The following is a 71284-nucleotide window of genomic DNA, read 5'->3' as shown; positions in this document are numbered from 1 at the left end:
CAGAGCAGTAGTCAGGTCATTTTAGATGGTTTTAATTCAGACAGAGATTTTGCAAATGCTTTAAACATGTTTTATGCTCGTTTTAGTTCTTCTGATTTTAGCGAGGATATTTTGGAAGTGAAACAGAAACTGAGAGATACTCAGCACTTTATCATTGAACTCAGCGATGTTAAAAAGGCCTTTCATACAGTTAATGTGAACAAGAGCCAGGGTCCTGATAATATTAGTGGCCGCCTAATTAAATCTTGTGCTGATGAACTCAGTCCTATATTTCAGGTTATTTTTAATCAATCCTTGCAAACACAACATGTGCCCTCTCTTTGGAAAGAAGCAGTCTGGGTTCCTGTCCCTAAATCTAGTCGTCCAAAAATTCTAAACGACTTCAGGCCTGTTGCCCTCACTTCAGTTGTAATGAAAGTCTTTGAAAAAATGTGATTATGAAAGAGACTGAACATCAGCTGGATCCAATGCAGTTTGCATATAGGCCCAACAGAGGAGTGGAGGACGCACTTTTGACTTTACTAAATCTAATTCTTAAACATGTAGAGAGTAAAGGGACTTTTGCAAGACTTCTTTTCATTGATTTTTCTTCGGCTTTTAATACAATACAGCCCCATATTAATTAAAAGACTTTTAGAACAGTTTGAAATCAGGAAAAACCTGGTGGGCTGGATTTTAGATTTTTTTAACTGACAGGTCACAAAGAGTGAGAATAAATGGGGTTCTGTCTGACCCAGTGTTCTCCTCCACAGGTTCTCCTCAAGGGTGCGTCCTATCGCCCTTATTATTCACTCTCTATACAAATATGTGTCAGGGCAGACATGAAAACAGGGTCATTATTAAATATGCAGATGACTCTGTTATTGTCAGCTTACTGAAAGAGGGTGAAATTAACCACGGTCCAGTCATTGATGACTTTGTTCAGTGGTGTGAGGAGTCTTATCTCCAGCTGAACATATCTAAAACAAAAGATATGGTTGTTGATTTTAGGAAACAACAAAATGGGCACGGAGTCACTTTAATTAAAGGTCAGAAAATAGAGCAAGTACAATCATATAAATATCTTGGGACCATAATAAATGAAAAACTGAACTTTGATCAAAATTGCAAATCAGTTTGTAAAAAGGGTCACCAGCACCTTTATTGCCTTAGGAAACTTGTTCATTTCCACATTGACCAAAAAATTTTAACTTTGTTTTATCGTTCTTTTATTGAGTCTGTTTTATCCTTTTGTTTGGTGTGGCCAGACCTCTGTCACAGAGAAAAATTCTCTAAATCAGATAGTGAGATGGTCCAGTCGTCTGATAGGTGAGCCACAGTCTTGTTTAGCCTCCCTGTACTCTAAGCAGGTACAGAGGATGGCTTTATCAATCCTTAAAAATGGTTCCCATCCTCTAAGGGGTGAATTTCAGCTTCTTCCCTCAGGACGGAGGTTTCTATTTCCGAGATGCAGGACAAAGCGTTATAAAAATAGCTTTGTCCCCGTTGCTGTCACTGAATTAAATAAGAACTGTTTTTGATTCGAAATACTAAAATTACTATATATGTGCCACAGTGAGCTTTATATATTTACTAGGTATGTGTGTGGGGGTTTTTTTTTGTTTGTTTGTTTTAGGGATGCCAAATGCTGTCATTTTTCTGTAAAGCAAATTTACCTTGTCTTTGGGTATAAATAAAGTTACCTTGACCTTGACCTTGTGGGAAGTAACAGCTGGTCAATTTCAAAAACCAAAAGAGAAGGGAAAGCAAATTCTACCGAGAACATTTCTGTAAGTACGAGGTACGTCCAATCTCAAAAAAAAAAGAAAAGAAAAGAAATTTCCTGCAGCAGCAGAGAGGACATTCAAGGATTAATGGAAAGATAAAGATGGATAGATGAAAAGGCCGAGTATTTAGGAGACTAAGGTTGGTAGATATTGGATTGTCATGTAGCACCACTCAAGAAGAAGAGGGAAGTGAAAGGGACCAGAGATGCACCGAATAATGGAGATGAAGCTGCATCAGCCAGTACTCTAAAAAAGCATACAAAGGAAGAGGAACAGACTGAGGAAGGCTGCTGGGATGACAGAAGCGCGTGGAGTTGGACTCGGGGTCGGCAGAAAACAGAAAATAAAGTTTGGCATGATTCACAGAGGCATTTAAAAGCAAAATAGGAAAAGAGAGAAATAGTGAAAGCATGGATGGATGGATGGATGGATGGATGGATGGATGGATGGATGGATGGATGGATGGATGGATGGATGGATGGATGGATGGATGGATGGATGGATGGATGGATGGATGGATGGATGGATGGATGGATGGATGGATAGATAGATAGATAGATAGATAGATAGATAGATAGATAGATAGATAGATAGATAGATAGATAGATAGATAGATAGATAGATAGATAGATAGATAGATAGATAGATAGATAGTAATCACTGTTCCTGGTGATATGCTCTCAGCCTAATAAACCTTAATTGATGCTTAATTGCTCATTGACACATAATTACACGGATGTGTCTTGGCACAGAGTGAGAAATTAAACAGGAGAATCCCTGACAAACGTGTGCAGACAAGCAGTTGATCTGGTGCATTAATTATAGTAGAAAGTGGAGAAGCATGTTTCTCGTTAGAATATTACACACAACAGCAGTAATCGTGTTAGTATGGCCCGAGCATCATTTATATCCAAACAAGCGTAGAGGTGTTTTGGTTTATTTTCTTTGTTATGGGAAATCTCCAGCATCATATCATTTTAAATGGGGTATTATTATTTGCGATACATGTAGATAGTATATGTGTAAGTGCAGTAAGTAGTATCCCACTTTTTTAGTAATTAATAAGGCAAGAAATACATTTTAAAAACTGTTACTTATTTGTATCTTTATTAACACTATGACATCACAGTCCCCTTTTTAGAGAGAGGAGTTACAGGGGACTATTTCTAGACCAGGACTGACGGTTGGGTCTAATATAGGTGGACAAGCTCAAGGTCACAACAGTCACACTATCAGAATTTTGTCCCAGGGTATTCTGGGTTGTGAAGTACTTACAATAGACAACCTTCAGCTTATTTGACTTTGTGGGAGCAGTGTGGAGCGACCACGAAAGATATCATCCTAATTCTTTCACAGTGGTCATCTTTTGTCACACCGGGCTTGCACAAAGAACACAAATGTGTTTGACAGTTCAGGAGTTGACAGAAGTGCAATCCGTCTTTTTGCAAACTTACATGTTTTTCTGACAAAAAGTAGAGTCTGTGAAACACTATCTCAGCGTGGCCCCATGAAACTTTAGTTTTTCTGTGTATCAGCAAAAACTTTGGAGGGGAACTTTTCAAGCTTGGAAGCGGAGTGAAAATGGTGCCCATTAAACCGTTCACATCAAGCCGGATTCAGCAGCAAACATTGTTTCCCATTTCCATTTGTTCTCAGAAATGATGTCTGTCTCTCTTTTTGTCTCCCCTTCAACAACACATAGGCTGTTTGAGGCAGGTTCTGGGAAAAACCTCTCTCCGACGAGCGACTGTTTTATGACTAAACTCGTGTTTAGCCGCATGTGCCCTTCATTCCATGTGCTTTCGCTCCTGCTGGGAGAGCTCACACAGACGCACAATTGCACGGAAGCGTAAACACATCAACGCGTGTGCGTGTGCTTGTTGACCAATGCACGCGCTCATTTTCTGTCAGTCTCTTTCTCGCGCACACACTCCCTGTAGGCCAGGCGGGTGGTCTGGCTAGGACAGGGATGGACACATGCTGGGATCAGAGCAGCAGCATGTGATTCACATTTCTCTCTCTCTCGCCCTCTCTTTCTGTCTCTGTCTTCCTTCCAATTTCTTGCTTCCTTCTTTCTCTTATTGCTGGAGCCTCTCTCCCAGCTCTCCCAGCTCTCCCAGCTCTCTGTGCCCCCCGGTGCCTTTGAAAACCTGAGTGTTTCAAATGTATTCTGCACACAAACTCATCAGTGAACCTATAGGGCCAATTAGATACTTGTGATTGAAATGTGGTGATTTTTGCCCTCTCTCACTTTCTCCCCTTCCCCCAAAAAAATCATGTGTTTTCTGTCTTAATCCTACACTCCCTCCTTTCTCCTGCCTGTTTTTCATGTAGCTAGCTGGGTACCAAACTCCTCATTACTCTAATAACTAATTACTCTAATTTGGAGAGAACGGCATTCTCCTAATGGGCTCAGAGGCCCAAAGAATATCAAGTGCTGTTTAATTCTTTGATTCTATTCAGGCTTTACATTTGTGCCTTCCCTCCAGCATCTCTTCTGCCCATCTTTCCATCAATTTGGATCCCATTTAGGGTCCCTCCACAAACAGCTAAAGATGGCTCCATGGTGGGGGGAGACAGACGTGAGTTCTAAAAGCATATCAAAGCATCGCATCGAGTCCCTCCATTCAATGCTGCCCGTTGTTCCGGGCATGCAACAAGTGTTTACATGTTGTTGCTGCTACTCGTGCTTCACTGAACGCGTACTTATTTAACCCTATCGTTTGCTGAAATACACAAATCTCCATGGTGACCAGAGCAGCAGAGCACATAGAGGGCTCTTGAGGATGCATTAGGACCTTCTTGCGACGAAGGGGATCTTCACTGTAAGCTAAACGGAGTATTGAGCCTGCTTCAAGGGCCCAAACACGGGTCATTGTCTCTACCTGGAAATCCTAACTATGAGCTGCACTCAGCGCAGTCTGAATGGGCAGGTAATGATGCATGTGGAAACTTAGATGGAAAAATTGGAAACAAAAATAATTCCACGACCTAGAACGCTAGTTTGAAAAATTGGAGAATTTTAAATTGGTAACAAGATATAAAGGAAGACATCAAATTCCATATAATATATAAATGTCAGTAAAATATAAAAAATATACCACTCACCAATCAACCAGTTAAAGCCAAATACTGTGTAAGTGCTGCCCTGACTGGCTGAGGTCCTGGCAGGCAATTTCTGAGATTTGCAGGATATCTATAAGAACTTCACAGATGCTCGATCTATGGAGTTTCAATGAAAAGTGACATTTATAGGTCTCTCTGCAATTCTAATGCATGTCTTTCAAGTGTATGTTCAGGTAGGTGTCCGAATATTTTTCACCAGAATATTTCATTGTAACAAAATGATCAATGTTATTCTTCCGTATCTGTTATTGGACTGAATTCTGCGTCTGATTGGTGGAAGTCGAATGCATGAAAACTATGGTGGTTACTTAAGATAAAGAACAAAAGAAAATCAGAACAAGAGGAATTTCAGCTGCGATAACAACAAAGAAAATCAGGACAATCAGTAGCTTGTTGAAAAGAAAAAGAAAGAATAAATGCGTAATTGCTGCTTTTATTTTTCTATAGGTGGAAATGCATTAAATCAAGCACTTTCTATCGTTTCAGAGGAGTAATCATTTGCAGCCCTGATCATTAACAGCAGTGAAATAACCTGTTTTTTCCCAGATAGTTTCTCTGAAACTATTGTCTATGTATATTTCAGGAAAAACATCTTGTGTTTTTCAGCAACCTTTGAAAAAGTATTGAAAAAGACAGAACAGGAAAAACAAACTAAATAAGAAACAACCAAAAAAAGACTTTAAAAACAAGATTAGCTTTAGACAAGATGTAGCACGGCAACAAAAACAAAAAGCAAAGCTCAGAGAATAAGATAAGCTCAATTAAATGAAACAGCCTGACTGATATCAGTAAATTACAGCCTGCTGAGGTGTGTGTCTGTGTGTGTGTGTATAGGTGTGTGTGTGTATTAGGATATAAAATCTTCACACTGTGATATTTATAGATACATTTTAACTAGTTATTAAAGGTATTCATTAGAAAATAGCACAAATAACAACATTACGGTGTAAACTGTTGCATTCCTAGATGTTGTTGACTGTGGAGGGCCACAAGTATGGAGGACCACAAGAGCCACGCGCATCGAAATAAAGAATTCTGTGCTTAAATAATCTGACTGTAAATATAAACCTACAGAATAAATGCATAAGCTAAACTACCAGACCCCTGTTTAACTACCAGACCCCTGTCATCAACGAGTGCCCAGTGGAGAGAGTGGACAGCTTCAAATACCTCGGAGTTCACATCACGCAGGACCTGTCATGGTCCTGTCACATCAACACCGTGGTGAAAAAGGCCCGACAGCGTCTCTACCACCTCAGACGCTTGAGAGACTTCCAACTGCCCTCCAAGGTGCTCAGGAACTTTTACTCGTGCACCATAGAGAGCATCCTGACGGGAAACATCTTAACCTGGTTCGGGAACAGCACCATGCAGGACAGACGAGCTCTACAGAGGGTTGTGCGGTCAGCTGAGCGCACCATCCGCTCCGAGCTCCCTGACCTGCACTCAATCTACAGCAGGCGGTGCCGGACCAAGGCCAGGAAGATCGTGAAGGACCTCAGCCATCCCAACAACAGACTGTTCTCTCTGCTGAGGTCAGGAAAGCGATTCCGCTCCCTGAAGACCAACACAGAGAGACTGAGGAGGAGCTTCTTCCCGCAGGCGATACGGTCTCTCAATCACACCACCACACAGTACTGACCCACACATACAGTTCTTACACACACTGGACATTCTGGACATTGTTTTCACTTCATTACTTAAATCACGCTGCTGTTATTGTGTATATGCTGCTGTTATTGTGTATATATTTATTTATATTTCTTCATACATTCTTATATAGTTCTATATTGTGTATTTTGTTGTACAGTTATTTTATTTTCAACTTTAATTTATATATTTTATCTTATTCCTTCCCAGTTAAATTTACCCTTCATTCTAATTTGTGTTGTACAGTTATTTCATTTTTAACCTTAATTTATATTTTATTCCTTCTTAGTTAAATTTACCCTTTTTAATTTTTCATATTTATTTCCTATCTTATTCATAGCCTTTTCCTGTTTTCTTTAGGTCACGAGCAGTTGTCCAAGCATTTCACTACATATCGTACTGTGTATGACTGTGTACGTGACAAATAAAATTTGAATTTGAATTTTATTTTAAAGCAAAATTAACTGAATTAACTGAAATTAACTGGGGAAAAAATGCTTGTGAAAGTAGAAAGATAAGTTAATCACATGGTCAGAACATGGACTTCTTATACAGGGAGTGCAGAATTATTAGGCAAGTTGTATTTTTGAGGAATAATTTTATTATTGAACAACAACCATGTTCTCAATGAACCCAAAAAACTCATTAATATCAAAGCTGAATGTTTTTGGAAGTAGTTTTTAGTTTGTTTTTAGTTTTAGCTATTTTAGGGGGATATCTGTGTGTGCAGGTGACTATTACTGCCAGCCACGCTGTGGAGTACTTGGACGCGTGTGATGGAGCATTGTCCTGCATGAAAATCATGTTTTTCTTGAAGGATGCAGACTTCTTCCTGTACCACTGCTTGAAGAAGGTGTCTTCCAGAAACTGGCAGTAGGACTGGGAGTTGAGCTTGACTCCATCCTCAACCCGAAAAGGCCCCACAAGCTCATCTTTGATGATACCAGCCCAAACCAGTACTCCACCTCCACCTTGCTGGCGTCTGAGTCGGACTGCTCTCTGCCCTTTGCCAATCCAGCCACGGGCCCATCCATCTGGCCCATCAAGACTCACTCTTATTTCATCAGTCCATAAAACCTTAGAAAAACCAGTCTTGAGATATTTCTTGGCCCAGTCTTGACGTTTCAGCTTGTGTGTTTTGTTCAGTGGTGGTCGTCTTTCAGCCTTTCTTACCTTGGCCATGTCTCTGAGTATTGCACACCTTGTGCTTTTGGGCACTCCAGTGATGTTGCAGCTCTGAAATATGGCCAAACTGGTGGCAAGTGGCATCTTGGCAGCTGTACGCTTGACTTTTCTCGGTTCATGGGCAGTTATTTTGCGCCTTGGTTTTTCCACACGCTTCTTGCGACCCTGTTGACTATTTTGAATGAAACGCTTGATTGTTCAATGATCACGCTTCAGAAGCTTTGCAATTTTGAGACTGCTGCATCCCTCTGCAAGATATCTCACTATTTTTGACTTTTCTGAGCCTGTCAAGTCCTTCTTTTGACCCATTTTACCAAAGGAAAGGACGTTGCCTAATAATTATGCACACCTGATATAGGGTGTTGATGTCATTAGACCACACCCCTTCTCATTACAGAGATGCACATCACCTAATATGCTTAATTGGTAGTAGGCTTTTGAGCCTATACAGCTTGGAGTAAGACAACATGCATGAAGAGGATGATGTGGACAAAATACTCATTTGCCTAATAATTCTGCACTCCCTGTAATATAAATGTGGACACCCTGCCTAAAAATGTCCTGAGTTGACACTGAAAGCCAGAAGTATCTCAGTGTGTCTCCAGATCTAAAGCTGGATTTTGTCCTGGGAGTCTACATTTAATAAAAAATCATGACAAATCAGTCCTGCTTCAAAAACCAAGTGCTAGACAGCTTACTCCAATTTAAATATGCATCTATCTAACAGCGTTAAATTCTCCACAAGCTGATGAAACTGCTAATTAAATGAAGAGAAACCGACAACAGTGTCATCATCTGCTAGATGCATTTACATGAATTCACTCAGATGCTTTCTCCATAAACACATGCAATTCAAACCCATTCTCCTCTTTGCCTTCCTGTTGCTTTGTCACGAGCCCTCACTCCCTATTCATCTACACCAAACACCTCTCCCTCAATCTCTTCTCAGCTTTTTCTACTTATTATAGTTCCTTCAAACTTCTTCCCCCCCCCCCCATTCTCCTCGACACTGCCTCTAGGCTCATCAAATCAGATTTCAGAGTGAGAGGCATCTGAGTTTTCTTAACAGATGATTGAATTGAATAGATGGAAGCAGGATGGAAGGCTGTAGGAATATAAAAGACTACAAATAAATATGGGGACTACATAGTTACATCTTTTTTGAATAGCCAGCTGTAAGTTATAGAATTTTGAAGCCGTTTCACTTTTGTTCCAACTTGGGCAAACTAAGAATGAACACGTCCTCAAAATCTGGAGAAAATCCCTTATCAACCACCCCCCAAAAATAAATATTTACCTGCGGCCTGTGTTAAAATGCTGAAAAACACAAGCAGAAAATAATACCTAATGACTACTACTAATGGTAAAATAAATGATCCATTAGATGGTAGATTTAAATTTTAGGCAGCACTGCAGTCAATAGAAAAACTAACATGATGATGGGGCAAGACATTTGCAAGAGTGTGATAATGCATGATAATGGGTGAGCAATACATAGCGGCCAGCTGGGTCATTTCCGATCAGCTCCATTAATAAGACTTGAAAATGTCCCCGTCCAAATCCAAGACTTGTCTCTAATGTGTGTGAATGTGCATAAATTAATTACTATTTTTCACTGTTGGAATAATTTTTCCCTGAGCAGCAACATAAACCTGCTGGTCCCTACTTGCAGTAGTTTAGTGCAGATGTGTGTGTGAGTGAGAGTAACTTCCACATGCAGTCTAGCTGAACACAAACATTATATATACAACAACATGCAAGTTTGTTAAAACTTAAGCAGAAACTAGAAGGAATAAACTGAAAGGAATATGCATTAGTTAAAAGGTTAGTGAGCTACGCAGATTATTTTTTCTTGTGTAAAGTCGTGATGTAGCTATGGCAACTGTTGACTACTAATAGAAATTATTACAATTAAAGACAGACCTTGAACAACAAGGTGACTGACACAGCCATCAGCGACATCCTCCATGATCTCCAAGCGTAGGTAGTCCCTGCTTCTTTCAATCTGTCATTCATCGCTCTTTCGTGGTAACAACTCACCATGAAAGTTGTGACTCACCATAGAAACACATACTAAAAAAATCCCAACAGGGGACGCTGATCAGTGGTACCTTACAGGTGCTGAAGCATGAGCCTGCAGTCATGCGACAGCAAAGTAGAAGAAGGTTTTTAAATCATTTAAATAAAAGGAAACATTTCGAATTAAAACACTGAAAATAACAACGACTGTATGTTTCAGTATTTTACTGTGAGAAAAGGTGGCATTGCACGGAAAACTGCTTGAGGCTGTAACACTGAGCATAGAGTCGGGGAAATAATTATTTATTACAAAGAAATGCACAGAATTTTATTTTAATGGACAGAGACAAAATATCAATCAAAAAGCTAGAAAACAGACATGAGGTAAAAGTTATGAAATGATTTGCATGCCACAGAGTGAAATAAGTACTTAATCCTAAAGGAAAACAAGACTGAGTGTTAGGTGGGCAAACCCGTAGTTGGTCACCAGGTTTGCACACATCTCAGGAGGGTTTTGGCCCACTCCTCTTTACAGAAACTCCACTTGCTACTTGGCAACTCAAAGCCTTTGCTCCTTCCACAGATTTTGTACAGGACTGTGATCTGTGATGTGTTAGTTATTTGTTACCTTGTGGATATGTTCTGGGTTATTATCATTCAGTGTTCTCGCTGAGAGAAGAAGGTTTTGTCCAAGATTTTACAGTGCATGACCTAAACGTGATGGAGTTGACCTGTACTCTTAACAGAAAACAACCTTTAAATGCAATGTGTTTCCCCATCTGTGCTTGACTGCCAGGATGGTGTTCTTTGGGTCATACTCAGCATTTCTCTTCCTCCAAACACGGCAGGTCCAGTTGATGCCAAAGACCTCGATTTTCCACTTTCGTGTGTGAATGTTGGTTAGTTTGCACTTGAGTTTAGAAGTGCTTGTATGAGTGGGTGTGAATGAGGCATGTGGTATACAGCGCTTTGGGTACTCTGGGAGAGTAGAAAAGCACTATATAAGAATCAGTCCATTTACCAATGTAAAACTTTAATGCTGTGTTTTTGTTGATATTCTGTCTCTCTCCAATAAAATGAAACTGCCATAAAAATCAGATACTGCTTGTTTCATTATCAGTGAGCAAACTTACAAATTCAGCAGGGGAGGATCAAATAATTATTTTCTCCCACTGCAGTAAACAAAGGCGTGAGACTAAATTATTGCACAAATTGAGTTCTTTACTTGACGATGGGCATTAGATAAAATTTTAAGGAATCAGCAAAGTTGAACACTGTAGATGTTTTAGATTTTATTTGAAGGTGCATGTCAGCATGTCAGAGCAACATTCTCATTCCTGTAGAGTTGTGGTGCTGTTCCACTGAGATCACAGCAATAACTAAGAAATAATAAGAACAAAAAAAAAACCAGTATAATCAACTTTAGAGGTTTTGGCTTTGCAATTTTTGCAACACTTAATAGGTCAACAATTGCAGCTTAATCAGAGTTTTTAATTCACTTTTCCAGACTTTCCTAGGAAACATTAAATCAATATGAGGCCAATAAACAACATTACAGAAAGAAGCAGGGGGAAAAAACGCACTGAAAATATGATATTTTTGTTTGATAACATCAGAATGTATGAATATGAATCAGTCACTCCTTGAATAGATAATAATGGCAAGGTGCAATTTTTTTTCAGAATATTCGATCGTTTATAACAATTTTGTTGCAGTTACAGTACAAAGTCTCTATTTTATTATTGAAACTTTTGTATTATAGTTGCAATACAAAAGGCTACTTTTTGGAAAGAAAAAGGAATGCAGTGTTGCCTAAAGCAAGCTTTAAATTGTGCTGCAGTGTGGTCCAAAAACATAATAAGCTGTTGCTAAATTATTCCCTGTCACTGAAAATTGCCCAGAATACACACAGCACCAGTTTTAATAGTCTTAGAGGGGAATGTAATGGCAAGAAAGAAAAAGGAGCAGAAAGAAGAAAAAGAAGAAAGGGAAAGAACAAGCTGGATAAAGAGATGATGGAGGATGAAGAGAATATAAAAGCACAAAATAACACGTCAATAATATAAAGTAAAGGCTGGGTGGTGGGTTGCAGTTGCAGCTAACCACAACAACATCTCCTCACTCTCACTCCTGTGGTTTGTTGTTTTGAAATGAAAATTAATGTAAATTTAAGTAAAAACCCAGCAGCTTTAATATGCCTTGGCAGTGATTCAGAATATTATTAGTTTTAGGCCAGGGTTTGGATAAGGAAGGGTTAGTCATTTATGTCTAAGGCTAATAGATAGCAAAACCAGGCTCACATAAAAGATTTTAGCAGTTATGTTATCAGCAGCAGAAAACATATTCATTTCCCTGTAAAGGTTTTAAAAAACAGACATGTCTTTGAGTTTTCTTCTTTCCCGTTTGGCTGCATTAACATCAAATGAATGTCATGTTCAAGTTCTTGTGAATCACAACACTGAAAACTACAGTTTCAATCCCAAGTGGGAGCTTTGTTTGCTTTAGCTGTTTTTGCTTTGGTTTGGGTTAAAGCACATGGTTAGTTTTAAAAAACAAAACTTTAAAAATATGTATTGACAAGATTGATGCTCCACTGTATAAAACAGCACTAAATGGTATTCAGTGCTTGACAGTGGACTGCTGAGAGGTTTTAACTAAATTTGTGACAGCTTGAGACTGAGGCATGTCAGTGAGCATCTACACAGGCACATATAAAAGCTGCCTTTTTACCTATGGATACTCTTTGGAGGTATGTGGTTTTGAAGACTTTGTAATTTGAACTAAAATGTTTGTGTGCTTGTATTACACAGTCAGATTGCATGGGTACGCCACTCTGTTTGGGAGAAGATGTAAGTCATCATTGTATAAATTTAAGGCATAACATCTTGATTTACGGGTACAGTTAGTGTCTAGAAAATTAATGTAAATCAGAGTAATGTGTGTCTGTGTGTGTGTGGGTCTGTGTGTGTTTTGGATTCACACTCACAAAAGGTCTTTCATGTTGAGCTCTAATTCTCTTCCAGCCTTGTCTGAAAACATCCACAAAATATACAAAAATATCCTCTAAGATGAGAGCTACATTAACCACTTCCTGTTTTTTGTCTGTATTTTCTTTCTGTCTGTCTCTATGCAATCTCCATACCATGTAATTCTCCTGTGATGGACTTCATTTCCTCTTATTTCCTTCTCGTCCCCGTGGTTTCCTGATGGTGACCTTTCATTTCGTACTCTGCCTCATGAATTAAAGCCATTAAGTCAGCCAATAAACACACGCACGCACACACATAAAGGCATGCACAAACAGGTGTTCGTACCTATAAATTAACATCCCGATAACATGCATGACTCCACTGTTTTCACCTGAAAATGCAACCAAATCACATCAAGATCAAGTGCAGTAATCTCCTTCATGAATAAACCATAACACTAACTCAGTGGCAGTGCACAAGCCCTCAACAGCTGGCTGACAACTGACTGACTCACTGGCGTGAGAGTCACTGATTTCAAAGATCTGTGTTGATCTGAGCAGGACATATGCTTGATACATTGGCTGTCATTTGTCATCATCTGTAGTCTTTTCCAGGATGTGTATTTTCTTAATATTATCTGGGGGTACAGAAAAAGGCTTGATGATGTTCAAGAGGTGTAAGGGAGCCGCAAAAGCACTCTACTCAGCTTGTTAAATTACCTTCCTAATGGCCAGCTTGTCAGACCGACTCGTTTCTGAGGACAAGTGGGGGGAGAGAACAATTCTCTTTCTTGTCACAGCAAAATCATTCATTCAGCTCTTTATATGGTTCCCTTGCTTCTTCTTTTTTTTTTTTAAGTCCTGCTTCTCAAGTACATCCAGCTCTATTTAAATGTTAGTAATGGCTTGGTAGTAGAGGACAGGATGTAGAGAAAGGCCAGCCGTATTGTAGGCCTGTCAATCGTTTGTCTGCACTCTTTCAGACTTGCCTCTTAAGTACGCTCCCCCATTAAGTCTGGTTAACCATCATTTACCTAAGTCATCAGAATGAGGTCAAAGACTGGGTTCATTGTTTCTGCTTAATTGCGACATCTCCAGAATTAGTACAGTCTTTTCACACCGTTTTATAACTTCGCTGTGAGATATAATGCAGAAATTGTGTGAAATTAATTAATATGCGCTCATCAAATTAACATAAATATTTATGTTGCATTAATTATTATCTAGTTTAATTGCATAGCTTATTTTAAAACCACTACACACATGCTGGACTTTTTATATTATTATCAGTAACGTCTATTATCTTTTCAAAAACTAATTTTTGTGCATGCGGCAACTTTCAGTTAAATACAACCACAAAAAATCTTACATCACATTTACAGACATTATATGTATTAACAAGGCTCGAAGCATCACTACATATAAGCTAGATTTGGTTAAATTAGTTATAAAAGTAGGTACAAAAGATGTCAGAGCAATCAGAAATTTGCAAAGGTGGTAGCCTGCGTCCTGATGGTAGTAACTCGTATTCAGAATAGACAGGGTGCTGCTGGAGATGCTCACAAAATCAACTGAATTCATTCTTAATAACTACAAACAAAGACACATACCAGCCCATTAGTCCCATGTGTGGGACTAATAAAGGTTATCTTATCTTATCTTATCTTATCTTATCTTATGAAAAAGAACCAAAAGTGGTCTCTAGAAGTGAACAATAGGAAATAACTATTGTGTGTAAAACTGTCTCAGGTTCTGCATGAAATATAATGATTGTAATACTTTTCACTTAATTTTAATCCCATGACATTTTTCATCAATTTATTTACAACCTCAACACAGGTTGAGGTTGTAAATAAACATTTACAACATTACTAGCTACTTATTAGTTTGTCTCCCTGCTCAAAAAACGAAAGACAGAAAGAAAATCTAAAACTGTGATGGAATAAACAAAAAGTGAACTGTTGAGAATCCAGAGGACAAGATAACAAAGTCCTAAAGAACAGACGAAAACACCACAGGAACATAGACTGAGAGCAAACCATACACAAACTGAGGCTTTAAATACACACAGGAGGCAATCAGAGAGATGGGAAATATGAGGGTAACAAGACACAAGGAAATTAAACTATAGCAAAAGCACAAGAGACAAACAACTAAAAAAATAAAACAGGAAGTAAATAACTAGACAGAGATGAGACGCTAGCACTCAGCTAAACACAGAAAAACACACTGGATGCTACAGTAAACTACAACACAAAGAATCAGAGAGTCAAACTCAGAGACTGCATAACCAATAATTATAATACTAAAACAGAAAAGTGAAAAAATCAAAACAAAATAATAAAACTATGAATCAACTTATAATCAAAACTACTGCTCAAGAAATAAAAAGAAAAATAAACTTAAAAACTTAATAATAATAATAATAATAATAATAATAATAATGATATGAGAAAAGCCCAGAATTATCCCATCAAAATGTATTAACAATAACATATACTGACAATTATTGTTCCAACTAATGTCTTGTACATTGTTAGGAAATAAAAAAAAATAGATAAATTATTTACATAATTTAATTAAAACCTAATCCCCAGAGTTTGTAGTAGTCAATGACACTGCAGCGTTTACTCTAATGCGCTACAATTTCCTCTTCTTTGTGAGTTTTTTCTTCCATAGTAGTAATAATAATAATAATAATAACAATAATAATAATAATAATAATAATAATAATAATAATAATAATGCATTTTATTTGAGGGCGCCTTTCAGAAACCCAAGGTCACCTTACAAAAAACAAAAATAATAAAAGGAACAGTAGTCATAAAATACATAAAATAAGTTAAAATTACAAGCTGTGTCTTAAAAACGGAAAGGGAGTCAATATTTCTTGGTGCAGGAGGAAGAGAGTTCCAGAGCCGAGGAGCAGAGCGACTGAAAGCTCTGTTCCCCATAGTGATAACGTGTGAGGACAGAACAGTAAGATGAATAGCAGATGATGATCTGAGAAGGCGGGAAACAGTGGTGATATGGAGCAGGTCACACAAATATGAAGGAGCAGATTTATGGATACACTTGTATGTACGAAGTAAGATTTTAAAATTTATCCTGGCTTCTACGGGCAACCAGTGAAGCTGCTGAAGAACTGGGGTAATATGAGCTCTTAACAGAGTGCAAGTTATGACCCAAGCTGCAGAATTTTGAAGAAGTTGGAGTTTATGAAGGGACCTTTTAGGGAGACCAAATAGGAGGGAATTACAGTAATCAGTACAGGACGTAATAAGACTATGGACAAGGATGGCAGCAGCATGGGGAGTAAGGAAGGGAAGGAGTCGGTTAATATTACGTAAATGGAAGTAAGCAGACCGGGTTATGTAATTAATGTGAGACTGGAATGAAAGAGTATTATCAAGTATGACACCCAAACTCTTAACCTGAGGGGAGGGAAGGGTAGGAGAATTTTCAATGTTAATGGAAAAACTGTGGGATTTGGTTAAGATAGATGGTGTACCAACAAGTAAAACTTCAGTTACTGTTAAGTTTGAGAAAACTGGAGGAGAACCAGGATCTAATCTCAATAAGACAGTTTGAGAGGGAGGTAGGTGGGAGGGATGAATTGGGTTTAGAAGAAAGGTAGAGCTGGGTGTCATCAGCATAACAGTGAAAATTTATATTATATTTTTGGAATATATGACCAAGAGGGAGCATATAAATAATGAATAAAAGAGGCCCTAATACTGAACCCTGGGGCACACCAGCAGAAACCGGATAGAGAGTTGAAGAATGGGATTTAAATTGGAGTGCGGTCTGAGAGATAGGAGGTAAACCAGGCAAGGGGGGTATGACTAATACCAATGGAAGCTAACCGGTTCAGGAGAATAATGTCAGAAATGGTATCAAACGACGCACTAAGATCAAGAAGGATGAGGATGGATAGGAGACCAGAATCAGCTGCCATCAGAAGGTCATTGGTAATTATTAACAGAGCAGTTTCTGCGCTATGATTGGGGCGGAAACCAGATTGAAATTGTTCATAAAGATTATGGTCATTGAGATGTAAATGAAGCTGGGCGGCGACAACTTTTTCAAGAATTTTTGAAATAAAGGGGAGATTTGATATAGGGCGAAGATTTTTGAGAATTGGGATAACAGAAGCCTTTTTCAGTGCTTCAGGAACAATTCCAGTGTTCAGGGAGGAATGAATAATATTGGTTATGAGAGGTGCTAACGAGGGAAGACAGGCTTTAACTAACACAGCAGGGAGAGAGTCAAGTTGACAGGTAGATGACTTCGATTTTTTAATGAGATTAGATACATCAGTTATTGTTACTTCAATAATTATCTTTCCATAAAAAATAAAGAGTTTAACATTTTATACACTGTATAAGAAGTGCCTTTACCATATTTGACATAAATTATAAAAGTTTTTATGCAGTAAATAGTGAATTTATAACATTCAGCTGCAAATATTTCTACACTGCTGTACTTTTAGTGTCTGGTTTTACTTTCTTGTGAACAATAAAAAAAATCCTCATTAAAGGTGTATGATTTTTTCCTTTCTTTAAATTTCATGTGTGTATTGGAGACAAATTTAGAGTGGCATGGTTTGAGCATGTGCAGAGGAGGGACAGTAGATATGCTGCACAAAAAGATGTTGAAGATGGAGCTGCCAGGCAGGAGGAAAGTGAAGGAGGACATGCAGAGGGTTGGTGTGACAGAGCAGGGCGGTAGGGAGATGGGTGGTATGAAGGCAGATGAGGCAGACAATGAAGAAGAAAAGATGTGCATATGGGATGTATCACTGTAATTATTGTTGGAAAATAAATGTCTGACATTCTCTTATTTAACAGATTCAAAATACAATATTTTTTATTGTGTATTACAAATCGTATAATACAGTATAAAACTCCTTGATATAACTACGAATGCAAACTTGTGCTATACAAATAAGGCAGAACTGAATTGAAAAATACAATACATTTCATCACAGCTAAGTGCATATACATAGTACATGGAAAACTTTTATACATGAACCTAAAGCCCTTGAAAACTTTGATTTGAGCATGAAATGGGTCTTTTCTTGGTTCTTTTTAAAAGCACAATAATCATCTTCTCCATCCACCCAGATGAGGCAAATCAAAGTGGAAAGGTACTTTATTGTTTCCCATGTCCAATTTCCTCATAATTTTCTATTCCTTTAATGATTCACATTCTCAAGTCACAGCAGGCACGCACACACACACACACACACACACACATAGGCATTTAGAGGTATGTTTTTGCCATAAAGAGAAACCATTTGCTCATTTTGATGGAGGCCTAAAAGAGAGGTTGAGCTGTCTAAGTGGATTTTTCATTACTGACTGTAATAGGGCAAAGAAAATTACAGCTGCTACAGCAGGAGGGGCATTAGAATTGTTCATGTACTTTTTACACGGATAATTGTAATGACCGGAAAGGTTCAGTGCAGCTGTACATGAACATTAGAAAATTAACACGGTGCTCTCTCTGTCGCCTGCGTGTGCTCCGTCCCTTCACGACTGGCCTGCTATTTGCAATTTGGAAAGGTACATCCAAACTCGCAGGGGAATGAAAAAGCTTATTTTGTCCCCCTGCTACTGCTCTGGACTGAGACAAAAGTGGAAAACCAACATAATCAAGGAAATCATTTTCAAAATGAAAGGCTAGGGCATTCGAGTACTTTCTCATGCTGCTTCTAAATGTATTTTTTATCATGTGCTACTGAAAAACCTTTAAAAGGTAAAAAGAATACACATATATATATATTATTTCCCCGCAAAACTTTCAGCCTGCTTTCAAAAGAACCCCCGACCCATAGTGCATGAGCCATTTGTTTTAGAGGAATTAGTCATAAGGTCATAGTAATGGCAAAAATGCTGAAATGTTTGGCTTGTCTCCTCTTTATTTGTTCCCTGACCTCGTACATTGTAGTAATTGACTGTCTGCACTAAAATGCTTCATATACAGCAGTGGGGGAAGGAGTACTCAAACCCTTCACTTCAGTAAAATGTTTTCAACAACAAAAAAGAGGAAAAAAATTTAATAAATAAATAATATAGCGAGTCACACATTCCTGTCACAACTGCTCCAGATGTCCTGCCTTTCCCTCTGGGTTCATACTTTATCGCTCCAATTTCAAACCATCGCTGAATACAGTTTGGAAGAAGATTACTTTGTGTGTTGTACATTATCACTGCAGTGTTGAATAATCCATTGGCTGCCAATGATTTTTTACAGCTTTCTTCTGTAGGATATAAACTGGGTTAGTGTCTGTTTTGAATGTGTTTCCTCCACACAGATGGTCAAGTATGGAGCTAGTATCTATAAGGATTTCTGAATTAAGATATGTTTGGTTTTATAGGATATTGAAACAGTTTTGCGCATTTTATAATTGTTTATGAGCCTCCCAACATAAATGATGGTTAGTTATCAAATTTGATTTCACACTTCCACTTTCGGCTGGTCACCACAGTCCATAGCATCCTTCTCTGTCACACTCCTCCTTCACTATATCCACAGATCTTCTCTAAGGTTTCCTCTTGTACTCTTGCCTGGGAGCTCCAGATCTAAGATCTTTTGCCCTGTGTATATACAACGTCCGTCCTCTGCACATGCCCAAACTACCTTGCCTCTCTAACTTTGTCTTTGAACCGCTCAACCTGAAGCATCCTGCTAATGACCACACCGCTGTGCTACATCTTACTGCCATCTTTTTGTCAAAAATCTAGTTTCATACAATCTTCCCATTTCAACATTTCATCATAAACTTGACTTTATTTTGCATTCCTCCAACCCAAGATTGAAAAACCCGAAAAAAAAAAAAAGGCGTTGGAATTTTTATTATAACTGCTACTAAACATCATACACGTTTTGCTAGAATTTAATAACCTCAGTTTCTTCCAAGTTTTCAGTTTCTTTTTCACTACATTCAGAGGCTCTTCTCAACTTTTTTCCAGAGCATATTATATATATATATATATATATATATATGTATATATATATATATATACATATATATGTATGTATATATATATATATACACACATATATATACACATATATATATATATATATATATATATATATATATATATATATATGTGTGTGTGTGTGTGTGTGTGTGTGTATGTATGTATATATATAATAGTTTCATTAGGAAATAAAGTGAGTTTTAATCATTTACTTACAATATAAACAGTAGGGCTGAAGTCCACATGTAACCTTTATTAAATTGGAGTGAAATTTATTTTATTCGTCCATACTGATATCTATCATCAAGGTAACTGTGTACAATCTCTCCACAGTAATCTGTGACTCTCTAGGGTTAGTGAAGTCAATAAATGAGATGGACCTATTTACTCTACACTCATATGAAATAAACTTGTATTTTTCATTTAGTAAATAAATCAAAACCTTAAAACTTTGTGTTTAAAACTGAACCTTTTTCTTTAATTGATCGTTCTCTTTAGACTCTTATAGCTCTGGGTAATTAACAGCTATGAGTGAACAACCATTGTGTGATGGAGCTAAATCAGAGACAGCTCTTTAAACTTGATGGTACTTCTAAATTGCACTCATGGTTTCTGTAGCATGACTGCATATAAACAGGAAATAAATGTATTGGGTACTCCTTGTTACTCACCATACAGCCACCCAATAATATCGGGAGCAGACGGCTGGTTTGCTTTCATACCCGGTGAACAAGCACTCCCCTCTCAGTTCATTTACTCTATCACCCAATAGTTATTCCACTTGTATCTCCCTATGGGTTGCTGCTTTCCCCCTTCCTCACTCAGCCCTCCACCAAATTCAGCTTCATTAGCACATAACAGGCTATCAACATGCATAGCAGGGTCCTGATTTAGATGTTCAAGCTGATTAGCTCTTAATGAACCAAGACCGGCTACCTGAATGGAAGTGCACACAGTGGCATAAGACTACAATATACATGCAGGTGCGCTCCCACCACAGAAACACAATTCTAAGGATATAACATACATTTTAATAACCCGTGTTTTGCTCATTATCACACCTAAGAGAAGACGTAGACAAGGCAGAAGAGACACTGAGTAATTTATGTAGCAGAAATTCTTAAACTGTTTCATCTGAAAGTGAGATCTCTGACTCCTCTAAAGAAGCCCAGGTAGTAATTAGAGATACTTTTAAACACTGTGTGCTTAAACAGTGCATATCCAACAGCTGCGTTTGATACAGACCAAATGAAACACGGTGTATCTGTGAGGCAGTCTGCTTTATAACGTTATTCAGCTAAACTGGAAAAAACACAACGCTCAGAAAGGAAAGATAAGCATAGCAACAAGGACGTGCACATTTTTATTAGTCACAGAGCGCAAGACAAAAAAAAATGTATATATAAAAACGTTCAAGATACAGTAAATGCAGACAATGCATTAAATTTGTGGTATGCGCGTTCTTAAGAGATGAAAACAGACGAGACTCTGTAATGAACGGAAATAATCGAAGCTCATGGCCTCTCCTTTATCTTTCTTTCCTCTCATTCTTCTCTGAGGGAGTTTATTAAAGACCCGCATTGCCCTTGGCTATTCAATCACTTTTCAGTAAGAAGTAATGGTTTTACTGAATGAATGCAACGGCTGGCAATTCATTACCACAATCAGACGACTAACACCCCACCCCCCCAACATCCCTCCTCTCATCTTGTGTACTTCGCCCTGCTCTTCGGGTAGTTTTCAGCATTAAGCAGAATTCGGGGCCTTGAAAACCGGGATGTCTGATCTGATTTGCACATAACCACCTTTGTTTGTTGAATCTGTTTAGTGTGCTTGTGAGCAATGCGGCGCATTCTAAGCGGAAAACAACACAATGAATAGATGAATGAAATCCTCAAATGACAAATGGCAGAACGTCACATTCACATGGAGCAGATGGGATGCTGATCATCATTTCACACCTTCTGCTCTCCAAATCTGAAGCAGAAGGGCAGGTTGATCACCAATTAAAATAACTACCTTAGTCTGAAACTATCGTGATTTTTTTCCTTCCATGCAGCGCAACTATTAGTTTCATTACATGAAAAGAAAACTTTCAAGGCCACTGAGTGATGTTACATCTGCCACAGTTTTGTTGGCAATTTTTTTTATCTCTGCCTAAGAGCAATATACTTTTCCGCTGCCTGCAATTTTCTCATTATCGCCCACTTCCCCTCAACCACTGTTTATTTTCTCCCGTCCCTCACCCTCTGCTCGAGCTCCTGGAGTGTTTTCTCGCTGACGGGGTCCACTTTGGTCACCACCGCTTTCCTGCCCTCCAGTTGAACAATAACAGTCATAATGCAGCACATGTCCACAAGCTCTTCCTGGCATCTCCTCATCCCCGCATCCAGCTCACCTCTCCGAGACGGGTCACGCTTCAGGGCTCCCTTCTCTGCTACCGAGAAGCCCAGAAGGCCTGTCAAAACTTCATTGGACAGCTCCACGTCCAGGTAACCGGTCCCGTCAGATATTGTAGCAGAAACACTCCAAACGCCATTACTGCTGCTCAGTTTTCCCAAGAGAGTCACAATGAAAGCTTTGACATGGATCTCCATGATGTGGAGAAGTGGTTTGGACATTAAATTTTCTAGCAAGCACAAGTATGTAAAGGGTGGAGAGGTCAGAGTGACAGGAGGGACTGTGCTGCCACTCCGAGCATTTTGTTTGGACGACCTTGAAGCTTCTGTTTCGTAGCTAGTGCTCTCGGTGCCTCTACTAGACCTAAGCTGAACAGGGATCTCATTTGGTCCACTAGTCTTCCCACTGGTTTCTGCCTCTTCCAAAATGCAGTCCATATCTTCATCCACAAAATCAATCTCGTCATTAGCAGCCAAATATAATTCACGTGCTGCCTCCGAAGCTGCTGGAGAAAGAAATAGCTCGGGAGTTGTCTTGGTTAATTGCTCTGAAGCTTCTCTATTGTCCCTTTTCTGTGCGCTGGATCTGGAGTTGATAGACCCAAGTCGTGGCCCAGAGCCACTCAAAGTGCATGATTCAAACAGAGCAGCTTGGGGTTTTGTTGCTCTGTTGGGATTTCCTGTTATTCTGCTGTTCCGTGGTGTGTTTCTGTAACTGCTGTCAGATGGTGTGGGGACACTTTCATTTTCCTGGAAAATCACACTGTCCAGCTCCTCCAGGGGAAGGTCGTCAAAGTCTTCGTCAGGAAAGTCTTCGTCTGCCATGCTGTGATCTTGGATCTGTTGATGAACTGCATCGGGGGGAACTGAGTCAAAGAGGTCAGCTTCCACGTGTTCGTCATCATTTAGGTAACCCTGGTCTAAACCATTTCTGCTGCTTCGGGTCGAGCCACCTCTGTCAGAGCGGGTGGAGAGTTCACTTCTGAAAGACAACAGCAAATTATGTCGGACTGAGTTAACAGGGCTTTTAAATCATCGGGGTTAATCAGCTCACTGTTCAAAGCGCACACAGAAGACTGGACAAAGAAGTTCACACAGACATAAATTTGAAAAAACTGTAGCGACAACACTTTGCATCATCCTATCCTTGAATATTCGTCATCACAACATTGAAACGATATAACAGCTAAATATGAGACAATGTTATTTCTCTGTGTAAGTCAATGAGGCCAGTGTAAACTAGTGACTCTGCAGTTCATTCCTCCTGGAAGGGAAGCAGCCAGCGCATAATGGAGGAAATGAGTGTGCCGACTAGAAAAATCAACCGCGCGTGACCGAAGAGAAAACAGATGATGGTTCCAACGCCGGAGAGATTGTCGAACGGAAGAGCCATAGAAGCTCCGTAGTGTGAAGGTATTTCGGCTATTTCAAGTCTGACAAAAAATAGAGTAGCGTGCACTGTAAATTGTGCCGAAAACAAGTCTGGAAATACAATAAACTGGTGCATGCGTCACACTGTGCGCCACGTTATTGTTTCGGTGAAATGAATTTCTACAATACTGTTACTGTTAACTCTACTCTCTGCAGTGTTTAAATGCTTACATATACACACAGTTACTGTCCCTCCACACTTACGACTCGGTTCTGCTTCTATGCCCCAGCTTTGTTTACTTTTTCCCACCGAGGCTTCTAGACTTCTGATTGGCCAACATTTCTGCACGGTTAGGAATCTAGCGCCACCTGCTGCTTTGGCATGTTCATAGCAGCGTTTTCCTTCATTTCTGCCTTTATGTGTGGACGGGATTATTTTTTAAAACGAAAACGGAAAATCTCCGTTTTCAAAAATACCCGTGTACGTGTGGACGTGGCCTCAGTCTCTGACTGGAAGCGCTAATTCGTCATTCGGCTTTTGTCAGACTAAAGTAACTGTTAAAACTGTTTGAAAAGCTCAGCTATACAACAAGGAGAGATTGAGAATTTCCTTTTAGTTCTCAGTTTATTTGATATTGACAAAAGTTAGTCAGTTTTGTCTGTTCTTCTGTAAAACAAACTAAGATTTATTTTTAGAATTAATATTTTGTTTCTAAGTGGAATTGACAATTTAATCTGTTTCGTTTGTTCTGTTTTGAAACTTAAACGCTTTAGCGGCTGCCTTTTGTGTAATTTGCAATATTTGCCTTTATTTATCTGAAAAAGTCTCATGTTCCTTAAGTACATCTACCCTGTTGAACTTATTATGGGAAATAAATATTTAAATAAAAACAAGCTGCAATTGTACCCTGCACAACTCGCTTAGCATTTTACATCATGACATATGAACTGTCTTTTTCCTGCATCTCAAAATGACCGGTGTACGTTCCATTTTATTCTCAGCAGCTTCTGTCTCTTCAGGAAATTGATGAACTTTAAATAAAACGGAAATTGTCGTGACATTTGAATCTACCCTGTGATTTCTCCTCCTGCTGTAGGTATACTGCCTATTTGTTAAGAATGTTGTTCTCGTCACCGGCCGCAGCGACGTAAAGACATTTTATTAGAAAACTTTGTGAAGATGCTGTAAGACGAATGCAATAAAACCATCTTAAAGTCTTTTTTTTCCCTGAAGATAAAAGTGATGTTAAAACTAGAAATGCCACGATTTCCACGACAGTGCAAAGTGAGGCTTTGCAGCATCGAAATGTCAAGACATCACATTGTTTACCACCCACCTGGACGAAGCGGCTCTGACAAGGCTCCTGATGGACGAGCTTCTCGAAGACTGAGTGGAAGCCTCATGCAGCGTGCTGTAGCCGCTGTCTCGGGCAGGTTCAACCTGAAGCATTTCAACTTCCTCTTGGGCCTCGAGACTGGCTAACAGCTCTGCATCATCAAGATCCAGATCATCCACTTCCTGGTTACCTTAAAACAAAGAGAAAAAAACAACAACAACAACATATATGTTAGTATAATTTTAAAAAATGGGCAGGTTAGATTAAAGAAGAGAAGCAAAGCCATATAAGACAGAATGTCTAAATTTCTAATAAAGTGTATGTAGTGTCACATTGTGCCGATGATGGATGATCTTTGAAGATACACAGAGTCTAATACATATACCTTGTTGTTGTGCTGGAGCCTCCTCTCCTTCCTGTTCCTGCTCAGAAAGTCCCAGTGTCCGACACAGCACCCTGCCCTATCACAACAGTATCAAAATAAGCCACTGAATGTGTATGGTGTACTCCATCTTATTGCTATACAAAATCCTATAATATCTTTGTGTAGTTTTATACAAGAAAAGAGAAATCAGAAGAAATGAGACAAAACGTATGAGAAATCGTTAGAGGTTACCTGGTTATTCCTGTCCACCAGGTCTTCGACCTCACCACCGAGGATTTTGATGTTGGACGGCCCCAAAAGCAAAACACCAAGTCTGCAAACTATCTTTCCTTGCAGCTGCAGCTTTGCACCGGGCCTGCAAGAGTCAGCAACATTTCAGGAAAATGTCTAGTTCTTATTTTTAATTAACAATAACAACAACATTTCATCCATTTCTCATTGTGCTTGGATACTTGTGTTTCTATAAAACTCGAGGCAATATTGTTAGGAGGAAAAGACTTTTATTTCATTTTAGGCAGACATGTGCCCTTTAAAATGTTTTCAAATAACTAGCAGTAAAGAGACACGATATTGCAGTAACATGTTTTACAGCTCAATCCTTAACCTGAGTGCCGCGCTGAGAGCAGGGATTGGCTGATACTCCATAGCCTCCAGGCTCTGAACTCCATCTGTCACCTGTGCAATCAAACATGTTTGATCAGAAAACACGTAAGTAATAAAAAGATTATGATGACATTTATGCAAATCTATAAGAAAAGTGTGTTTGTCTTTTTGTGTGAATTAAACAGATTAAAAGACAGTTGTGTGAATTTTTCAGTTCATTTTCTGCAGTAATCTGAGACCCCGTGGGCTGTTGTCTGGAGGCTCTCATAAATATGTGAGGGTTTGGATTTAGACAGAAATATCTGGGCCAAAACTTAACAGCTCTGTAACTGCTCTTTACTTATGAATGTAGACGTATTAAGGCATAAAGGAAAATTAGAAAAACAAAAAAAACATAGTAGATGATTTGTGCATTTGTGTAAGTTAGCATATTTAATTTAATTTACAATTTCACTAAATAAGGGAAATATGACTATCTAAAATTTTTAAAAATAAACTGAGTTCAATTAGACTGGCCACAACCAGGTTTACTGCCAAACCTGCTAAATCAAGAAATGATTTAAATTAACACAATCTAAAGAAACTCAAAACAGCTGAGAAACAAAACATTGACATCTATCAGTCTGGAAATGATTACAAAACCATTTCTAAAGTTTATCCACAAATGGAGAAAACATGGAACAGTGGTGAACCTTCCCAGAAGTGGATGGTCTGCTAAAATTACTCTAAGAGCTCACCGACAGCTCATCCAGGAGACTCCAGAACAACATCTATTTTGGGATGTATGTACATATTTTGGGGGGAAAAAGTCTGTGGACTGATGAGAGAAAAGTTGAACTTTGTGGAAGGTTTGAGTCTCGTTACATCTGGTGTGAAACTAACACAGCATTTCATAAGAACAAAATCGTACCAGCGGTCAAACATGGTGGTGGTAGTGTAATGGTCTGGGGCTGTTTTGCTGCTTCAGGATGACTTGCAGTCAATGATTGAACCATGAATTCTGATCTCTACCAGAAAATCCTGAAGGAGAATGTCCTTCCATCAGTTTGATCCTAAACATGTGAGCCAATCATCCTCTGAATGACTCAAAAAAAAAAAAAAAAGTCTGGTCTTATAATAACTCTGGATACTGTAGCATAACTTTAAACAGGTCAATGATACTCAAAAACCCTCCGGTGTGGCTGAATGATAATAACTCTGAAAAGATGAGGGGCCAAAATTCCTCCACAGTGATGTGAACAACTCACTCAGTTATCACAAACATTTGATTGCAGTTCTTGGTGACAAAGGTGTCACAGCCAGCTATGACATTTAGGGGCAATTATTTTTTCACACACAGTTCTAAAACAGTAATTTATATTTACTAAGTTTATGTTTGTCTAAAAATGCAAAATTGTTTGATGATCTGAAACATGCCAGCGTGACAAATATGCAAGAAAAGAAAAGAAAAGGAAATCGTGAATAATAAAAAATTTTCCACAGCACTGTAGGTTGTTTAGACTCTAAAACCCATGCAGACTGATTCAGTATGGAAATAACTGTTATTTCGATTTCTTTTAATATGATTATACACGCTGGCTGCCCTGTCCTAGTCAAAGCTAATCTACGACTCTTTGATCAAAAATGGTCTGAGAAACAGTTAAAAAACTCACAGCAACGTTTCTAAGCAACACCTGCACTGTTCTTTAAGAAAAGAAAAAAAACATACACTGAAAAGTATATTACTTATGGTGGAAATTAGAGTCTGTCTCATATATTCCTGCAATTTACTCTTTCATATGCTCTCACTGATGGTACCGTCCGCTCTGATTCAGTCAGGAAGAGAAGCAGAATTATTCCACTCAACCAAACATACAAAGATAAAGTCTGGTCACAGATAAGTGCTGGACACACTGCGTCAAGACGAGTCCAGACAATATTTTCTATTAACAACACAGTTTAAAGCTCTGTCTCTACGGTAAGTGCCTGAATGTTTTTCTGTTTGTCTGTGAGACGCTGAAAAGCTACTAAGACACAGACAAACGCAGGATGCTGGATGATGCAAAAGCCAAAGCTTTAAAATGAAATTTTATGTTTTAAATCTGCAATTTTTGATCTCCCTTTTGTGACCCAAGAAGACAACTAGTATCATCACATATTCAACATCTGCTTTTTAAGGTTAACGCTGTTATTTACATAAAGGCATTCATTCAAAAGGCTTTTACTGAAACTCAATTGAGATTTTTTTTAATGGCAACTATGATTCACATAAGACTCTGACCTGCAGTAGAAGCATACGGGTGGGTTTGGCTTCCCAGGGCCTCTGGGTGGTCTGTGTGACTGCAGACACCTCGTCATTGACACAATCTGTGCCCCTCCACTTCTGCAGCTGACCATACGCCGGCTGACTGATGTCCAATAATGAGTCGACCTAAAACAGAGTTGGACCTCTTGTCATGTTTCCATTTGCGTGCACGATGATCAACCGAGCGTTGGTGTCACCAGCAAGGTGAGTTATCTGTATGCACAGCCCAAATTAATCATCACCATTAACTCAAGCGCTATATTTCCTCAAGAGCTTGCTTTGCAATTTTTTTCCCTCTCCGATGCAGGCAAAAAAGCCACAAAAGCAAAAGTAACAACAATAACAAATGTACACACAATACACACAAAAACTCCAATTTTAGACTACTTTCAAAAATCACAGGTCAGTTAAATAAATGCAGCAGGAACGCCTAAATACCCCCCTCCCAATGTGAAAAGCTGAGTGACTTGCCTTTATGTGATTTAGCTCAGGTTTTATGCTGTTGGTACACATATTGTTCTCATCCTATTGTTTGCTGTTTTTACATGCTTTTTTTTTTTATTTGGTTTTTTTTTTGTTGAAAATATGATCAGAACTGTCCCCAACAACAAAAAGAATAAATAAAGAAACTGGATGAACTATGTAACATGAAAGTTTGTACCTGGACGCAGAAGTTGCCACTGAGCTCAGTCTTCTGGGCTTCAGCGAGCCCTTCTGGCAGGACAGGAAAGTCCAGGTCTCTGAGGTCTGTTAACAGCCATTGGTCCAGCGCCTGAAAAGCCACATCAAGCAGTGAGATTCATTTTTGGTTCACTTACTGTCATTCAGCAGCAGTTACACAGAGTGGACCTATTATGTTCACTTCCAGTCCCATAATTTATTCTTTTGTTATATGTATATGTATTTTAAATGACACACAGTTAAAACAACCCTTTATTTTAAAGGAAGCTTTAGTGCAAAGCTATGGAACGCCAGGACTGCCATAATGAATTAATTAAATACACCATTAAATAATTAATTAAATGTGGCAATAATTAATTAAAATTGGAATTAATTAATTAAATAAATAGTTATGATATATGTAATTAATTAATTATTGACACATTTAATTAATTATTTATGTATTTCACATTTTAATTAATTATTGACACATTTAATTAATTAATTATTGACATATTTAATTAATTATTTATGTATTTCACATTTTAATTAATTATTGACACATTTAATTAATTATTGACACATTTAATTAATTATTGACACATTTAATTAATTATTTAATGATATATTTATTTATTTCATTTTGGCAGTCCTGACGCCTGGCTCTCATCATGAAATAATTTTATCTGTCAGCCTCACCCATCAAACTCAGGGGGCGGGGTTAACGCTGATCGAGTCAAAACCATTGCTTTGGCCTGGTGGCCATTGTTTCTAGCACACAACAACCGGCATGTGGAAGCTAACAGAACTGAGCTTTGAAAAACCCTGTTTGTGTGTTACCAAATACCGTTTTAATATTTTTTTAGCCGAGAATGTAGTGGTTTAATCTTCATGTGTCTGGTCGGTTTGTCAAGATACAGCCTCTTTGCAAAAGTGTTTCGATGATTTCGGAGATGTCGTCCCAGTCTCACGGCAAAGCGTGGGATAGACCCGCTCGCCTCGCAAGCAATCCCACCGACAAAGCGCAGGCCCCGGTACACAGCTGTAGTAACCCCCGCTGACTTCTTTTACTGAGGTTATATTTATCGGTGTTTTATTTCCTGATGTTCTTATGTGTCCTACGTGTTTCAGTCGCCAATTCTGAATTATAACTAACATTAAAAACATGTTGTGGTGGGGCGTGGTCTGCGGGGCCGTGCGGACGCACCTGCACGGCATCCGCAATCACGCCCGCCGTGTTAAAACACGGGGACTCAGGGGTTGGTGGTGGTGTGGTGTGATGTGAATCAAATAAAGTTGGCTCTGAACGTCGCTCTGTGGTCCCGCCGTGCCTTATTCATGCCACATTGGTGCCGAAACCCAGGAGGCGGCATGGCGGGTACCTACCAGAGCCAGGAAAGGAAAGAGCTGGCCGAGATGGTGGCCGAAATAGCGGCCACCCAGCGGAAGCAGGCGGCGGAGGTGCGTCGCCAACAGGAGGAGCTGCGGCAGGAGAGCGAACGCCACCTGGGGAAGATGGCAGAGCTGGCAGCGCTGCTCTGGGCCTGGGCGCCACCCCCACAAGTGTGTCTCGAGGACAGTGGAGGAGCCGTGTGGGTCACCTCGGCAGCCGGAGGTGGTGGACGAGCCACGCGGGGGTCCGAGCCTGCCGGAGGAGGAGGAGCAGCAGCCGGGTGAAGGGCTGCTCCTGCCGGGAGCGGTGGAGGAGCCGCTCCAATCGGAGGCCGAGGACGAGGCGGGCGAGGGTCTACACCTGCCGGAGGCAGAGGAGTCGCTCCACCCGGAGGGGGGCGAGGGGCGGTGCCTGCTGGGGGCGGAGGCGCAGTGCGGGGAGCCGCTCCAAACGGGAGTGGCGGAGGCGGTGGCGGAGCAGCTGTGCGGGGAGACGGAGGTCCCTGCTCCAGGGCAGCCTGTGCAGCCGGAATTGGAGGCAGAGGAGCGGGACAGCCCCGCTAGGCCGGGGATCGGCGGGCTGGCTAGTCCAGCCTCGCTGCCACCAGTCGATTCTGCGCGCCTGGCGTCTGCCCAGCCGCCTGTGTGCAGGAGCACACGGCCATGCCGGTGGGGCCGTGTCCGCTTGCTACGCGGCCGACCTCCGGACCAGCTTCGCCGTTGCCGCTGGATGCGCGGGCGGCCACCAGAACGGACGCTTCCCCGTCGCTTGGTCGGGGGCTGGGGCGCCGATGTGTAGGGGCCGAGTCTCGCCCCAGTTCGCGGGGGGAGTAGGTTTGGCCGGATCACTCCCCGGCCTCAATCGGGCGATGGGGGTATGTGGTGGGGCGTGGTCTGCGGGGCCGTGCGGACGCACCTGCACGGCATCCGCAATCACGCCCGCCGTGTTAAAACATGGGGACTCAGGGGTTGGTGGTGGTGTGGTGTGATGTGAATCAAATAAAGTTGGCTCTGAACGTCGCTCTGTGGTCCCGCCGTGCCTTATTCATGCCACAATGTTTAAGGAGGAGAGAGAGCAAATCTGTTTAACATCTGATCTTTGGGTTTTTGTTCAGTAATCAGCGTGACCTGTGTATAAACACATAAAAGAGATAACGTTGGTGTTTCCGTCATGTAGTAACTGCTGGCTTTAACTGTACAAAGGTTGTTCGACACTATGAAACACATACAGACTTCATGATGTTCGGCTAATATTTTTATTGTGAATATTAATCATGCTGACCTCGCTCTGTACACCACGCAGCGAGGTCAGCATATCCACGATATCCTCAGCTCCATGAGTTTCCCAGCTGACTATCTAACTGCCAACTATTCCAGAGACGTGAAAATATACAGCATAAAGAAAAGTGTAAGAGACTCAGCAGCAGATTAGAATAACAGTTATACATTTAATAAATCACCAAATGAATCCAAGAAACGAGCAAACCTGTTCCGACAATTTGAATTTGTATTCCCTCAGCTGCAGACTCGCTGCTGTTTAAATGTTTGAAAAGGAAGATTAGATATAAACAAACGTCAAACATAGACTCAGTCTGCCTTCACATTTGATATGAGGCCAGCACGTATAGTGGCCTCAGCAGGCTATTACTGAAATACACGTGCTATATCATAAACTATGATATAAATAGGGAGGTCCTATTAACATGTTTAGTTTTAAAGGACACCTTCCTGCCTTTAGTCTCATTCATGAGCAGTATTCGTTTTCTTCTAACATCCAGAAGTCTGCACAATGTGTTTCATAGTTTGTAACAAGCCTTTGACAGGTAAACATAACATGACCGAAAAAAAAAAGAGAGAGAGAGAGAGTGTTGACATAAGAAGAGAAAATTCTCTCAATTATGGAGACAGACAAATGGTTCATTTATGTTTGATGTGTGTTTATTCCTCCCTAAATATCGTCGGTGAAGTTCGCCATGCACGTCAGATTTTCCTGCGCATTTTTATACCTCTGCCAACAGAGAGAGAAAAAAAATCACATTCTAACAGACAGCTGGTGCTTAGAATACAGTTGAATAACTATTAAAAAACAGATGATATTTAGATGATAGTTCAGTCTAACACATGTGCCAGTGAACCATTAAACGTCTGTGAAACTATGCAGTTATGAAACGTAACTTTAACCTCAGCCAAACCGATTTGCTCAGTTGTAAATAAAACAGCGAAGTAAACGTGACCCGACAGACAGAACCTGAGTGAATGAAGTCCAGCGTTTAACCACTGAGAGCTAAAACTCAGCTGAGGTTTCAAAGCTGTGTGCTGGTGATTGGACATCAGCCGCTGATGAAGCTGTTCGCCTATAAAGTGCTCTGTAAGGAAACGAGCTCCAGCAGCTCTGCGCTCGGGGAAAACACTATATTTACTTATCTTGTGCAGAAAAATGCGCTGACATTGCGTTATATCGAGCACCGGCTGCCCAGTTAAACTGTGACTATCACCAGGTAACGTAGGCGTGTTTCTTGAATTAGCAGCAGGTGTTAAACAGCTGACAGATGAGGAGGAGGATGCATGCAGGTAAACTGAGGGTCTGCTGAGCTGATCGCTGGTTTCGTGAGAAAAATGTCAGCTTGTTCTTTATGTTACAGAAGCACAGAGACACAAGACCAGGCGGAAAGAGACGATCGTTCGGTGAAAATGAGAATCTGCGAATGCAACATGTGGAACACGGAGAGTGGAATATGTAAACAAACCGGTTAATGTACCCCCTCGGTGCGCTCTGCATGCTAACTGTTAGCAGAGCTAGTGAAATCTCTGAAAACATCTGAGCACTTTTGCAAGCATGTTCTATGTTGACAACCTGACCAGACATACGGCGCGACATTCGCGGCTAAAACACTGTTAAAAGTGTAGCTGGTGACAGAAAAACGGGGTATTTTAAAACTACACCACCACCATTGCTGCCTGTGATTTGATCTGCATTCTGGGATAACTGGCTGCCCCAAGTCTACACAAGCAATCGATTATCTAGGATCGACCTGTTTTGACTTACTTTGCACGGCAACCAATCAAATGTTAGAGAAGCTGCATGGGCAGCGTTAACCCCGCCCCCTGAGTTTGATGGGTGAGGCTGACAGATAAAATTATTTCATGACGAGAGCCAGGCGCCGGGACTGCCAAAATGAAATAAATAAATATATCATTAAATAATTAATTAAATGTATCAATAATTAATTAAATGTGTCAATAATTAATTAAAATGTGAAATACATAAATAATTAATTAAATGTGTCAATAATTAATTAATTAAATGTGTCAATAATTAATTAAAATGTGAAATACATAAATAATTAATTAAATGTGTCAATAATTAATTAATTACATGTGTCATAACTATTTATTTAATTAATTAATTCCAATTTTAATTAATTATTGACACATTTAATTAATTATTTAATGGTGTATTTAATTAATTCATTATGGCAGTCCTGGCGTTCCATACAAAGCTACCTGCAGATACCGGTGACTCAGATCCAGGAAGAAAAAGTAGAAACTCTACAGAAAAATGATTTAACAGAGTAAGAAAGAAATGTCACAGGGATTTGGATGAATTCAGTGCGTCGGTAGTGTTAGCAATGCCTGCAGATATTTTATTTCTTGTTTATAATATGAACGCGCTCTACAGAGTTGAGATCTCAGGACCACTTGAATGAACCGGCATGCTGCTGAAACCATGAGGTGATGATTTGTGCCTTGAAAAAAACAAAACAAAACAAAACAAAAAACAAGAAACTTTGTCCTCTTCCAAGCATGTAGTGGAAAAAAAAAAACAACAAAAAAAGACAACTTTGGCCAAAAAGGAGCACAGCTGTTCGACAACAATATTTTGGTACACTGTGTCATACAAATGATGCGTCAATACAGGGAAATATTCCCCACATGACGCCACCGCAAGCTGCGACAGCTGACGCCGAGTAGGATGGAATCATGCTGCCATCAGCTTGTTGTAACAGAAACCAGGATTTGTCAGACCAGAATGTGTCCTTTCACTCTTCAGTCACCCACATTTGCTCATTATTACCTACTCTAGCATGAGCTCCTTGTTCTCAGCTAACAGTGATAGAAATGTGTATGGTCTTGGGCTTCTGTTTCTTGGTTATCAGCCCCAGGGTTGTTTGAGTTTTGCCTTCTGCTAGCTGCATATTTGCAGTATGAAGATCACATGAATGCAAAAAAGGAAGAGACACCAAACTAACTGCTGTGTCACAGATGTTATTCAGCTCAGACTGGGTTATTCTACCAAGAGTGATAAAATGTGCATGAACCACATCAAATCCACATGTTCACATCGAAGCCAGTAACCATCTTTGAGTCAAAAGTGGGGTAACCATCCACCCCGTGACCACCTTCTATCATGTGGCCCATACTTAACCCATGTCATAATAAGTGAGCGAACATCTTATAAGACAATAAGTGGAAACAAGATCTCTTAATCTATACTGGAGTTTCTGGAGCTGTGGAGAATTATCCAGAAACAGGTAGGAAAGGAATCCTTAGACTTTTGTTGACAAAAACAAAGCATTTGATTTCTGTCTATCGAGTTGTACACTGCTCCTCCTTGAATCACTACCTTATCGTGGTGGAGGGGTTTGTGTGTCCCAGGGATCCCAGGGGCTATGTTGTCTGGGGGCTTTTGCCCCCTGGTAGGGTCTCCCATGGCAAACTGGCCCTGGGTGAGGGACCAGACAAAGAGCGATTCATAAGACCCTTATGAAAAGGACACCGAGGGAACAGTTTACCCTGCCCGGGATAGGGTTACCGGGGCCCCGCCCTGGAGCCAGGCCCGGGGAGGGTGCCCGAGGGCGAGCGTCTGGTGGCCGGGCCTTAGTCCATGGGGCCCGGCCGGGCACAGCCCGAAGAGGAGACATGGGCCCATCCTCCCGCAGGCCCACCACCCGCAGGAGGCGCCATAGGGGTCGGGTGCATTGTGTGCCGGGTGGCGGCCAGGAGCGGAGGCCCTGGCGGACTGACCCCCGGCTGCCAAGACTGGCAATAGGGACATGGAATGTCACCTCTCTGGTGGGGAAGGAGCCTGAGTTAGTGCGTGAGGTTGAGAGGTACCGGCTAGATATAGTCGGGCTCACCTCTACGCATGGCTTGGGCTCTGGAACCAGTCTCCTGGAGAGGGGCTGGACTCTGTCTCAGTCTGGAGTTGCCCCTGGTGAGAGGCGGCGGGCTGGGGTGGGTATTCTAATATCCCCTCGGCTTGCTGCCGGTACGTTGGGGTTTTTCCCGGTGGACGAGAGGGTTTGTTCCCTGCGCCTTAGGGTCGGGGAACGGGTCCTGACTGTCATCTGCGCTTATGCGCCGAGTGGCAGTTCAGAGTACCCAGCCTTCTTAGAGTCCCTGGGGGGGCGGGGGGGGGGGGTACTGGAGGGTGCTCCACCTGGAGACTCTGTTGTCCTGCTGGGAGACTTCAATGCTCACGTGGGTAACGACAGCGAGACCTGGAGGGGCGTGATTGGGAGGAACGGCCTCCCTGATCTGAACCCGAGCGGTGCTTTGTTATTGGACTTCTGTGCTAATCACAGTTTGGCCATAACGAACACCCTGTTCGAACATAAGAGTGTCCATAAGTGCACGTGGCACCAGGACGCTCTAGGCCGTAGGTCGATGATCGATTTTGTAATCGTATCAGCAGACCTGCGACCATATGTTCTGGACACTCGGGTAAAGAGAGGGGCTGAGCTGTCAACTGATCACCACCTGGTGGTGAGTTGGATCAGGTGGCGGGGGAGGACGCTGGACAGACCTGGTGCACCTAAACGCGTAGTGAGGGTGTGCTGGGAACGTCTAGCAGAGGCCCCAGTCCGCGAGATCTTCAACGCACACCTCCGGCAGAGCTTCAACAGCATTCCGAGGTAGACTGGGGACATTGAGTCCGAATGGACCATGTTCAGCGTCTCCATTGCCGAAGCTGCTGCATTGAGCTGCGGCCGCAAGGTGGTTGGTGCCTGCCGTGGTGGTAATCCCCGAACCAAATGGTGGACACCAGAGGTGAAGGGAGCCACCAGGCTGAAGAAGGAGTCCTATCGGGCTTGGCTAGCCTGTGGGACTCCGGAGGCAGCCGACAGGTATCGACAGGCCAAGCGGAATGCGGCTCGGGCAGTGGCTGAAGCAAAAACTCGGGTGTGGGAGGAGTTCGGAGAGGCCATGGAAAAAGACTTTCGGACTGCCTCGAAGAGATTCTGGCAAACCGTCAGACGTCTCAGGAGGGGAAAGCGGTGCTCTACCTGCACTGTGTATAGTGCTGGCGGAGCGCTGCTGACGTCGACTGAGAAAATTGTCAGGCGGTGGAAGGAATACTTCGAGGACCTCCTTAATCCCACTGACACGTCTTCCGAGGAGGAAGCAGAGTCTGGGGATGAGGGGAATGCCCCGCCAATTTCCGGGGGCGAGGTCACTGAGGCAGTTAAACAACTCCTTGGTGGCAGAGCCCCTGGTGTTGATGAGGTCCGCCCCGAGTTCCTGAAGGCTCTGGACGTTGTAGGGCTGTCCTGGTTGACACGCCTCTGCAATGTTGCGTGGAGATCAGGGGCAGTACCTGTGGACTGGCAGACCGGGGTGGTGGTCCCCTCTTTAAGAAGGGGGACCGGAGGGTGTGTTCCAACTACAGGGGGATCACACTCCTCAGCCTCCCTGGGAAAGTCTATGCCAGGGTGCTGGAAAGGAGAGTTCGTCCGTTAGTCGAACCTCGGATACAGGAGGAACAATGCGGTTTTCGTCCTGGTCGCGGAACACTGGACCAGCTCTTTATCCTCTCCAGGATACTTGAGGGTGCATGGGAGTTTGCCCAACCAGTCTACATGTGTTTTGTGGACTTGGAGAAGGCATTCGACCGTGTCCCTCGGGGTGTCCTGTGGGAGGTGTTGCGGGAATATGGGGTGTCTGGCCCATTGCTACGGGCCATTCGATCCCTATACAACCGTTGCAAGAGCTTGGTTCGCATTGCCGGCAATAAGTTGGACTCGTTCCCAGTGGGTGATGGGCTCCGCCAGGGCTGCCCTTTGTCTCCGGTTCTGTTCATAATTTTTATGGACAGGATTTCTAGGCGCAGCCAAGTGGCGGAGGGCTTTCGCTTTGGTGGCCTCAGAATCTCATCTCTGATTTTTGCTGATGATGTGGTTCTGTTGGCTTCATCGGGTGAGGGCCTCCAGCTCGCACTGGAACGGTTCGCAGCCGAGTGTGAAGCAGCGGGAATGAGGATCAGCACCTCCAAATCTGAGGCCATGGTTCTCAGCCGGAAAAGGGTGGAGTTCCCACTCTGGGTCGGGGATGAGTTCCTGCCCCAAGTGGAGGAGTTCAAGTATCTCGGGTACTTGTTCGCGAATGATGGGAGAAGGGAGCCGGAGATCGACAGACGGATTGGGGCTGCAGCTGCAGTAATGCGGACGCTGCACCGGTCCGTCGTGGTGAAGAGGGAGCTGAGTGTAAAAGCGAAGCTCTCAATTTACCGGTCGATCTACGTCCCTACCCTCACCTATGGCCACGAGCTGTGGGTAGTGACCGAAAGAACGAGATCGCGGATACAAGCAGCAGAAATGAGCTTCCTCCGAAGGGTGGCTGGCCTCTCCCTTAGAGATAGGGTGAGAAGTTCGGCCATCCGGGAGGGGCTCAGAGTAGAGCAGCTGCTGCTCCACATCGAAAGGAGCCAGCTGAGGTGGTTCGGGCATCTGACAAGGATGCCCCCTGGGCGCCTCCTGGGTGAGGTGTTCCAGGCATGTCCCACCGGGAGGAGGCCCCGGGGCAGACCCAGGACACGCTGGAGAGATTATATCTCTCGGCTGGCCTGGGAACGCCTTGGTATTCCCCCGGATAAGCTGGAGGAGGTGGCTGGGGAGAGGGAGGTCTGGGCCTCTTTGCTTAGGCTGCTGCCCCCGCGACCCGGCCCCGGATAAAGCGGATGAAGATGGATGGATGGATGGAGTTGTACACTGAGACAGTCGCACATCCTGCCTACCTGCTGGTTGGTTTGCTGCTGTGACAGATGAGCTTCTCCTCCTGCCTCTCCTTGTAGCCACTCCACACAGGCTTCTAGCCAGGCAAAGGGCACCTGGACATGCCAGGAGGACTGCAGCCATGCTTGGGTAGCACGGACCACTGCCTGAATCCCAGGAGTCATCTCTTCCTCTAAGTGTATTTGGCTCTCTTCTGCTTTTCCAGCTGCTTTCTGTCAGAATATACAGACTGCTTTAGCCACATTCTTATTCCGAAGCTGCTTTAGCCACATTATTTCAATTCAGGTATTCATATCATAGTCGCACTTCTCATTAATTACTCAATAACACATTTAGAGTTTTAATCATTCACAGTTTTTATTGTCATTCAGTCAATGAGTCACTGATGCATTGACTGAACAAAATTATGTGTGCAGAAAAAAAAACACACAAAATCACAACAAAAGGTTAAAAAGACTGTAGTGTAACGGTCTATTACACAGTAAACACTAAAAAAAATTAATTAAGATGGTAGTGAAGAATAAAAAAATAAAAAATTTATTTACAAAAATATGTAAGTGTATAGCTGAGGTGTCTGGTGGTGGTCAGGTAAAAAAAATGCAACACAGTAGTTATCTGTAGTGCACCGTTTGTTTGTTTGTTTGTTTTACTTAATGTAGTTTTAACTTGACTGTATTGTAAGTGCAAAATATGAGAAGAGATAAAATTCTACATTTAATTTACAATGATCCCTGAGCTGAGTCCCCAGTGACCCATGACGGATTAATAGTTAAGCTGTGTTTTAACATGTTCGTTTTTAAATGAAGCCTCTTAGAATAAATTTAGCCTTGCAGTTTATCTTATTTTGTTTTCTAAGTGAGTACTCCAAATGGGCAAAAAATTAATAATAATTCAAGGTAAAGTGTTGAATGCTAACCCTCACTAGATTGCAGGATGAGCTTTTTTGCACACTAGTCTCTTTGTAAAGCCCTCAAACCACTGGGACCATTTAGAAAAGACTGTTTTATAACAAGAACATAATATTATTGTATCTGATTGTTTTCTTGGGTTATTTGAACAAGGTAACCACACTGTCCCTGTACATGATCTTAAGCAGACGTAAACAGATGTTGCAGGACTGAACGGTTTATTAATTTTAAATTGAAATCGCCAATGAAAACAGTTCAATTACGACAAATATTTCGGATGTCTTTATCATTATCATTACCTTACAAAAATTATGTTTATGTCTTGCAGGTATTTCATGCAGTTGTGCTTTTAAACGTAAAGTATGAAAAACAAATGAAATTCAGCTTTGAGAATATGCATTTCAAATCAAATCGGGACTGCGAAAATATCAGAAAAATTATATATTTTTCCCAACATTGTCCAGCCCTGCTGTTGGAGAGCATGAAAGGGATATCGGGTAAGAAAAACTTTACCAAATAAAAGTGTTTATAACCATTTAGCTGGTATGTATATGTTACCTGAGAAGCACGGGGGCAGACTCGTCCATCAAGTATTGCACAAGTAGGTAGAAAGGCGCCAAAGTTGATTAACCCAGCCTAGTTATATAACAAACCTGAACACAAGCATCCAGCAGCAGAGGTCCCTACTCACAACAGAAGGCCTTAAACCAAACACTCGTGTCGGAAAAACGTGACCATTAGCCTTGCAAATTGCATCTTTCTAAACTGGAATAACTAGAAGGGCTACAGTTAACAGTCGATCCATGTCCGGAAACAGACTGGTATGTACCGCCTCGGTTCTCGTGATTGGCGTTCGTTGTAGCCAATCGGATTTATCGCCTGCTTGAGTCGATCTCCGTTCAGCCAATCAGCACACGGTGAGTCGTCTTATCATTTTATTTCCAGGTTCGGTGGAGAAGGAAGAGGCAACTAGCGAGGTGTTTGCTGCAGGTTTGTGTTTTGAAGATATATATTTGTGCTTTTTGTTGTTGAACTGCACGGCTACTATAATGAGAACTACGCCTTTAATGTTTGTTTGCTCACTGTGTTGCTTGTTTGGTGCAACCCGCTCTGCTTGGCTGCGTTTGTGCTGAACCGAAATTAAGGCAACATGGCGAAAGTAGCTAGCTGCTAGCGTGCGCGACTTAGTGTACTCTTTGTATTGATCGATTGGTTATATTTTAGCAACTCGTTCGCGTTAGATCCGTGTCGCGTTACTGTTCGCATTTGAAGCGCTAAGTGGTGCAGAGTAGTAGGGAAGTTTTAAATTCCAATGTGAGCGCAAGAACTCGAAGCGTTTCACTGCGGGCTGGCTAGCTCCGCCGACGGCTAACCGCACCTTAGGCAACGGTCCCTATGTTAGCTTTAACCGGACCAGCTTACTTTCGATTTGGTCACCAGTTCACTATCTTTTGGCTGCTATTGGTTAATATAGTATATATTACTTATATTAAAAAAAACAACCATCGCCTTGTTGTTTTTAGCAATAAGTTATTTTTTGGTCTGCCATTATATGTTAGTGTTAACTATTTAACTCCTGATTATAAAGCTGTCGCGGTTTCTCCTCTCTTCAGCCAGACAAACCCCGTGCGTGATCACATTACAGCTGATAACATTTAGCAACGGTGTTCATTCTGATAACAGTGGTCTTAGTTGATTATCGGTCACTTCAGATAAAATATAAGAATTTAAACCCATCATTGGTGTTTACCGAACTGTCTTCTCGCGCTCTCTATTTATATGCCATCATTTCAGTATTTTAAATTAGCCTCTCCCTCTCTTTCAGGTCGCAGGAGTTGTTTGGTTCTTGCTCCGGTAGTTCCGCCTCTCAACACGCCCTTGTTCTCCTAATAAATATCGGTGAGTCTCTGGGATCGGCCAGTTTCTTCCATGTCAGTCCTGCGATCTACTTTACTCAGATGATTTGTCTAATTTCTTCATTTTTTTTCTTGCTCTTACAATGATAACAAAAAACCTCAGCTCACAGGGGCCAGTTTTCTGCTTCTCCCTTCCAATTGCTACCATCTCTATCCCTGATCGAGGTGTTTGGCTCTTCTATTCTTCTGTTAGAAGACGATGGAGACAGATATTGATCAGCAAGAAGAGGCTTCATTCAGCAACACAGAGACTAACGGTAAAAACCTCATTTTAAAGTTTTGCATGTTGTTTAAATACATCAGATTTTGGACACGGTTGGCAAATCTGTGTATTTGGAGATTAAAGTAATTGCTTTTTTATGTTACAGTAAGGGATCTAAATATTCACTGGTCTATGTTTAAAATTGTGTTTGTGTATTAAAAGAAGTCTTTTCTTTCTTAGATGTGCAGAGGGAGATTTGTATATGTTTAGCTTATAATGGGAGAACAGTTTGAAATCACTTTTCTCTTTCGACTGAATAGTTCATTTATCTTGTTGAAGCGTGTGTGTGCACGTGCACGCTGGCGCAGTGTTGTCATGCTGTGTTTTTATCTCCTTTTGCCAGGTAAGCGCCCCGCTGAGGATGCAGATGAGCAGAAATCATTCAAGCGCTCCAGGAACTCGGATGAGATGGTTGAGCTTCGCATCCTCCTGCAGAGCAAAGTAAATCAGCTTCTCTTTCATTTCACATTTCATGTTGAATCCTTATGTGATTATTTATATTTTTGTCTCATTCTTGTGGGTAGCCCTTCAGTAAGACTGACAATGTCTCCTACTCAGACCATTTTGTTTTTTGTTTTTGTTTTTTAAATGTATTTTTCATGGTTTTCTTTCTGTTCACCTCATTACATTTATGCCTTTTGAATAATTAATTTCCAGGCTTCATTATATTCATAAAGTACTTCTCCTCACATTTAATTGTAATGTCTTTTAATTGCAGCACCATAATTAATATTTACTCTTCTTATCTGTTCTTTGTGTTTTTAGAATGCAGGAGCTGTAATTGGGAAGGGTGGCAAAAACATCAAAGCCCTGCGTACAGACGTGAGTACATCTATTCTATGCAGCCTGAATTTTAATTTTGTTTAGGATTTTAATTTTTTATTCTATAGTTTTTCTATCTCTCTCCTTCTCTCTTTCCACTGGCCTCTAAAACCTGACTAGCCTCTCTTATGGGACAGCAGTTTTTGTTTAAAATATATATATATTTTTTTTTACAGTAATAGCTATTCAAATATATTTAAATATTTAGCTTTTGTATTTTCTTACATGTAAACAAGGCAAAGTTTCTAAGCCTCCTGTTCATTAGGTCCTCTGACAAACCAGTTGGGGTTGTGTTTATCTTTGTTTTTTGTTTTGTTTTTCTTCTCACATAAACATTATGTAATCATCTAAGCTAAACTATCCCTAGGCACAAAGGCCCAATTTCATGTCCATTTGTTTCTTCACAATGATAATTTATTGTCACACTGCTGATGTGGAAACACTGGTGCTCCTGTTAATTTAAATTTATGAGCACAGTGCTGAGTTTGTAAGGTCACCTGCTGCTCAAGCTAACTTTTTTTTTTCCCTTCTTTTTTGTGTTTAGACAAACAGGCCAGTTGTTAATTCATTGAGTTTCATTGACTTTCTCTAGCCCTCAGCAATTTGTTGTCCCCCTCTTTTCTCACTGTCTCTGGTTTATTCCCCAACATTGAACTCTTCATGATAATGATATGCCATTACCCATTTTCCAATGTCACTTTTCCTCCTTTTCTCTCTTTGACAAACCAATCTCTGAGAGAATCAAATTAAAGTAACATTTGAACAGTGTAGAGCCTGTATATTAAAAATGTATTCCTCTTCCCTCTTCCCTCTCCCCTTGTTTATTATTTTACTGTTTACTTTTTTGCCCACTTCCTCCTCTGTTGCCCATGTTCTGGATGGCCCCTCCTGCGCCCGCCCACCTGACACCCTGGTTGGCCCTGCCCATAATCGTGCCCTGTCCTTAAATGGGCGCCTTACTTGATTGACATCTGTGCTCGAATGGCCCTGGCCCCTGCCCATGCCACGCCCAGTACAAAGCCAGTGTGTCAGTCCCAGACAGCAGTGGGCCTGAGCGGTATGTCCCTAAGCTCCTCCCTCTCACTGCCTGACTACAGGTCAAATAAACAAGAAGAGATGAATAGTCATCCTGCCTCTGTCCAGTCACTGTATTTTTAAACTACCTGTTCATACAATATATTAGCCTGAGTCAAAATGCCTAAATACCTTCATGTCCAAATCTGCCTGTTGATCCAGTAAAAGCCATGTGAACAACCTTTTATATGCCATTTTTAAAGTCACGTCAGCATTTAAACTTAGGCTGGTGTTGTCAGGGTTTTTCTGCCACTATCTTTTTAAATCTTTGCTATAATCTGTGCAATATGTCCGTGTGTTTTTGTGGTTCCTCTTTTGTTTGTTTGTTTGTTTGTTTTTAAGTTGATCATCTATCCTCTTTATCTTTCGTGTTTTCACTTCCCTCCCCCTTTCAGAGTGGATATACTGGTGTTATTTTTAATTTTTGTTAGTTTCATGTCCTCACTTGCTTCATCATCTCATTCCTTCCTTATGAAGCCCTTCTTTTATATTGATAAACTACAGTAGTCCATCCATTCTGAAATGCAAAAGGCAAGCTGAGATTCAAGTGTTGTGTTTTTTTTTTTTTTTTTTTTTTTTTTTTCCTTTCCTGTCTTCTGCTTTATCTGAACTTGGTTGACTGCTGAAGCCATTGAAAATACAGGATATCTCTGTCCTGCTCATTTTTGCATTCTTTGGTTTTATATTTATTGCTTCCTCCATCCCCTTAAAAAGCAAACAAAGCAAACTCGAGTGGTGGCAGACTTCATTTACCATGGTGTAATCTGCTCTTTTACTCTTCAACTGCCAACATTCTGCTCCCATGTAAAAACTGTGCTTAAGTTTTCCTCCTCAGTAACTAGTGTTTATTGTACTGTCACTAGGTGGGTGTGGACACCAACATTTTAACTACAAATTGACTGTCCAAACTATTTATTTATTTAAAGAAAAAAGAAAAAAAAAGTTGCGTGTAATTTAAAAAAAAAAAAAAGCGATGGGGTTATTTATTTGATTTTCCTCTGCGATTTTAAACGTACTGTTTTGCGCATTTTGGGGTCTTTGTGGTCAAAATGTTTGTGGTTTGCATCCACCAAACTCTGCTTTAAGATTTTAGAGTTCTCTTTGGCACCATTGGTGCTCATTCCTGCCAGTTCCTCCTCAAACCTCCCTTGTCTCCCCTCTTCAGTGGTCACCAAATGCAGTCACTTTTCTTTGGGTCCTTTTAATTTTGTCTCTTTGCTTTCCTTCTCTGGACAAAGACTTTCCTTTTCATTGCATTGTTTGGGTGCCAGCTTTTTGCCAGTTACAGAGGTTAAAAAAACAACCTTGACCTAACATGTAAAGTTTAGAAAACCAAAAAAAAACTGGACGCAAATATTTAATTTAGCTGTGTTAGTCTCATTGAATCATTATTTGGTGTTTGACAGTTTTTTTCTATGGCAAAAAGGGGGATGGTATGAATTCTATAATCTAAAATGTTGTTCCCTTCCTCCTGGGATGCCTTGCCGGCACCCCAACCCCACCCTCTAATTGTTACGCATGGATGAATTCTGAAGCATCCTGAGCATCAGTGCAGACATTGAAACTGTTGGAGAAATCCTGCTGAAGATTATTCCAACATTGGAAGAGGTGAGCACTTTTATACCCCCGTTTTATTTAATTATTTATTTTTCCCCCTCTGATTTTAAGTTATTGCAAAACTAGTTGTTGCAAATGTGAGTTGCTTTGAAAATTTCATATGCTTGTTGTAGGTGTGAGCGTGTTTGCCAGTATGTGGTTTTTAAGGTCAAACTTCACTGGTTTAAAGGCTTTCTGATTGCATGTGTCGGCAGTCTGATGTGACTATGTATAACACTGTTTCTATGTGCCTCTATCTACCATTAATTGGTTTTTTTGTTTTGTTTTTTAAAGAATAAATATTAGAATTTTCCCTCTAAGAGTCTTAAGCTACATTTCAGGTTGAATATGCTCATGTGTTCCCATTGGCAATCAGGTGTATGAGGTAACGATGTATAAAATTTGTATTATGGTTTGAATATGTTAAATGTCCCGTGCAGTACCAGCAGTACAATGGGATGGATTTTGACTGTGAGCTCCGTCTGCTGATCCACCAAAGCCTGGCCGGTTCTATCATTGGAGTGAAGGGAGCCAAGATCAAGGAGCTGCGTGAGGTATCTTCAAAAAAATGGAGATTTGTTTTTGTTATGTTTGTAAATTTTATATTCTTCTTAGACTTGATTTAAATGCCATCTTTTGTTCATCTGTCTTTCCCTAATAAATGGACAGCCTTGGGATTTTGTTAAATGAGCATCTGTTTTCTTTGTCCATTCGTGTGTGTGTCTGTATTTGTCTCCAGAACACAAAGACCAGCATCAAGCTGTTTCAGGAGTGTTGTCCCCAGTCGACAGACCGTGTAGTTCTGGTTGGTGGTAAAACGGAGAGAGTGGTGGAGTGTATCAAGACTATGCTGGAGCTCATATCTGAAGTAAGGTTATCTATTCTGGAGTAGTTCATTTATGTATTTATCTTTGCAGCTATTTATATATTGAAAATTGCTGATCTATGGGAATTTTTTTTTTTTTTTTTTTTTTTTTTTTTTTTGCCTTAGGTTTGGTTGGGAGTTTTAATTCAATATGAAATCCATGATAATTTCACAGAACTTAAACCATATAATAATAAATAATACATAAATAATAATATTGTTGCGCATGATCCCTCTATTTTCTTGTAAATTAAATTGACGCTCTGGGCAGGCCTGAATGTTCTGTTTCCCTGTTTCAGGCTCCCATAAAGGGCCGTACACAGCCCTATGACCCCAACTTCTACGACGAGACGTATGAATACGGTGGTTTTACCATGATGTTTGAGGAGAGAGGGGGTGGACGCAGACCAATGGGAGGTTTCCCAATGCGCGGTAGCCGGTCCAGCCATGGAGAGCGCAGCTTTGACCGAATGCCTTCAAGTAGAGGGGGAAGGGGACCCATGCCTCCGTCACGTCGAGATTACGATGAAATGAGCCCCCGCCGAGGTCCTCCCCCACCACATCCGAGTAGGGTTGGTAGAGGGAGTAGCCGTGGACGCAACATGCCAATGGGACACCCACACAGAGGGTAAGAGATGAGCACAGATAACATGCAGTTTGCTCCCCTGCTTTGCTTTTTCTTGTGCACAAATCAGTCTTGTCCCAAGGCATTCCCACTTAAGTGAGTTTGTTATAATAAGAATACATTGCCCATCTTGTAAGCATTCACTGATTTGCTTAATACTATAGAGCTTAATGACTATAGAGATTGACTGACCATGTGACTTTCGCGCATTGCATGCTGGATACTCGTGGCAAAGCAATGCATCAAACGCAAGCATTTGCAGCATTGCAAAACGTTCATTCTCCGGTTCCGATACCTTCTTTCTTTGTCCCCCAAAAAAGTTATGTACAAAACGAAGGAGAACAATGCCAGTCCGTACAAAGACAGACTTGATGAAAAGTCAAAGAAAAGATATGAGGAAAAAATCAAAGGAGTGAAAGGGTCAGACCCTTACGAGCACACAGAGTGGACAAAATATGTTAGTGTGCTGCCCAACTTTCACCACGCTCATATTTATAATTACACGGTTCTTGGAGTGAGTGCATACACTCATGAAGTTTAGTAACTTCAGGTCACTGCAACAAGCCCAGGTACAGTTTACTGACGGATGGGTACAGGACCTTGAAATGCACCGTGTAGAACGAAAGACCATCGTACGTATCATAAGTTTACCAGTCTCACAAATCGTCTTCATAAATACACATTCGTTAACCGTTTATTAATAGGACTTTAAGCTCAACAATAATTAAATAGTAGTGGAAATAATTTCTGATTCGCATTACAGAAATGTAGCAGTGACAATAATATTGTATGCTGTAATCGTCCTGGGCAATTAGTGATACAATAAACAAAGGAGCATAGTGCGACAGTTTCTGTTCAGCGCCAGACTTGCTTGTAACCTATATCACCAATTATGTTATGAAAATGACGTATTAACTACTACAAAACACTGACCTTTGTGGAAATTCTTGGGGCAGACTAACATGTGAGCTGGAGTGTTCTGGGACGTTATATTTGGTCTTTGAATGGCTGCAATCCAGGCCATCTGTCGCCTCTTTGTTACTTCGGAAACATGGCTCAAACAATTTCTCTTCAACGACGTAATCCGATTAAAAAAAAAAAAACAAAAAAACAACAAAAAAAAAAAAAACGATCTCTTTACCCGTCGGCTTCCCGTGGCTGTCATGCGACCGGCTATTGCAGTTAATAATACAACAGCTTCTTGACATTTTTGTGTTTCTTTTTATCGCTGTGTAATGTAATTTCAATTGAAAGCCTGCGTGCGCTAGTACCTCTTGCCACGAGTTCCCAGAATCCTTTGCGGTTTTACCCCTGAATGACGTCACATTTTCAATCTCTATATAAAATTTGAGTTCGAAGTTGAGTCCTTTCACTCCTGTTTAGCGCTTCTTGAGGTTGATAGGTTAAAAAAACAGCAACTCTATATTCAAGAGCACTTGCTCATTTTCCTACATGTCCATATACAGAGCTTAATCTCTTCAGGTGCCTTCTTTCCATTCAGATGCGTTCTGTTTAGGGTCAACTTGGTTCAGTTGTCTTGTGTAAGACGAACTAAGTCCAGTATTCTGTATGTTATTGAGTGGCTATCATTTCATTAAGTGTATGTGCTCATCATTGTCTGGGTGTGTTTGTATCTTTTTTTTTTTTTTTTTTTTTTTGTGCGTTTATTTGTTTTTGCCGACCCCCATCTCCATCTTGCCCACAGAGATGATCGTTACTATGACTCGTACCGCGGCTCAGATGAGAGGTCAAAGTAAGTTTCTGCCCCTAAACCTTTGACTAAACCTCCTAACTAATCTCAACAGGGATACTTTGACATTCTGATTTTCAGTTGGTTTGTATTACCTGCATTTGTCACATTATAAGTAGATGTTCTGTAATTCACTTCATGTTAACGCCAGTGGGATTTTGCCCATCGGTCTGTGTTTGGAGTGATTCGCTGCTGCTGAAAGCCTAAATTTACATTCACAAATGAAATGGACAATTTGTCTGGAGTTTATGAAAATTAATTGTTAAGGTATCCCCACATGTTTCCTCTGCTCTACACATTTTTCTGCTCATTTTTGAGAAACTAAAAGATTTACTCTTCTTTTGTATTGCTAACTACTAAATACTACAGTTTGTTTTTTTTAGTACCCTAACCTTCATTCACATGTTCAGCCCATCTATTTGGAGTGCTTTGTAGGACAGTAGAGCAACACTGTATGACAAGCTCTTTCTTGTGATGGTAACACATTCATTGTGCTACTCATTAGATAGTTATTTTGTGGTGGTGTGTGAGGGTCATGTGCTGATGTGATGCTTGTCACTTACAGCCCCTGCTAAGAGGTATGCTTTCAATGCCAGCTTTTGATTTAAAAATATTTTTAATATATAGAGATGTATAATTTTGCTTCATTTTGGACTCTTAAATCCAACCTGAAGTAAACCAATTCAAGCAAATTATGTTGGGTGTCAAACTATGGGCGGGGCTATTAAAAATTCTAAAATGCAAGCTCTGCGATGACAAAACAAGAACAAAGCTATTATGATACCCTGACAGTAGCCTTGTTGATGATATCTCTAAGACTTTTTTATTATTAACAAAACGTGGGGAAAGAGTGTAGCAAAAGCACTACATGATATTAAGTTATGATGAGACTTTTATCACAACATTAACATCTGTGCATGTATGTTCTTAAGAAAAGAAAAAGTACAAAGTACATCCAAATGTGTTTCTTCAGTCTTCTTTATTTTAGCTCAGTCGTGTAGGGGGGGGAAATTCAGCAGCCCTTGGCTCTGATCATCATCACCACCACCTGTCACTCCTCTCACCATAACACTGTCAGAGCTGTTCCTGTTACTGTGTGGGAAGATGGCTGAGAGGAAATGTGTTTATACTGTAATCTTGCTCAGCGTGTGTGTGCAGTTTGACCTGGACCAGAAATTTTCTTTGGAATGTTGTCAAGCATTTTTCTAAGCTTTTTCTATTTCTTTCCACCCCAACCCACATCTCCCTCTCTCTGTGTTTCTGCCCACCCCTCCCTTCCATCACCAGTGACAGAAGAGGCAGACCGGATCGCTACAGCGATAGCATGGTTAGTGACCCTTTGCTAAATGCATGCGGCTCTGGTACTAGCATCTCATTGGGTGCCAGCGTCCACAACCTAGCATACTTGTTGGTCCTGTCGCCACACAATATGCTGTGATTGTCCCATTATCCTGTCATGACAATAATGGTTTATCAAGTCAGCATGTGATCAACTGCCATAACCAGAGGGATTTTTTTCTAGGTTTTCTTTCTGTACGTCTGTCTGAGGCGAATTTCTTAAAATTTGGCACAAGTTTGTTTGAACTAGAGTATGAACTGGTTTCATTTTGGCGGCCAAAGATCAAAAATAGTTTGAAACAGTTCATTATATATTGTGTAAGTGTGTAACCATGGAACTGATCATAAATGCCAAAGAGTATTAAATGGTTAAGTGATAACTTTACATACAGAAGGGCAGGGCTGGGCAGGATGTAAATTGAAATTTGATTGGTTGGCGGAAGGATAAAATAACAAGGTGGTAATTCTAGTTGACATTACGTCGTCACTCGTGCAAATGAATGTGCATACACTCAAATGAGCCATGGATCCAAGCTAGCTTTTGCATGGTGTAAACCATCCCACCAAATGACCGTAATCACCACAGCCGGAGACACCCCATAATAATCAGCTATAATTACCCTCTTACTGTGTACTTTTCACGGCCAGCCTGTTTTTCCTGTAAAGTGAGGGAGGATGTTGGAAGGGTAGGGAGGTAGGGGGTGGCCGTGGTTGGTTGCTAAGCACTAATAATGCTTTGTTGACAGACTGGAAGGTCTCTCTCCCTCATTCTCCCTCTCCCTCTCTGAGAGCTGGCAGGATACTGCCTGCCGTTGCTCAGCAACAGCTATTTGAATTGCTTGTTGCCCTGGTGACAGCAGCAGCTGAATAGCAGCTGAAAATGGGGGCTGATGGAGATGCAAGGAGAGATGGGGAGGGGGGATGGAGGGAGAGAAGGAGGAGGAGTCTGTATTATGGATGAAATACTGGGTGGCTTTTAGTTTAGTCTACTCCATGGATGCTGCAGCTTCAGCATCCGTGCATTTTTGCGTACGATCTGTGGGATGTAAAGATGAAAGGACTTCATTGTGCTGTATGTAACTGGTCTGTGTTTCTGTGTGTTTCTTACAGAGTGGCGGAGGATATGGTAAGTGCTAAACATCCTGTATTGCGTGACGAGGATGTGGTTACAATGCTGTTAACGTCTTAATCAACAGTACAGGTTGGAGAATTCTTAATAATTTAGTGTGGTGACAATAATTTTCTCATATGTTACAAATATAAATGGGCTAAAAGGATATTGCAGCTAATGAATTTGGGATATTAATTTAAATCTGTATTGTGAATTTTAAAGAAATTTGTTTGCAATGACATTTGATTTTAAACATGTTTCCAGCAAATGTTAAGGATTAGGTAGAGATTTAAATATGATTTAACACATTTCTTGATTTCTTTGCCATATGTACCCACTTATGGGTTTAAGTTTAGTATCAAGGGGGGGTCATTTGAACAACTGTTGGCCTGTCTTGGTGGTGATCACTGAGTGTTCTTTTTGTTTCCTCTTCTGCTCAGATAACAGTTCCTCGTGGGATAGCTACCAGTCAGGTGAGCCTCTACACTTCATCAGTCAACGTGATTAGAAAAGATTGCTTTTTTCTTTCTTTCTTTTTTCTTCCCCCTTTTCTTACCTTTCCTCTTCTTCTTGCCATCAGGTGGTCGTGGCTCCTATAACGACATGGGTGGCCCTGTCATTACCACACAAGTGACGATCCCTAAAGATGTGAGTGAATGACAATATAGAACTGTAAACTTACACCTAAGGAAGATCTGTTTTATTTGTCTACTGTGCCCCATATTATAAAGATTGGAACTGTACATTGCAATCCAAGCATGTTATCTGCACTCTGTCATTATCATTATGACATTTAAGTGGCATTTAATTTTTTGTGTGTGTGAGAGTTGCTGTTAGGTGTGCAGCAGCTAAAATTTGCCAACAGAATATCCACAGTAGACAAGTCATTTAAGGTCCATTTATTGGTTTTATTAAAGAACTAACCACTACCTAAAATAATTTCAAGATGTATTTTCATTGATTTTTTTTTTTTTTTTCCTGAGTAAAGCTTTTCTGTGTTTTGTGTCTCCAATTTGGATTTGTCAACCTACACGCACCTTTAGTCACAGAACCTAAAATAATTTAACATTTTGCCCGCCCCCTGTTCACCACCCCTCTTTTTTTTTTCTTTTCTTTTTTTTTTTTTTACTCGGTACAGTTGGCTGGCTCTATCATTGGTAAGGGAGGCCAGCGGATCAAACAGATCCGCCATGAGTCTGGGGCCTCCATCAAGATTGATGAACCTCTGGAAGGTTCTGAGGACCGAATCATTACCATTTCTGGCACCCAGGATCAGATCCAGAATGCCCAATACCTCCTACAGAACAGGCAAGTCCTGACATGGGCTCGGTATATTCCAGTGACTTTTATCCTGTTTTCGGTTTAGAAATTCTTGGTCTAGCATGCTGGTGGTAGTTATATCTTCAAGTTGTGTTTATAAGGCTCAGTAACTTGTAATGTTAGTTTTGAACTTTTAGAAAACCTCAGTCAAACTGTTCAGTGGTCAACTGACCTCTCATGAGTGAGGGTTGCATCATTAAAAGTATAATGCAACCCTCTCAGAAAGTGCATTCTTGTTTACTTATGCTGAGAAGAGCTGCTCATGTGTGAAAGATTAACTTTCCCTCAATTCATTGAACCTCACATTAATAGGGGAAAGGTTTGGTTGAGGTTGTAAATATGTTATATTGAAATTACATTCTGTTAGTCCACTTTTCGTTGGGTTTCTGAAATTCTGTTGCCTGCTGTCTTTTCTTCACTAACCCCCTTCCTTTCTTCCCATGCAACGTGCAACTAGTACAAACCTTCCTCTTACATGAAATGGCTGTGACGGAACAGACAAGCTTTAACAGCTGTTGTACATATCACGTAACATGTTTATTTTTGTTTTGTTTTTGTTTTAAGGGTTGATGTGATAGGCATATTTCGTTGACTGTCACATCTGTCCCCTGAAATATGATTGTTAAATTATTATGAAAAAAAAAAAAGCAGAAAAAAGAAAACAGTCCGTTTGCCATCAGAGCCGTTTCACTGTGAAGCAGGGAGTGGATTGATTCTTCCCCTGGCTGCTGCTGTGTGGAAGACTAGTGATTTTGTTGTTTTTAGTTAGAGCAACCGACAACAAATCACAGTCTGCCAAATAGCACAGGCTCCTCCTCTTCTGTCTCCCTTGGCAACCAGTAGGCACGTATAATACACACTACTTCCTTGTTGATGCTACTGCCCGAATGCTAATACAGCTGTAGACCTGCCGCCCTTTCTCTTGAGTAGGGTAGTGTTGCCATGCTAACTAACCCTTCCTCCCTCTTCCTTTCTCTCCTTCCTCCCTTTCAGTGTGCTGCACCTGCTTAGACACAAGGGCTAACCACACCCTGCTATTTTCCTCGTCTTCCTCATTCTCTTTCAGGCACTTCAGTCACATCTTCATCCTCTCTTTCCTCTGCCTCTCCTATTTGCTGTCTCTTTCCACTCCACATTCATGCTCCCACTCATATTTACAATTCCATTGGCTTGCAATGTGCAACGTTTCCCCCCCCCCCCCCCCCCCCCTTTGTGTGTGTTGTTTATTTTCTCACTCTTTTTATTTCAGTGTGAAGCAGTACTCTGGTCATTTGCTGTAGACCAAGGAGGCTCAAAGTGAAGAAGAATGAGATTGCCCCTCCTTCCTCAACCTTTCTGCCCTTCCCAGCACATCACCTTCAGACTATTCTGGATTGTGGGTGTCTTTTGGTTTTTTCTTAATCTTATTTTTGTATTTTTTAATGAAATAAATGTCCAACATTCCTGTGCATAAGAGAAAATGTAGATGTTCTGCATTTTTAAGAGTGTAATCCATTAGTTTATCAGATACACACTTGCTTTTTTCTAACACAGATAACAAATTATCCTTCAGACTTTTCACAGAAATAAACATAACCTTTATTTTTTGGATGGCTTTGTGTTTTTGTTTTGTTTTTTAATGACGCGTGTGTGTTTGTGACTTGGTGGAAATCTATCTTTTGTGCGTACATGTAAGCACATGTCAGCGTGTGTGGGTTTGGTGTGCTTTCTGTAGTCTATATTGGTTCCTTCGCACCCAGTTGTACTACATTACCACTCTGTGCAACATGCAGAACGTAAGCTTATTCTTTTTATTTTATTTTCGAGAGCTGTGGGGGACTTAACCCTTTCAGACTGGATTTTTGGGATGTTTATGTTGGGATTTGTGTGAATATAGCAGTTGTCTGATGAAACAGCTGAAATCTTTGATTTTTTTTTTTTTTATTTTTTTTTTTCCTCACAAATGGGGAAAAATGTAGCTAGAAATTTGTTGGCATTTTATTAGAACGTTGGAAGGAGAAGAGGGGGGGGGAAAAAAAGGATATTGAACCTCATTGTCCCTGCAGTTTCCTGCTCTCCATGTGCCCATGCTGTAGACTCCCCATTTTCAAATTACAAGATGAATAAAGATGATGCCACTTTTTACTAAATCTTGAACTTCTGTTTTTATTAATTCACATTTCTGGTCTATATCAGTTTCTAAGTGTTTTTAGTTAAATGCTGTTTTATTAATATACTGCCAAACAACAACAGTTGCTTAAAGGCACTTTATATTGTATGATAAAGACCCAACAATACTGCAGGCATGTGATTGAAGAGTGAGTATGTGAGTGCAACCTCAGATGAACAACATGACATATCACACTCATTATTTAACAAAACATTCAAATTGTAGACCCTGTGCTTCTGTAGAACCATTTTCTGTACAACTGTCAGTCTGATGATGTTGTGGAGGAATTTTGGCCCAATCTTCCTTACACATTGGGTTCGTTTTATTGAGATTTCTGTGTATTCGTTTATACACAGTTCTCTTGGACGGTGCTCCAGAAGTGTTGGATGTGGTTTTTTTCAGATAAAACTTTGCAAACAGAAACCACGCTGTCATGTTTTTAGAGAGAAGAGGCTTTCTTCAAACCTGGCAACCGTTCCAAACAAGTCATATTTGTTCAGTCTTTTCCTAATTGTGTTGTCATGAACGTCAACACTGATGGAGGACTGTAATGTCTGAGATGTATCTCTTGGGGTTTTTTGAGCATCTGAGCATTTCACAGGAACTTGTATTCCTGGGAATATGGGTAACTATAATGTTTGGAAATGACCTTTTAACCCTTGTCAGACTGATCTTAGAGAAGCATCAGTTGCTTCTCTAAGATCATTGCTGATGTCTTTCTTCTTTGGCAATTTGTTAACGCACACCAGAATGCTCCAGACAAATACACTACTATAACTTGTGCTTTTGTAGAGGTGCTCGCACCTGCTGATGATAAACACATTTGCTCACCATCACCTGGCCACAACTTCATTTTTCATACAGAAGCAGTAAGAGTGTGCTTAGTTTTTCACACACTGACTACATTTTGGGTTAGTTTCCGTTAGATAACACCACGATGTAATATGGCATGTGTTGTTGTTCATCTGAGGCTGTATTTACCTCATTTTAACACCCAGCAAGAACCACATTTTATATTCAGACGTGTAAAACCTTAGAACTGAAAGAGAGTGGAATTTATTTCACTTTCTTTAATATGAGTCCCCCCCCCCCCCCCTAAAAATAAATAAATAAAAAGAAAATAAATTCAAATATTTTCCGGTGAGTTCAAGAAAAGCAAAATACACTCACAATAGACTCTCGGAGTAAATGTATGAAAGTTTGACTGAATAATTACTCAGATTGTTTTGTTATTAAAATTTTTACTTAATAATTTTGTGTTGATCATACTCAGCCAGCAGAAATAAATCTATTGATTTATATTTTTTTCTTTCCTTTTCTTAAAAAACAAATAGAGAAGTTAATTCTTATTGGCTCACCAGATCGTCCTCATGTGGTGTTATTACAGTCATTTACCTCAAATCCCCTCAAACCATGAGATTTATGCCACCTTATTTGAGACATTTTTACACCAGCAGGCAGTTGGAACGGACGTTGCTTTGTTGTTTCCTCTCTTAGCTTCTTGTGATTGGTTCACTAACCAGCTAAGGCCACAAGCGAGGCTCTGATTGGTCAATAGCTGGAAACCAGGTAGTGGGAACAGTAGAACGCGGGTGTCGTGCTTTCGTCGGTGAGTAGCAATAGCTTGCACAGGAATAAAAAAAAGTACTGCTGCCCACTGCGTTTATATTAGAACACAGTTTTTATTATTTAATGACGATGACTGTATACGCTCAGAAATGTCCTTAATGGTCGTGAAACTCCAGAGACCGCGTGCGTGCTCCGGTAGTTGCACTTTGCACCTACAGGTTTCTCAAATAAACGCGATGGCGTAAAATTGGCCTGCATAACAAATAATTAAGCCTTAAAAATGAATGAAACATATAAGTGAGAGGCAAATCATGTTCACTGAGGAGAGGAGTAGAAAATGGGGTTCATTCAGCAGGCAACCGGAGCTGTGCGTCACTGCGAACATTAACGCACAGTCATCAGATACTTGAGAACTCCTGGAGGGGTGTAATTGTCTTCTTTTAGGGAAAAGGAATAGGAGTGACGTCGGTCAGACATGCGTCGCTTTTATGTTTGAAGTGCTTACACAGGATGAATACCTGAACCTTCAAAATAAATCCACGTTTCTTTTAAATGTTGGCCCAAAGCACTTCATTGTGGAGAATGTTATTAGACGATTTTTGTTCTTTTTTTATAATCTGCATCCATTTTTTGGTCATTATTTTTATTATTTCAAATAATGAATCTTTAGTTTGTAAAGGACTTACTCAATCCCTACATGTTTCATCAGCTCTAGTCTTTGCATATATTAAAGATAGTTGTGTTTATCCCCACACTTACATTCGTGGACTCTTCTTATTTCCACAGAGGAGTGCATTCATACTATGCATGCTTGTTTTAATTTCTGCTCCTTACAGTCTCCATCATGGAGCCTCTGTTACCACGAGAGTCTGGCCAGTTCATAGCAGAGCAGAGTCGGGATGTGTTTGTCGAGGATGAAGGAGTGCAGAAGGTGGCGGAGATGCTTTACGGTCTCCAACACAGTGACGAGCTGACAGCCAGTGGCTGGAAGAAAGCAAATCCATTGGCCCCAGCACCCACATCTGACCAGGGGAGTGTACTAGTACCCAGGCTATGAAAAGATTCTTCATAGTATACAGTATTGTGCAAAAGTGCTGAACCATCCTTCATTTCTTTATGTTTTGCTTCCAAGGAGCCAGAGTTTCTTGCAATGTTTTAAAATGGTTTTAAGCAATAGTTCTTCAGTCCTTCTGAAAACCTTTCAGAAGATTTTCTTCCATCATTTTCATCATTTTTTTTCCACCAGTTTCTGGTTTTCTATCAGTCCTGAATATCCCTATCTACTGTCTCTGTCTTTGGCGGTTCATCAGTTTTCCCTCCAGATGTCGACCTCCGTGTGTTCCCTAGTTTTTCCCTTGGTTATACCTATATATAAGTTAGACCAAGCATTATATCTGCTATAGTCAGGGGTGCACATAAGTGGTCCGCAGGTGCGCATTCACTGTCAAAATAAAAGACGCGCACCAGATAAGAAGTTGCAATGCGCGTTTGCGTCCATATAAAAGGCACTGTTTTTTTCCGCTAGAGTGGGATTTTCACGGCGTATTCTGCACCACATCTCTGTGTGTTCATCATTTGTTTGAAGCCAGCTCACCTCCTGCAACCACTTTTCCGAGAATACGCGCTTCTTTTGCGGTTCGGACTCCTTCTGACATTTCGTTGGAGGTGGAGGAAAACCAAAGTAATTGCTTAAAGGAGCTTCTTCGACATTTTTAAGAGTTCTAAACAAACGTCTGTCCTCCTCCAGAAAATCTTATGTACGCAAACGCGCGTTGCAACTTCTTATCTGGTGCGCGTTTTTTTTATTTTGAAGGCGAATGCGCACCTGCGGACCACTTATGTGCAGCCCTGACTATAGTGCTATGCCGAAGTCTTGAGTCACCCCTCATTTCTTTATATTTTGCTTCCAGGGAGCCATATTTTCTTATAATTTTTGAAGTGCTCTTGAGACATTCCCTTTTAAGCTGTCTTTGGGCATTGGCTGCTTTTTCACTTCATTTAAGTCCGGTCCTTGTACCTAGCCATAATAACTTAGTGGTTATTATTGTGAAATTTAAAAAAAGAAAAGAAAAAAGGTTTTAAGGGGGGTTTATTTAATAGTTGCAGCTAATCAGGTGGTGAGATTGTGAATATGTGTTGCTTTACTCTGTTTTATATTACCATAAATATAAAGTATTAAGGTTTTCAACTGTTGTCTGGACACAATGAAGGATTTATGAAATGATTGTATCTACTGATGTTAGGTAGGTTTGTAGCATAAACCTATTCGCTGGAACGTTGAAGGCAATATAATTACACCGCAAAGCAAGACACGAAGTAGGCAAGTTCTTCATGTTACTCGTGCACGGGAGAGACTGGACAGAGCGCCGTCCCTTCGCTTGACCCCAGTAGCTCTCGTCCGTTCTCCCGTATCACTGTCCTTTTATTGAGGTTACATGAATATGCATAAGTTCATTAACATATGACGTCTACAAACACAAAGAGTACCTTGCCTGTGTGTGTGTGTGTGTGTGTGTGTGTGTTACTGCTGATCGAAGGGTCATATAACATCCTTGGTCAGGAAGAGGGTAGACTAGACCCCCCCGGTGAGGAAGTCCAGCAGTTCATCTAAACAGAAAAGCACTTAGACTAGAACAAATGTAACTACGTTAATCCTACCATAAAACTATAAGGCAAGATGCAAACTTTTCCCATGCCCCCAAGATGCAGGTGTGCATTCCTGGAATGCACACCAAGCCTCTGTAGCCTGTTAAAGATCACACAACTTATCACTACACAATTAATTATACACTTCTAAGCATCTATGGTTAAATATTTCTAAGCATAAATGAGTAAATGTTTCTAAGCATAAATGACAATCAACAATACAACTCTATCAACTGACATCCAGAATTAATCAAAAAGACAGTAGCTGCAGTGGTCTTTGATTGTATTTTGTATGGGTACAGGTTTTTAAAATATTGACTAAAACACTAATTTAATACAAATTTTTAAAACCTCAGTGGAGAAACCCTGTCTCTTTTGGACAGTGTGTTACAGTATATTCACTTTTCTTTCCTTTTTTTTGTATACTTTCTTAATAATTTGTGCAATTTACCACTGCAGGCATTGAACTGGGTATTTGTAGTAGACACCATGAACTTTTCCTTTTGGCCAGAGGAAGAAACCCAGCAATGTGAGGTGACTTATAAAGGCACCACATACACAGGCTACATGACCCTGTGTGCTGCCATCACCAGAGCCATGGAAGAAGGTAAGAGTACATACCTGTACATCCACTTAGTTACTATATTATACAGACTTATAGAAAATAGCAGTAGGCAACTCACAGCACTTTCTATTTTAAGGTAAAGACTCTTCAGCATTATACATAGAAAGCCAGAAATGTAACAATCCTTGATGAGCATAAACATGAAGGATGGAAATGTCAGATTTATAAATTGTTTGCCGCTGTGACTGTTTGCAGCAAAGTTACAACCATGCTCTTACCTTTACTTCATACATAATTTTAGGTGTTTTAATCCTAGTCTCTGGAGAACAAAATGTATATTTTGATTGTCCCTCTATTCTGTGCAGTTTTGTTATTACCCATTATCGTGTTTGTGCCCTTTATTTGAACTACGACTGCTGGGAAATTGCTTGTAGCTCTGCATGTGCCTGTGCATCATTTATAATTAGCATGAATGACTCCGGATATGAATCAATTATGTCTCATATGGAATAGCTCTCAGTGTGTGGTCGCCATGGCCTTTATAATTACAAGAGATTTTCTCAGAAAAGCACAGGTAGTTTGGCTCCAGTGTGAATCTCGGGGTGGGGGGTTGACAGCGTGAGATCAGAGCAAATTATGTATTTTGAGTCTATTGTGAGCAATGGCCACTGTCAAGTTATATTCTTATTATTGCACACCGAGGGTAGCTCCTGTTTTAAGATTAATCCACCTAGCACCTTCTCTTCTCCACACTCCACAGGTGTACCTATTACTGATCCAAAGTATTTCTCTCAGATGAACGTGGAGGAGTTGGGACGTGTCCTTCGGTCAGACAATGAAACACCCATGCCGATGCTGCGGGAGCGTCACCAGGTTCTGATATTAATACGATATTCAAATAATGATTCAATTGGTCAATATATGGATTTCAGTAATGCTTCAGTTTTGATTTTACTTTGCTTTTTTACTTTCTTTAAATCTAAAAGCTGTCTTTTCAGTCAGGGCAGTCTCAGCATTTACAAAATGAAAGGAGTGCTTTTTAAAGCAACAGTGACTTTTTCTTTTAGAAATAAACAAGGTTTTACATTCCTCTATTCAACATCATGGTACATATATTCATATTGGGCACATTTTTCTGCCTTTCTTTGTATGAAATGTCAAATTTTATTTTGATATTAAGCAAGAAAAGTGATTTTATGGTTCAATTAATTATTGAGTCTGTTAGTTTTGTTACATTTATAAACACAAATTTAAATTGTGGCGCTTTCTGCCTGTTACATTTAAAGAAGCCACCTGCTGAATCTTTTTAACAAGGTGCTGACAGAAGGCGGCCGTGTGCTGCTGGAACATGGTGGAAGCTTCCGCAGTTTTATCAGCCAAGCCGGAAACGACGCCCAGAAGATGGTGGAGCTCATTGTGCAGAAGATCCCCTCGTACAGGGATGAGGCTACATATGAGGTGAGAGTTTAGCAGGATCATTGTACAAATTAGGAACCTCTTCTAATTGGGAATGTGCAAAAAATAAAAGAGACGCCCTCTATTTGCTGCACTAGTTTGGCTTTTCAGAAATGTCAAGTTGGTACAAGAGGAAAGGGTTGGAATGATTAACTTATTTACAGGTTTTTAGATACTAATACAATCACTTATGGTTGAATAGGTCACAGTGAGCAAGCATAAAACTGTAATTTCCCCAAATATTTGGAAAACTGATCTTTTTATTAGTACGGAGCATAAATACATAACTGTGCAGATACTTTGAGTTTTCAGCCTAATGATACAGCCTGTATATTGCTTTATAGATTATGCACAATGCATAATACATATTAAATGCATATATGAAATATATGTGATCAAATATATGCATTTGGAGAATTTAAAATAAATTGTGATGTGAGAGTTCCACCTCCTGGTCAAATACAGTGCAGCAACACTGATGCTGTCAGTTTATTACACAGTCAGAGGAGAGCATTATACTCTTTGACGTTATTTCTTTAATTTTATATTTGTGTAAGAACACCTGCCAAATTATAAATATTTGTGGCCTAAGGACAAATACGATGTTGATATTTTGTCACTTTCTTGGTTGCGTAAGGGTAAAAGGATTTCATTCTACAAGCGAGCCCAGATTCTTGTGGCAGATTACTGGGGCCTCATGGCGGCCAGAGGACAGGGTGACATCATTAACATGGATTGGCTCACCATGTTTGCTGACTACAGGGTTCCTCAGGCGCTTGTCTACTTAGGAGCTCTACGATACTCTGATACGCTGATGCAGGCGTTGAAGAATGGTGAGACAGTAGTGTGTCTATGCACTTGTTTCTCTTGCTGAAGATAATATTTCAAATCACGAGATATAATTGTTTTCAGGTGAGCTTCTGTCTTCAGGAGACCGGAGAGAAGTAGAGATCCGAGGTTGTTCCATTTGGTGCGTGGAGCTGATCAAAGACCGTCTCCACAAGCTGGTGCAGGAGAGAGATGGACAACCCTGCAGTGTGAACTCGGTTATCATCGACTTTTACCTGTGGCCTTACGCCAAGCAGCACCACAAAGAGATGGCCCACATTCCCATACACCACACACGCTGTATTTACTATTGATGAGCTGGCTGGCAGCCGTACATACAGGAGGCTGCACTTCTCAGTCTGCCGCTCGCTGGGCTGAAGCCAAGCACATCTCTGTGCCAGGTATACAGTGGGGCAAAAAAGTATTTAGTCAGCCACCGATTGTGCAAGTTCCCCCACCTAAAATGATGACAGAGGTCAGTAATTTGCACCAGAGGTACACTTCAACTGTGAGAGACAGAATGTGGAAAAAAAAAAAATCCATGAATCCACATGGTAGGATTTGTAAAGAATTTATTTGTAAATCAGGGTGGAAAATAAGTATTTGGTCAATAACAAAAATACAACTCAATACTTTGTAACATAACCTTTGTTGGCAATAACAGAGGTCAAACGTTTACTATAGGTCTTTACCAGGTTTGCACACACAGTAGCTGGTATTTTGGCCCATTCCTCCATGCAGATCTTCTCGAGAGCAGTGATGTTTAGGGGCTGTCGCCGAGCAACACGGACTTTCAACTCCCGCCACAGATTTTCTATGGGGTTGAGGTCTGGAGACTGGCTAGGCCACTCCAGGACTTTCAAATGCTTCTTACGGAGCCACTCCTTTGTTGCCCGGGCGGTGTGTTTTGGATCATTGTCATGTTGGAAGACCCAGCCTCGTTTCATCTTCAAAGTTCTCACTGATGGAAGGAGGTTTTGGCTCAAAATCTCACGATACATGGCCCCATTCATTCTGTCCTTAACACGGATCAGTCGTCCTGTCCCCTTGGCAGAAAAACAGCCCCATAGCATGATGTTTCCACCCCCATGCTTCACAGTAGGTATGGTGTTCTTGGGATGCAACTCAGTATTCTTCTTCCTCCAAACACGACGAGTTGAGTTTATACCAAAAAGTTCTACTTTGGTTTCATCTGACCACATGACATTCTCCCAATCCTCTGCTGTATCATCCATGTGCTCTCTGGCAAACTTCAGACGGGCCTGGACATGCACTGGCTTCAGCAGCGGAACACGTCTGGCACTGCGGGATTTGATTCCCTGCCGTTGTAGTGTGTTACTGATGATGACCTTTGTTACTTTGGTCCCAGCTCTCTGCAGGTCATTCACCAGGTCCCCCCGTGTGGTTCTGGGATCTTTGCTCACCGTTCTCATGATCATTTTGACCCCACGGGATGAGATCTTGCGTGGAGCCCCAGATCGAGGGAGAGTATCAGTGGTCTTGTATGTCTTCCATTTTCTGATGATTGCTCCCACAGTTGATTTTTTCACACCAAGCTGCTTGCCTATTGTAGATTCACTCTTCCCAGTCTGGTGCAGGTCTACAATACTTTTCCTGGTGTCCTTCGAAAGCTCTTTGGTCTTGGCCATGGCGGAGTTTGGAGTCTGACTGTTTGAGGCTGTGGACAGGTGTCTTTTATACAGATGATGAGTTCAAACAGGTGCCATTCATACAGGTAACGAGTGGGGGACAGAAAAGCTTCTTACAGAAGACGTTACAGGTCTGTGAGAGCCAGAGATTTTCCTTGTTTGAGGTGACCAAATACTTATTTTCCACCCTGATTTACGAATAAATTCTTTACAAATCCTACCATGTGAATTCATGGATTTTTTTTTCACATTCTGTCTCTCACAGTTGAAGTGTACCTCTGGTGCAAATTACTGACCTCTGTCATCATTTTAAGTGGGGGAACTTGCACAATCGGTGGCTGACTAAATACTTTTTTGCCCCACTGTACATACAAACAGACTTCTCTTTGGCTGCAGTGGAAACAGCTGTGAAGTGTTAATGCAGCGTGTCTTTCTGAGTGGGCACTGCTGTTCATTTCCGGTCTCAAATATGTCGGTCATATTTTCTCACAAACCTCTCGATGTGGAGAAAATGATCATATTATGCCAATCTGCGTATGCTCTGCAAGTATATAACAGTCTAACAATAAATGATATTCATCAAACTGGAGGAGGATTAGAGTACTTTGGTTTTTGATACTGTCTTTCTTTTTTAAAAGGAGTGTAATCAGAGTGTTTTTTAAATTCAGTGTAGTCAGTATTATGCATTTCATGAGTGCAAATGGATAAGCCCGATGTTAACATGCAGCTCTTTTTACTTCTCTCTTTTTTTTCTTGGTAACATAAAGCCTTTGGTCATTTCTCTTTTCAGTGAAATATTATTTAATACAAGTTATATAGAGGCATCTTGCTTTCTGCTCCTCTTTGAAAAGGGAACAGAAAAAAGTGACAGCCTGCACTGAATATAGCAAAAATGTGATGAAAGATGGAAACCTTCCTCAGATGAGAGATTTCTGCAGTCTGCATAATGAAGGAGTACAGATATTGTGTTAAGCTGAATATTGAGAGGCTTAAGCTAAAATTTGAAATAATAATAAATTATCTAGCAGATGCAGTCTGCCTGAAAGGTATACTGTATTATTAGGATGACAGCGTGTGGTATAATAGATTTCATGTATTTTCTTCGTGCCAGCTGAGTTTGTTAGATGGGGTGCTCTGCTGTTGTCCAGTAAGTGATGCAGAAGGTGGTCAGGATTACCCATGACCCATCGCACAGTTTGTGCAGTGATCTCCTCTCCACCACAGCTAGAATAGTGTCCAACTTGCAGCCAATCACAGAGCCTGCCGTCCTGATCAGTTTATGCAGTCTGTTGGTGTCACCAACTCCGATGCTGCTCCTCCAGCAGACCACAGTGAGGTAAGCTGCGCTGAGCACAACAAACTGTAGGAAAAGCTCCAACATTTTGCTGCACACATTGAAGGATCTCAGCTTCCTTAGGAAACGAGTGTGCTCGTTCCCCTCTTGTAAACAGCTTCTGTGCACTCCTCCACTTTATCCCAGGACAGACATGGCCTGTTTCACCACACTATACCTTTGAACATGGAAACATTTCTGTTTCAGAATTCTTGTACATCTAAAAGAATACGTATTTATCCAGAATGACCAGACAAAAAAATTAAACTATACACTCATACTAACCACTAAGCAAATGCCTGTGTAAATAAAACTGCTCTATACCTTTGTAAAGTAGAAACTGAAATCTTTCGAATTGGAGAAGACTTGAGTAAGAGCTCAAACCTCTTCGCAAACTTAAAGAAGTCCGGTCGTCTTAAAAATAGAGTTAAATAACAATTGGTTGGTTGTCTCATATGATCGGTTTCGCTGTATGGCAAATGAAAGTCATCATATCTTAAAAAGACCTAACAAATCTATAAATCAAGTAAATCTCAGACTCCTGATGGCGCTGTCGCCTTAACGGCGCCGACTTCCACGAGTACTCTTGAACATCCCACTTCCGGTTTCATAACGGCGGCGGCAGCGGTTTCCCGGGCAACCGAGGACCGACAACAAACGAGATGTCACAAAGTTTAACAAGAGCGCGACAAGCGATTGCCCGAAAAAAAGTGACCAGGTGTTACGGTGAATTTGTGTTTATTGAGTCTTGTTACTATCGAGATAAACAAGTTAAAGAGCTCCATTAAAGACATCAGGACGTCATGAGCGAAGGGTGTGTGCGGGTGGCGGTCCGTATCCGGCCTCTGCTCCCCAAAGAAGTCCTCCACGACCACAGGGTGTGTGTGCGTGTAGTGCCGGGGACCGGACAGGTGATGGTGGGTGAGGACCGACTCTTCACCTTTGACAACGCGTTTGGACCATCAGTCAGCCAGGATGAGGTGTACGAGTCCTGCGTCCAAAGCCTGGTGGAGCGTTTGGTCGACGGTGAAAATGCAACCGTTTTTTGTTACGGGCAGACCGGATCAGGCAAGACGTACACACTGGGCAGAAGGAGCCGAGGTAATGTGAAGTTTAACCAAAAAAATTGGTTAAGCTCCAACACAGAGCTTGACCACTCTGACTGATAAGTGACTGATGAGTTCATGGATTGTAGGAAAAAGGGAACTAAGGGGTTCAGGGGGTTGTTTATTTAATGTGGAAAAACCAACATCTGTGGACTTGAGTCTTTAAACACAGCAGTTTTAGGAGTTTTGTTTGTGCTCTCCAAGGCCCATTAATCATCTGAACTTTCTAACTTCATAACTGTAATTCTCTTTTTCCAAAACCTTCCATAGATGAAGAGGGGGGAATTATTGACCACGCAGCCCAGGATCTGTTCCTATACCTGGCGGAGAAGAGGAAGGAAAGTGATGTTGTGGATGTCACAGTGAAGGTGTCCTACATTGAGGTCTACAGGGAGGAACTAAGAGACCTATTGCAGCTGCAGACCACCCACAAAGAGCTTCGTATCAGGGAAGATGAGAGGGGAAACACGGGTAATCAACTTTTTCTACCTTTACTTTACATATATTTTAATATTCAGAGTGGAAATAAAAAAGTAGAAACCATACACTTTCAGAGATGACAAACAGTATCCTATATTTTTGACCATCCATCTGAGTTTCATCCGACTGATAGACCGATTGTGATGTTATTAACATGTATGTATTTCAGGATAAAAAGTTTGAGAGAGCGCACTGGAGAAATCACAAGTACTGCGAAAGATATTATATACTGTGTAATCATTTACAGTCAGCGACTCTGCGGTGCACCTACTTGTAATAATATGTAATATAGTTTTCAGCACATTTAATGAGTGAATGATAAATGATCCAGTGAGATTAGGCATTTTGTGTGAATGTCTGCCTACAGGGGAAGCAACAGTCTTGTTTCATTGACTAAAAAGTCTCTTTGTGTGATTCCAGTGGTGGTGGGAGCCAATGAGGTTGTTATCACCTCAGCAGAGGAGCTACTCAACAATGTAGAGATGGGAAATATTTTCCGGCACACCGGCACCACTGGAATGAACGAGCGCTCTAGTCGCTCTCATACCATCCTCACCCTTCAGGTCATGTTATCCTGCCACAACAGCAAGAACTCTTCCTTTAAGTCTGTCCGCTCCTCTAAGCTCTGTCTGGTTGACCTGGCAGGCTTGGAACGTGCTGGAAAAACTGGGAACACCGGGACACAACTGAAAGAGTCTGCTCATATCAACACAGGCTTGTTTGCGCTGGGCAACGTTATCCGTGCACTTTCAGAGCTAAGTCGAAATCGGCACACTAACAACTCCTGCAGTGCACACGTACCATATCGTGATGCCAAGATAACTCGACTCCTTCGTGACTCATTAGGAGGCAGCGCCCACACGCTAATGGTGGCGTGTGTAAGCCCCTCCGACCACTTTGTAGCTGACACCCTGAGCGTCCTGCAGTTTGCATCCACGGCCCGATCCGTTCAGAACCGTCCAGGAGAAACACCGGATCAAACAGAGGTTAAATCATGCCCTACTACAACCTGGCACCCCAGTGATGCTCGACTAGGGGAGCTGGAGTATGAAGTAGAGACACTGAGAGAGCTGTTGAAAGGGAAGGAGAGAGAGGTGGAAACAGAAAAAGCAAAGACTGGTCAGAGATATGAAGAGGGAAGTGACATCAATGCATACTGTCAGACCGAAGTATCTGAACCAGATAGGACAGCAAGCCGAGAGGAAACGTCACAGTACTGTCTGTTGGCAGAGGAAGCTGCTGCTCTGCTTGAGAATATCTCTGGCCCCTCTCCAAGTCCTTCTTTCAGGGAGCGGCTGGAGGATTGGCAAGAGAGACTCAGAGCTGTCAGTTATTCACCTCCAACTCGTATGGAGTGTTCAAAGGAGGAGGGAGACCATTTTGCTCCATTAAACCTCAGAGAAGAGCTTAAAAAATGCCAGGTAACTATAAAAGACTTTAAAAGGGATGTTGCCATGAAGAGATCGCAAAAACTTTGATTACAAGCAATTGATAAAAGTAACGCAAAAAACCTCAGAGATTTTTATTTGCTTACCTTGAAGCCTAAAAGATGGCTAGTGTCTCCAACATGTGGACATGCCTGTCACATTAAACAACAACAAAGGCATGTAAATGAGCTTGGTGTCTTATATATATTACTGTACCCTCATAGATACCTGTTATTCAGAATAGGAGAAGCGTATTCAGACTGAAAGCATTCAAACTGCTGATGGAATTGCCGTTAAAGAACTGAAGTCTAATATGGATTTTTTTTTTTAAAACCACTGACATATCTAATGTAAACTAAGAATGACTGCATCCCGTTTAGATTTGAGGCTGTAGAAAGAAGTGAAGCCATTGGTATATCATTGGTTATTCCTTTGTTTCCGTTACAAGTTGTCAACATTTCGTCTGGAATATCTTATCCTCTGAGAGCTTTTGATAAGGTGATGTGAACAAATGCAGCATGGCTCAAATGGAACTGTTTACATAAACAAAAGCCAAGCTGTACAATTTTATAGGCTTGCTATCCTATCCAGTTTCTCTTTTGTATGCTTAGGAAGCTCTCCACATAGACGAGCAACTGTTGGAGCAGAAAGATGCAGAACTGAGACGGGTAAAGGAGGAACTCGAGAAACTCCTTCAAGAGAGGAAAACTCACCTTATGTCGTTAGAGGAAGAAAAGCAGCGATTACGTATACAGGTGAGGAGGAGAACACTGCAATAAAGAGCTGCTCTGTGATGCAGAAATCAGTATATTTTATTTACGGGAAAAAAAATTAAAAGATGAATTTAAGGCATGTCTGCTGTGTTATCGTTTGTTCTTTAAATGTGCGCCTCTGTGCAAATGTTTAGACAGAACAACTGGTGAACCAGCAGATAATGATTGATCGCCTTCGTGGCGAACTCATGACCTTTCGGGGGACAGCCTCAGGGGCAACAGTGGAAGTGGGGAGGTCTGAGTACAAGAGACCCCACAGTGTCCCTCTGATCACACACAGCTGCATGTGGAGGCCTCCCAGGAAGGTAGGTAACTGTGGGTAGTGTGTGGGTTAGGTTGGTGTCCATAAGTGTGGGTTTTTTTATTTTTGTTTTTGTTGTTTTTGTTTGGTCTGTTATAATGTTTTTTTTTGTGACTTTTATTATCTGTGCCTGTGCCTTCTAGATTCACTCCAGTCCACCAGCCTATACGCTGGAGAGGGTAATGGCAGCTTTTAAGATGCATGGCCAACTCTTGCTGGCTGAAATCAAGGAAAAAGAGGACGTGTACTGCCCGCTCTTAAAACAGCAGGCAGAGAGCAAAGATAGCAGACCAGAGATGGAGGAAGAGGATGAGAATGACACATCTATGCGCAGACCGAGATTTAGGTGAGAGCAGCATTCTTACTTGTGCAAAAATAAGTAGTAAGTTTCAAGTAACTTACACTCCAAATGCTGACTTAACTAATTTAACTACATGTCAATTTTCTCTGTAATTCTGTTACATAAATACAGTGCAATATGCTAAATTTATTGGTTAAATGAAATTTACATAATTGGTATAGAATCCCTAATGATTAATTATTTGAATAAATAAACATTTGATTTTATATATTTAAGCTGCATTTTATTCACAACTATTGCTTTATGTTTATTGAGGCTGAAGAATCTTTTTTAGTGTATTCTGCTAAACAAGCAATCCCAAAAATCTGAGGCATTAAATCATTTATTCATGTCTAAGGCAATTTAAGCTAAATGTGTAGTGCGAGGATGGACTTTGAAGAAGTAAAAAGTTGTTTTCTTCAGATGCTGCTGCATTTATTCCACGCCGCTTTTGCACTTTGCATATCAATTTTGGGAAAAGGGCTGGATAGTGTGTTGTGTGTACTTGAAAATCCAGCGACACGCTGCAATTTTGCTGTCAAGGATGACTGCATATTGTGCTGCTAGGCAGCGACCTGTTCAGACAACAAACCACTCTTCACTTGGTTTGTGCAGCCAAGCAAACGTCTCACAAAGGCAAAAACATCTAATGTCAAGTTTTTCAGTTTCTCTTTTTATTCTTTTAGATTTTTTTCGATTTCTCTGCAGGTTTGAACCGGCAGCTAAAGCAAGTTTTGCACTTTTTAAAGTAACCCTCTTGGTTTGATCATCTTCCTCTGCATTTGTCACATATAATGAAATAAGGAGTCACCATGTGATCCTGAATTGGATGAATGAATCTATTTGCCTCATCAATTGTCAGTGAAGGACATTAAACTGTACGGAAAGTGTTTATTTGAAGAGTGTGAGTGGATTTTAATTGAAGCAAATCTCTATATAACGCTGGGATGTCAAACTCATTTTACATCGAGGGCCACATCCAGACCCACTTTCATCTTAAGTGGGTCTGGATGAGTGAAGCTTTCTGTGTAAAGCTATTTAATGACATATTTAATACCTGAGATATCTTATATAGCATGTCTCTGTTTTTCTACATGAAAAAATGTGTAAAATAGAGAAAAGGTTCTGGTAGATCACTATGAGGTGCCGTATGGGACATTATTACTGAAACGCTCTCACAAACACTACTGAAATTTTATCTCTGAAGGAAAAAGTGGCTACATAGATGTCTACTCAGCAACCTGCTAGTAGCCTAAGTGTAGCAGCTGCATTAGTTAACAATATATTAGCCTCAGCATAAGTCAAAATTTAGAATAGAAGGAGACAGGCATTATCCTGGTTAATTTTTTTCGGCATATTTGCTTTTTGTCTTTTATAGCAAAGAAAAAAATATCTTAAAATCATTAATAAAACCAGGGAGAGAAGGCTTAGCGTTCCTCCATTTAGCACAATGGATATATTTACTCAAAAGTATGATGATGTCAATAATGTCTGAGACACCCAATGCTCGATGATCCGATTTATCGATGATAAATAATTTCCCCCAGGGATCAATAAAGTATTCTGATTCTGATTCTGATCCATATAAAAAAAATGATATGATGTAATTCAAATGGTGGCACATCATTAATTTTTAGGGAAATCCAATTTTTTAAGTCACACCAAAAGATTGTGTGATAGGGCATAGAAAAAAAAAGATGTTCTAGGGTTTCATTTTCATCAGTACAAAAAGAACACTGATCCACCTCAAAGCCAAATCTCTTTTTTAGAAATTCTGCCACAGGATTAATTTTGTTCATTACTTTAAAGCGTGTTTCTTTAACTTTAGGTAGAATAGGCCATTTCATAAATTTCGAGTATGCTTTATCCAGTGTATCTGAAATAACTATATTAGAACCATGCCATGTAACCATTCTGTCGTAACTATGAAATATTTTGTCTTTAAAGAAACTACTAATAAATTTATTATTGCATTTTCATCAAACAGCTGACATTGTCCTAGCAATAAATTTGGGAGCACTGATGAGAAATTATTGTATATCATAAAGTTTTTAATCAAATGAAGCAGAGGCAGTGGGGCCAGTTCACAAAATTTGTTATATTCTCTTTGAGAACAATTTAGACAATATTTTTCTGAACAGTCTGTGTAACTTAGAATGACACCGTTATCATCCAACAAATCTGTTATGAATATAATCTTTTTGTTTAAACCAGACGCTCTTGAAAATTGATTTTTGATTAAGTGTTATTACCCTATTATTCCATAAGGTTGAATTATGGGGAGAAGTTGTGGGTAAATATCATTTTCCAAAAATGCAAAGTCTGTTTGTGAAAGTTTGATAACTTGATTGGGATTTTTTTTACCTCAAAATCACATTACAAAATAAAGTCTAAACCTCCTATTTTATTAAACAAGGATCGGAACTACATAGAGTCTGGCTGTGACAGACAAGATTTTAACCATTTAATTCTAATGGTGCCAACCATTAGATTAATAGTGGTTAATAGTGTTAACAGTTGAGTTGCCAATATAAAAAGCTTAGGGGAAATAGGACATCCTTGCCAAATTCCGTGTTGCACCTTGAATCCATTTCTGGATTCAAAGAAGCTAATATATTCTTAAGTAATGCAGCTGCTTCACTTAGGCTACTAGCACAGCCGTCCCCAATCCCCAGGTCCTGGACCAGTACCGGTCTGTGAGTCGTTTGGTACTGGGTCGCAAGAGTTGAGGCTCGAGTTTGAAATTTATGGTTTTCAGGGTATTTATTGTTTTTTTTATTTTTATATCATTTATATTGTTAACTCGGTTTCCCATGTGTTATGAATAAATCTTCTTTTTTTTCTTTTTTTTTTTTGGTACCGGTACTGATTTTATTTTATTGTATTTATCCATGACACCTTAAAGGCCGGTCCGTGAAAATATTGTC

The 71284-nt window shown here is 40.7% G+C and overlaps 4 protein-coding genes across 8 annotated transcripts in view; 3 read left to right on the top strand and 1 right to left on the bottom strand.

Annotated features, from left to right (window-relative positions):
• Nucleotides 1-21040: 21040 nt before the first annotated feature.
• rmi1 (RMI1, RecQ mediated genome instability 1, homolog (S. cerevisiae)) lies at nt 21041-51061 on the bottom strand. Of its 2 annotated transcripts, none has more exons than XM_026186753.1 (9): nt 50973-51061; nt 38152-38361; nt 28747-28857; nt 28062-28211; nt 25803-25873; nt 25430-25553; nt 25199-25274; nt 24814-25003; nt 21041-23087 (listed from the first exon to the last, which is right to left on the bottom strand). In XM_026186753.1, the coding sequence occupies exons 1-9, from the start codon at nt 50991-50993 to the stop codon at nt 21932-21934; spliced, it is 2109 nt and encodes a 702-aa protein (XP_026042538.1). In that variant the 5' UTR covers nt 50994-51061; the 3' UTR covers nt 21041-21931. The 2 variants fall into 2 exon arrangements, with proteins under 2 accessions (XP_026042538.1, XP_026042539.1); XM_026186754.1 differs by lacking the exon at nt 50973-51061 and adding an exon at nt 39616-39887.
• hnrnpk (heterogeneous nuclear ribonucleoprotein K) lies at nt 39974-53865 on the top strand. Of its 3 annotated transcripts, none has more exons than XM_026186756.1 (17): nt 39974-40047; nt 40883-40956; nt 41167-41230; nt 41579-41676; nt 42001-42057; nt 43071-43114; nt 44667-44739; nt 45168-45281; nt 45467-45595; nt 45892-46220; nt 47923-47970; nt 49255-49294; nt 50416-50431; nt 50857-50889; nt 50997-51064; nt 51555-51724; nt 52986-53865. In XM_026186756.1, exons 3-17 carry the CDS (start codon nt 41173-41175, stop codon nt 53014-53016), a joined length of 1308 nt encoding a protein of 435 aa, XP_026042541.1. In that variant the 5' UTR covers nt 39974-40047; nt 40883-40956; nt 41167-41172; the 3' UTR covers nt 53017-53865. The 3 variants fall into 3 exon arrangements, with proteins under 3 accessions (XP_026042541.1, XP_026042540.1, XP_026042542.1); XM_026186755.1 differs by having other exon boundaries at nt 41077-41230; XM_026186757.1 differs by lacking the exon at nt 47923-47970 and having other exon boundaries at nt 41077-41230.
• A 1534-nt stretch (nt 53866-55399) lies between these two features.
• Nucleotides 55400-61387, top strand: qng1 (Q-nucleotide N-glycosylase 1). Its single transcript, XM_026188693.1, has 7 exons — nt 55400-55494; nt 56291-56484; nt 58560-58707; nt 59426-59538; nt 59980-60123; nt 60758-60953; nt 61033-61387. The coding sequence occupies exons 2-7, from the start codon at nt 56299-56301 to the stop codon at nt 61260-61262; spliced, it is 1017 nt and encodes a 338-aa protein (XP_026044478.1). The 5' UTR covers nt 55400-55494; nt 56291-56298; the 3' UTR covers nt 61263-61387.
• A 3143-nt stretch (nt 61388-64530) lies between these two features.
• The window catches only part of LOC113033910 (kinesin-like protein KIF27), a 16406-nt gene continuing 9652 nt past the window's right edge, over nt 64531-71284 (top strand). Inside the window, exons 1-6 of one of the 2 annotated variants that reach the window (XM_026188093.1) lie at nt 64531-65031; nt 65307-65507; nt 65937-66937; nt 67555-67698; nt 67851-68021; nt 68161-68363. In XM_026188093.1, coding sequence (XP_026043878.1) covers nt 64734-65031; nt 65307-65507; nt 65937-66937; nt 67555-67698; nt 67851-68021; nt 68161-68363 — 2018 coding nt within the window. In that variant the 5' untranslated portion in view covers nt 64531-64733. The remainder of the gene's footprint in view (nt 65032-65306; nt 65508-65936; nt 66938-67554; nt 67699-67850; nt 68022-68160; nt 68364-71284) is intronic. The other variant, XM_026188092.1, reaches the window with a different exon arrangement.

The sequence above is a fragment of the Astatotilapia calliptera genome, chromosome 12 (assembly GCF_900246225.1).
Source record: "Astatotilapia calliptera chromosome 12, fAstCal1.2, whole genome shotgun sequence".
In the NCBI taxonomy this organism is placed as follows: domain Eukaryota; kingdom Metazoa; phylum Chordata; class Actinopteri; order Cichliformes; family Cichlidae; genus Astatotilapia; species Astatotilapia calliptera.
This window is presented reverse-complemented; position numbering and strand designations above follow the sequence as displayed.

Bases quoted from the DNA above. Each gene is read 5' to 3' on its own strand.
- hnrnpk (XM_026186756.1), top strand. From the start codon at position 41,173: ATGGAGACAGATATTGATCAGCAAGAAGAGGCTTCATTCAGCAACACA. The intron at 46,221-47,922 runs GTAAGAGATGAG...TCTTGCCCACAG, and splicing joins ATGGGACACCCACACAGAGG to AGATGATCGTTACTATGACT. The intron at 51,065-51,554 runs GTGAGTGAATGA...TACTCGGTACAG, and splicing joins AAGTGACGATCCCTAAAGAT to TTGGCTGGCTCTATCATTGG.
- rmi1 (XM_026186753.1), bottom strand. From the start codon at position 50,993: ATGGCAAGAAGAAGAGGAAAG. The intron at 25,275-25,429 runs GTAACCTCTAAC...CTGTTGTGATAG, and splicing joins TGGTGGACAGGAATAACCAG to GGCAGGGTGCTGTGTCGGAC. The intron at 25,004-25,198 runs GTATATGTATTA...CTTTGTTTTAAG, and splicing joins GGCTCCAGCACAACAACAAG to GTAACCAGGAAGTGGATGAT.
- qng1 (XM_026188693.1), top strand. From the start codon at position 56,299: ATGGAGCCTCTGTTACCACGAGAGTCTGGCCAGTTCATAGCAGAGCAG. The intron at 58,708-59,425 runs GTAAGAGTACAT...CACACTCCACAG, and splicing joins CACCAGAGCCATGGAAGAAG to GTGTACCTATTACTGATCCA. The intron at 60,954-61,032 runs GTGAGACAGTAG...AATTGTTTTCAG, and splicing joins GATGCAGGCGTTGAAGAATG to GTGAGCTTCTGTCTTCAGGA.